The 72,089-nt window shown below is 43.3% G+C and overlaps 1 protein-coding gene and 1 pseudogene across 1 annotated transcript; both read left to right on the top strand.

The window, feature by feature from the left end:
* Nucleotides 1-3,333: 3,333 nt before the first annotated feature.
* On the top strand, nt 3,334-3,933 carry LOC123847046 (proteasome subunit alpha type-2-like; annotated as a pseudogene).
* A 34,066-nt stretch (nt 3,934-37,999) lies between these two features.
* Nucleotides 38,000-47,531, top strand: RHOU (ras homolog family member U). The gene is made up of 3 exons (XM_045877872.3): nt 38,000-38,543; nt 40,276-40,334; nt 45,386-47,531. Exons 1-3 carry the CDS (start codon nt 38,282-38,284, stop codon nt 45,839-45,841), a joined length of 777 nt encoding a protein of 258 aa, XP_045733828.1. The 5' UTR covers nt 38,000-38,281; the 3' UTR covers nt 45,842-47,531.
* Nucleotides 47,532-72,089: the final 24,558 nt, after the last annotated feature.

Below are 72,089 nucleotides of genomic sequence, written 5' to 3'. Positions count from 1 at the left end.
ATACACCCAAATTAACGTACCTGTTCATTGATAACGGAATTATCTGCTGATGGGCATTACGGGTGTTTCCAGCTTTAAGCTATTTCCAATACTGCTGCCCCAGATACTCCTGCATATCTCTTGGCACACAGGCACATGCATTTCTGTTGCACATATCTAAGGCTGTATTCCTGGGGTCTGAGGGAATCTCCAGGTTCTACTTCTGTAGATCCTTCCAAATCATTTGTCCAAACTCTTTGTACCATTTATAGTGTATGAGAGTTTTAATTTTTCTACATTCTTGCCAACACTGGCTTTGTCTTTTTAGATAGTGGAATTATAGTGGTTTTGACTTGCATGTCTTTGATAACAATTGAGATTAAGTACCTTTTCATATGTTTCTTGGCCATTTGGGTATCTCTATTGTGAAGTGAATATCTTGCCTATTTTTCTACTTATCTTTTTCGTTTGGGTCTTCCTTTGTCAAATATGTAATTCAAACATATTCTCACTTGTCTTGTCTTTTACTTCTCTTAATGCTATCTTTGGATGTTCAGATATTCCTAATTTTGATTTACTCCAATTTGTAAATGTTTTCCTTAGTGATTAGTGCCATTTGTATCCATTAAGAAATTATTTCCTGCCCAAAGTCATGACGATGTTCTCCTATGTTTTATTCTAAAAATCTTTATTGTTTTACTTTTTTACATTTAAGTCTGTAATTCACCAAGAATGATATTTTTGCATATTATTTGAGTAGGAATCAAGTTTCATTCCCCCCCTTGTTAGTACATAATTGAACCACAACTTTTTTTTCACTTTTTAAAAACATTTAAATTCAATTAATTAACATAAAATGTATTATTTGTTTCAGGGGTACAGGTCTATGATTCATCGGTTTGTTTGTTTTTTTTAAAGATTTTATTTATTTATTTGACAGAGAGAGAGACAGCGAGAGTGGGAACATAAGCAGGGGGAGTGGGAGAGGGAGAAGCAGGCTTCCCGCCAAGCAGGGAGCCTGATGCAGGGCTCAATCCTAGGACCCTGGGATCATGACCTGAGCCGAAGGCAGACGCCCAAGGACTGAGCCACCCAGGTGCCCCTATGATTCATCAGTTTTATATAATACCCAGTGCTCATTACATCACATGCCCTCCCCAATGTCCATCACCCAGTTACCCCATCCTTTCCACCCCCCTCCACTCCAGCAACCCTCAGTTTGTTTCCTATGATTAAAAGTCGCTTATGGTTTGTCTCTCTTCCTGGTTTCATCTTGTTTCATTTTTTCCTCTCTTCCCCTATGATCCTCTGCCTTGTTTCTCAAATTCCACATATCAGTGAGATCATATGATAATTGTCCTTCTCTGATTGACTTATTCTGCTTAGCATAATACCCTCTAGTTCCATCCACGTCGTTGCAAATGGCAAGATTTCATTCTTTTTGATGGCTGAGTAGTATTCGTGTATATGTGTGTGTGTGTGTGTGTGTGTCTTTTTTATCCATTCATCTGTTGATGGACATCTGGGCTCTTTCCATAGTTTGGCTATCATGGACATTGCTGCTATAAACGTTGGGGTTCAGGTGCCCCTTTGGATCACTACATGTATCTTTGGGGAAAATACCCAGTAGTGCAATTGCTGGGTCATAGGGTAGCTCTATTTTCTTTCTTTCTTTTTTTTTTTTTTTAAGATTTTATTTATTTATTTGACAGAGAGAGACACAGCGAGAGAGGGAATACAAGCAGGGGGAGTGGGAGAGGGAGAAGCAGGCTTCCCACCGAGCAGGGAACCCGATGCGGGGCTGTATTCCAGGACCTGGAATCATGACCTGAGCCGAAGACAGACACTTAATGATTGAGCCACCCAGAAGCCCTGATATTTCTATTTTCAACTTTTTGAGGAACCTCCCTACTGTTTTCCAGAGTGGTTGCACTGGCTTGCATTCCTACCAACAGTGTAGGAGGGTTCCCTTTTCTCCGCATCCCCGCCAACATCTGTTGTTTCCTGACTTGTTAATTTTAGCCATTCTGACTGGTGTGAGGTGGTATCTCATTGAGGTTTTGATTTGGATTTCCCTGATGCCGAGCAATGCTGAGCACTTTTTCATGTGTCTCTTGGCCCTTTGGATGTCTGAACCACAACTCTTTAATGAAAAGATTGTTCTTCCTCAACTTTTTGCAGTACCTCTAAGCATAGATCAGGTGTTCAATGAGAGGATGGGTCTGTTTCTGGAATCTCTAGTCTTTCCATCAGTTTATTTGTCCATCCTTGCACAGATACCACAGTGTCATATTTGTTATGTCTTTACAACAAATAGCTATCCAGAGGGTGTTAGTCCTTTATCTCCTCCTCCTTCTGTATTCTCTTAGCTACCTTTGTCTTTTATATTTCCACAAATTTTAGAATTTTAGGAATTTACTTGAGAGAGCTGTGGATCTTATACATAGTTCTTATCTTTATCATATTGACTCTTTCAAATCCTGGGTATAGGACATTACCTCCCCTCCCCATTTATTAAGTTTTCTTTAATTCCTCTCAATTATATATACTGTTGTTGTTGTTTTTAAGTAGGCCCCACCTGGAGCCCAATGTAGGGCTTGAACTCATGACTCTCAGATCAAGATGTGAGCTGAGATCAAAAGTCAGATGCTCAACCAACTGAGCCACCCAGGTGCCCCTAACTCCTCTCAATTTCTTCTCAATTATGTTTTATACTTTTTTTGTGTAGAGGTTTTGTACATTTTTATTAGGTTTATTTTTAGGTATTTGAAGTTTTTTTAAAAAAGACTGTTATGATAGACTTTATGTGTGTATAAGTTTATTTCAGTGCTCATTGCTGTTGTTAATAAAATATAGATTTGATTCTTGCATGATAACTTTAAATACAGTGACCTTGCAAAAGATTATATGTAGATTAGGTTGGATTCTCTTTCTTCATCTCTCTTTTTTTTTTTTTTAAAGATTTTACTTATTTATTTGACAGAGAGATAGAGAGAGCCAGAGAGCACAAGCAGGGTGGACGATGGTAGAGGGAGAAGGAGAAGCAGGCTCCCCATGGAGCAGGGAACCCGATCAATCCCAGGACCTCAGGATCATGACCTAAACTGAAGGCAGACGCTTCACTGACTGAGCCACCCAGGTACCCCATTTTTCTTCATCTCTTTGTCTCTCTGTGTATCTCACTATATGTGTAATTATTATGATTACCTAATATTCTTGTTAATTAGCTTCCTCAACTTATTAAATCAACTAGGACCCACCATGCAATGTTAAATGGAGTAATGATAATGAGTGCCCTTGAGTCATTCTCTCTCTCTGTCAAATAAATAAATAAAACCTTAAAAAAAATAAAATAAAGCTGCAAATGGTGTGGTTTTAGCAACTGAGAAGAAACAGAAATCCGCTCTGTATGGTGAGCGAAGTGTACTGTACACAAAGTGGAACCAGTTACCAAGCACATAGGCTTGGTGTATAGTGTGGCTTGGGCCCAGGTTACAGAGAGCTTGAGCACAGAGCTCGGAAACCAGTTCAGCAATACTATCTGATTTACCAAGAACCCATTCCCACAACTCAGCTGGTACAGAGAGTAGCTTTTGTGATGCAAGAATACACTCATTCATGTGATGTTTGTCCATTTGGAGTTTCCTTACTAATTTGTGGTTAGAATGAGGTGCGACCGTATTTATTTCAGTCAGATCCACCTGGAGCTTTCTTTCTAGAAAGCCACAGCAATGGGAAAGAACTATGTGAATGGGAAAACTTCCCTCAAGAAAAGACATAACGAAGACCTGGGACTTAAAGATGCCATTCACACAGCCATTATTAACCCTAAAGGAAAGCTTTGAAGGGCAAATGACAGAAGATAACATAGAGGTTGGAATCTGCAATGAAGCCGGATTCAGGATGCTTACTCCTACTGAAGTTAAGGATTACTTGGCTGCCATAGCAAAATAATGAAGTGACTAAAAAATCTGGAATTTCAGATAATCCCTCTACTTAAACATGTATGTTTTGTTTTGCAGACTTCTTGCATACTTATTTCTACATGGTTTAATGGATTGATTTTTAAAATTTTATTTATTTATTTATTTATTTATTTATTTATTTATTTATTTATTTATTTATTTTTAAAGATTTTATTTATTTATTTGACAGAGAGAGACACAGCGAGAGAGGGAACACAAGCAGGGGGAGTGGGAGAGAGAGAAGCAGGCTTCCCGTGGAGCAGGGAGCCTGATGCAGGGCTCCATCCCAGGACCCTGGGATCATGACCTGAGCCGAAGGCAGACGCTTAACGCCTGAGCCACTCAGGCGCCCCTGGACTGATTTTTTTTTTTAATGACACCTGTAAATCATAATAAACTGTTAAATAAAAAAATCATGAATAGATAATTGAATTTTATCAAGTATTTTTTCACGAATCTATGGAGATGGTCATTTGATTTTTATTCTTTACTCTGTTGATGGCATAAGTTATATTGATTGATTTTAAATATTAAGCTATGCATGGATTTCTGGACCACATACAATTAGGACATGGTATATTAATCTTTTTCATGTGTCACTAGATTCAGTTTGCTAATACTTTGTTCAGGATTTTCTGCACATTTATGGGTAGGATTGACCTGTTTTACAAAGGTCTCTGGTAGCCACACCATATCCCTTTGGCCTACCTCAGATTTCAGCTGCATCTGGGGTGGGCACTGTGGAAGTTGACAGCTCAAGTGCATACAGAGTATCTTCCAGAATTCTCCCCAAAACATTCCTTGGTTCCTAAGGATCCTTCTTAGCCAACACATCCCACAAGTCTGAGGCAATCAATGCCCACAGAGGCAACCTTCTGACAAAGGGAGAGGGAGGCTACCTACTGCCTCTCCAGTGAGCAATTCCAGGAGGAACTCTGTGTATTTCTCAGAGGCCCTAAGATTAATGACTCCCTCATGACCTATAGCATTAATCTCAATAACAAACCCTTACATTGGCTTGTTTTAATGTAGATTTTTTTACTGTGTTATAACCTATGTGCAAAAACTTGCCCAGATTATAAGTGTCCAGCTAGTGAATTTCCACAAAGTAAGCATATTCACATAACTGGATCAAGAAATAGAGCATCTCAGCAGCCCCTCTCAGGCCCCCTTCCACATTCCTCCTGTCCTCCCTTGCTGGCTTAGATTCTACGGCCACTGTGATAGAGCATCACAATCTTAGCACCTCACACAATACAAACCTATTTTCTCTAGGTGACAAGTCTGACATGGGTCTCACCCATAGGCTAAAATCAAGGTGTTAACATGGCTGCATTCCTTTCTGGAGGATCTGGGAAAGAATTGGTTTCATGCTCATTCAAGTTATTGGTGAAATTCAGTTCTTCATGGTTATAAGACTGCAGTGCCCATTCCTTGCTGGTTACCAGCTGAAGGCCACTCCCAGTTTCTAGAGGCCCCCACATTCCTTGACTCCTGACTCCCTTTTTCCATCTTCAAAGCAAGCAACCATCACATCTTGATCTATTCATCTATTGGTAGATACTTGGGCTGCTTCCATAATTTGGCTATCATAAATAATGCTGTTATAAACATAGGGATGCATGCATCCCTTTAAATTAGTGTTTTTGTATTTTGGGGGTAAATACCCAGTAGGGCAATTACTGGATTGTAGGATAGTTCTATTTTTTTTAATGTTTTAATTAACATATAATGTATTATTAGTTTCAGAGGTAGAGTTCAGTGATTCATCAGTTGCATATAACGCCCAGGGCTCATCACATCACGTGCCCTCCTTAATGTCCATCACCCAGTTACCCCATCCTCCCACCCCACCCCCACCCTCCAGCAACCCTCAGTTTGTTCCCTATAGTTAAGAATCTCTTATGGTTTGTCTCCCTCTCCGATTTTGTCTCATTTTATTTTTCCCAAGATTTAAAACCTTTTTTTTTTAATAAAAAAGACATTCTTAACGAATTGTAATGTAACAATAGACAGGTAAAGATATTTGTAGCATGTGTAATAAAAGGGTAATATTTAGAATACATAAAACTTTCCTGGAAATCAATAAGAAAAAGAAGCAACCTAGTTAAAAAAAATGGGCAAAGGATAAGAACAGGAAATTTATAAAAGGAGAAATATATGTATATATAGCTAATAAACATATAAAAAGGTGCCCATCCTCATTCTCAACTAGGAAAATACAAATTAAATAATGGCGTACCATTTTAAATCTATTAAAATGGCAGTATTTTTGGGGGAGTCTGGGTGGCTCAGTCATTAAGTGTCTGCCTTCGGCTCAGGTCCTGATCCCAGGGTTCTGGGATCGAGCTCCTTCTCCCTCTGTCTCCAACCCCCCCCACCCCCCGCTTGTGCTTTCTGACTCTCTATCTCTCTGTCAAATAAATAAATAAATAAATAAATAAAATCTTAAAAAAAATAAAATGGCAATATTTTTGAAGTTTGATAAAATCAAAGTTGGCTATGTTGTAGGACAATTATCTACCAGTATTGGTAAAAGTGTTTTGGAAAACAATGTGGCAGTTTCTATGCATATCCAGTGAAGTGCATATTCACTGTGATTTAGTGCTATCCCTCCTCAGTGTCTACCCTAGAGAAGCACTTACATGTGTGCATTAAGAGGCATATGAAGTTATCTTTATTGCAACATTTATAACAGAAAAATGATTTAAATGTCCACCAATAGTGGAATAGTTCAAACAAACAACAGCTATGGAACCATCTATACTGTGAAACAGCTAACTGTCCGCTGGGGCCTTTAGTCTCCTCCATGTGGCCTTGCGGGCGGGGGGAGGGGAGTGTCTCCGTGGATCCAGCTTCTCATGTGGTGGTTGGCATCCCCTCGTGCAAAAGCAGATGTTTCCAGGTCAATTTAAGGCTTCAGCTCAGAGCTAAAGAACTCACCACTGTTGTTGTATTTGGTTGGCCAAAGGCAGGTGCAGCGCTTAGATCTGTGGGGCAGGAGAACAAGCCACCCCTCTAGACGGGTGCAGCCGATGGGCAGAACGGTCCGCTCCCACAAGGAGGGGAGCAATCAAGGCTGCGGTAGGAGCTGGGCTGTCACAACCTGCCGGGAGATTTCCAGGACGGCTTTCCTAAGGATGTGACATTTGAGTTGAAATCTGAAGGTCAGGCTGGGGATTGGAGGGAGAGATGAACCATGAGAGACTGTGGACTCTGAGAAACAAACTGAGGGTTCTAGAGGGGAGGGGGGAGGGGGGATGGGTTAGCCCGGTGATGGGTATTAAGGAGGGCACGTTCTGCAGGGAGCGCTGGGTGTTATACGCAAACAATGGATCGTGGATCACCACATCAAAAACTAATGATGTATTGTGGGGTGACTAACATAACATAATAAGATTAAAAAAAAAGAAGAAATCTGAAGGTCAATAAGCCTTAGTTAGGCGAAGAGGAGAGGGAAGAGGACTGCAGAGAAAGAAAGGAGCAAAAGCAAAGGTGCTTCTCCCTCTCCCTCTGCCCCTCCCCCTGCTGTGCTCTCTCGCTTTCTCTGTCAAATAAATGAATAAAATCCTTAAAAAAACATTTAATCTTCATGACTTACATTCTAATTCGAAAACAATTTGTTCTCCTTTTGTGAAACCCTAATTAACAGCGTTCGACGTCTGACTGCTTTTCCACTATCCCCTCCTTGCTCTTCAAGGGTTAATCTAGTACAACACTTAATTACTCTCTGGAGCTATTATTAATAGAATCTGTAAGTGGTAATGTTTTGAAAGCCAGGAATCTTAATAATTTCATCCTGATCAGAGTGTGTAAGATCAGAGCTTCTACAGTTTGGCATCTTATTATAGAAAGATAAATTTTAACGATCACAAGGAAACACAATTTAAGTTATGATCAGACTTCTGTATTAGTCCATTGACCTAAAAATCTCACTTGCTCAAAGGGTTGTGTAGATGTACCTAAGTTTGAATCATGATTCTAAGACTTACTAGACTTAGAGCAATTTGTTAGATCTCCCTTACCTTCACCTTCATCAATAGAATAAAAATAAAAATACCTACTTCGTGGGGCTCCTGTGAAGCTTAAATGAGACGGTATCTATATGATGCTTTATAGTTAATGTACTTTATGAGTTAATATTACAATACTGAGTTTCTGTTTGGGATGATGAAAAATTTTGGAAACAGTGGCTTACAGCATTATGAATGTACTTAATGCCCCTGAACTGTACACTTAAAATATACTAAAATGGTAGCTTTCATGTTATATATATATTTAGCAAAATAAAAATTAAAACTATGAAATACAAGACTTACATACTTGCAGCATATATACATATTTTAAAAAATAAATATATTTCTGAATTTCAGTTTCAGAGCTCCAATGGTAGCTACATTAGATGACACTGTGATATTTAGTAATCCAAACTACCCTGAGTACTTGTCCTTTTCTAGCAGATGGAGCTATAGAAAAGTCTGGAGCCTTTGATTCATGCGTATAATGCCTTCCACTGGCTAGCATATATCATTGCTGCATTAAAGAAGGCATTTGCTCCAGGATCTGCTCTTAAAATCCCAAGTTTTAATTTTTTAAGGCTTGATAGTCAGAATCAAAAAGCAAAGGAGGATTTAAGAAATGATACTGAGCTGACTAATGAGAAAGAGAGTGCATATAGCTAATTTTCTATTATTCAAGTGAGCCATTGCTTGCTCATTAGGAAGCAGGGAAGCAGAGGAGAGGGGAAATTGGCTTGTGTCAGTTCCGCTCACTGGTACTGTAGGACTGAGACACGAAGGGAGATAGTGATTTAAATCACTTGTAAAATTTTGGTTGTGAAGAAAACTAGATTTATTGTGATGATTTAGGCTACAATTTTTACAAAGATTTTATTTATTTATTTGAGAGAGAGAGAGAGAGCACACACAGGGGAGGGGCAGAGGGAGAGAATCTCAAGCAGACGCCGCTGAGCTCCAGGCTGATGTGGGACTCCATCTCAAGACCCTGAGATCATGACCTGAGCTGAAACCAAGAATCAGATGCTTAACCGACTAAGCCACCCAGGCACCCCAAACTACAATGAAAAAAAAAGATTTTACTTTTTAAGGCAGCTTTAAATTCCCAGCAAAATTGAGCAGAAGGTAGCCTTCCCATATACCCCCTGCCTCACACATGCAGTCTCACCACTATCAACATTCCCCACCAGAGGGGGACATTTGTTACAATTGATGAATCTGCATGGACACATCATTATCACCCAAGTCCATAGTTACATTACATATACTCTTGGTGTTGTGCATTCTATGATAAATGTATAATGGCATATTTCTACTATTATAGTATCATACTGTAAAAGTTCTCTGTGCTCTATTTATCTCTCTCTCCTACGAATCCCTGGCAATCACTGATTTTTTTTTATTGTCTCCATAGTTTTACCTCATCCAGGATGTGATTAGAGTTAGGATAGATTTTCAGATTGGCTTCTTTTACCTGATAATATGCATTTAAGTTTCTTCCACGTCTTTTCCTGGTTTGATAGCTCATTTCCTTTTAGTGTTGAGTAGTATTCCATTGTCTAGATGTACGACGGTCTATTTGTCCATTCACCTACTGAAGGGCATCTTGATGGCTTCAAATCTTGGCAATTATCAATAAGCTGCCTTACACATCCTCGTGAAGGTTTTCATGTGGACATAAATTTTCCAAGTTGTAATTTTTCATTTTTAGTTTTCAGTATCTGTGAAGAGTGGCTGATAAAATTTGACCCAGGCAGTAGACCTATAAATCTAGTTCCTGCTATGTCTCCTCACCAAGGCAACCATTCCAAATGTTAGCTAAGTCAATACAAAGGTTGGAAACACTAAGGCGGAAGTATTTAATCACATAATCTAGAGTTTACTGTATTTGAGAATGATTCGATTGTGAGTTGGAGTAAGTGCAAGCTAAATGCAATCACAAACTTCCTTCTGATTCCATGAGATCTTCAAAAGTGCTGTGGTTGCTTTTAATCATAAAAAGCTTAGGCTGTAATTATACAAGTATGTTTTTTTATTTTTATTTTTTTTAAGATTTTATTTATTTGGGCAGAGAGAGACACAGCGAGAGAGGGAACACAAGTAGGGGGAGTGGGAGAGGAAGAAGCAGGCTTCGATGCGGGGCTTGATCCCAGGACCCTGAGATCATGACCTGAGCTGAAGGCAGACGCTTAATGACTGAGCCACCCAGGCGCCCCTACAAGTATGTTTTTAAAAAGGACAATCCTTTAGAAACATATACTCTGGGGCTGATTCACATCTAAGGAAATGAATGCTTAGTGGAGTGCCAAATATTAGACCCTGTGTTGTTTTTGTTTTTATTTTTGCTTTTTCCATTTCTTTTTAATTTTATTTTAACTCCAGTATAGTTAACATACAGTGTTATATTAGTTTCAGGTATAGAATACAACGATTCAACAATTCCATGCATCACACAGTGCTCTCATCACAAGAAGTGCACTCTTTATTCCCATTACCTATTTCACCCATCCCCCCACACCCCCTCCCCTCTGGTAACCATCAGTTTGTTCTCTATAGTTAAGAATCTGTTTCTTGGTTTCTCTCTCTCTCTCTCTCTCTCCCCATTTCTTATTCATTAGAAGAGCTGCACCATGGTGGCTGGGAAGACTGATGAGAAAATTTCTATTAAGTGTTTTTTCCTCCCTGTGGAAGGAAGATGCTTCATGATACATTATTTGCTCATATCTAAAAACTCATTTTGATTTGGCTTGTCTTCTTTTCTATTTCTTTCCCTTGTTTTCTTTTCTTTGCTTCCTGTCTTTCTCTTTTTAATAGCTTATTGTCTGACACACGTTTTTAGATTTTATTTTTGCTTATTTCCATTGTATGCTAAACATAATGACTGATATTGATGAGATTAATAATTAAAAGAAGCTGGCACATGAGAAATAATAACTCTTAAGAAATGAGGGGTGAGGAAAAATCCCCTTGAGGTTTTAATTCTTAGTTCAATATATTCTGGGTGTCTGTGGATCAGTGAAAATGCAGCACAGTTAGATGCAATGATAATAAACCTTTTGTCAGTCTTCTTCCACATTATGTTCTTGTCTTTCAAAAAACAGTGATCAAGCCTTTTTAAAACACAGAAATGTGTCAACACCTTCATATTTACTTTAAGATTCAGTCCTCTCCCAGAAGATCAAGTTGTATATTCCGCAAAGAAGTTTTATCTTGTGTAAGGCAGAAAAGCCCTCAATTTTCTTTCCATTTGTTTCCCTTTCTACAGAGAGGTAGGCACAGAGCCACAGGTGAAGGTGTGGCCTGCCTGCCATCCTGGTCTCTGAGCCAACACTGGGTGTGGATGGACGTGTGGTTTGATTATCAGGTGGAAGTTCAGCAGCCATTTGCTTGATTGACCAACTGTCAGGAAGGCCAGGATGCCAAATACTTCCCCGGCATCGTGAGAGGGAGGAACCTAATGGACAGGGAGATAGAAATGCTAGAAGAGGCTTACTATGTTGACTTGCACCCCCTTGCTGCATCACTAAGATGTTGAGCAATGTGTGGGTGAGGGAGGCAGCAATACCCTTGAAGAGCTCTGTAGTTACTGTCCCCTGGGGCCAGGATTGGTGGGAAATGCTGCCATTGAGACATGTTCTCTGATTTCAGAGAGGAGGGCAAGATCCCAGGGAAGAGGGCAGAACCCCAGGGAGGAGCATGAAATCCCAGGGAGACTGAGGCCCAGTGGCAGTATGAAACCTCCAAAAGGCCTGCTGAGCAGATGACTTTTATGACTAGTTGGGACTAAGTAGTAATCAGAGTGTTTTGAACCACAGTATATTTGAGGGTGGTTAATGGGTCACAGTATCCTTAGGAATGAAATGGATGGGCAGTCTATGCTTGATCTATAGAACAGCAACAGTTCTATCTTCTTACAAAATTTAGTAGATTAAAACAATGATTAATCATCTCTCACAGTTCTGGGGCTGTTTCCTTTTTTTTTATTGTGGTAAAATGTGCATGACATAAAACTTACCATTTTAGTCATTCTCGAGTGTATAGTTTGGTGGCATTAGGTACATTCACACTGCTGTGTGACCATCACCAGCATCCATCTCCAGAGCTTTTTCATCTTTCCAAACTGAAACTCTGTTCCCCCATAAGTGGAATCACTCAGTATTTGTCCTTTAGCGACTGGATTATTTCCCTTCGTCTTCAAGGGAAGGTCTTTAAGGTTCATGTTGTCGCAGGTGTCAGAATTTCCTTCTTTTTTAAGGCTGAATAATATTCCACTGTATGAATATACCTCCTTTTGTCTCTTCATTCATCTTTTGATAGGCATTTAGGTTGTTTCCACCTTTTGGCTATTGTATATCATTCTGCTGTGCATATTGGTGTACAGATATCTATTGGAGTCCCTGCTTTCAATTCTTTTGGGTAATACCTAGGAGTAGAATTACTGGCTCATATGGTAATTCTATGTTTAATTTTTTTGAGGACTCACCATGCTATTTTCCATAGCAGCTGCACCATTTTACATTCCCACCAGCAGTGCACCATGGTTCTAATTCCTCCACATCCTTGCCAACCCTTGCTATTTTCAGTTTAAAAAAAATTTGTTTTCCTTTCTTCCTTCTTCCCTTCTTTCCTTCCTTCCCTCCCTCCTCCCTTCCTTAATTAATTTTTCTTTTCTTTTCTTTCTTTCTTTCTTTCTTTCTTTCTTTCTTTCTTTCTTTCTTTCTTTCTTTCTTTCTTTCTCTTTCTTTCCTCTTTCCTTTTTTCTTTCTCTCTCTTTCTTTTTTTCTTTTCCTTCCTTCCTTCCTTCCTCTCTCTGTCTCTCTCTGTTATAATAGCCATCCTAATGGGTATGAATGTGGCAGTTCTTACTGGAGTCTCTCCGGTAGTGGCAGGGATCAGGGCTGGGGCCATTTGCTGCTTCATGTGTTTGGCATGGGGTTGGGATGACTGCAACACTAGGGGTTTCCAGGCAGTGTGCCCTTCATACAACCCCTCCACATGGCTAGTTTGGGTTTTCTGGAGATCTAGGGTAGTTGTGCTTTTTATATGACTTCTGGTTTCCTCCTGAACAAATGTTCCAAGAAACAAAGTAGAAGCTGCCAGTGTATTAAGACCTGACTCAGAGCCTGTCATGTGGACATTTTCAATATATTCTTTAGTCATGCACTCACAAATATGCCCAGTTCCAAGGGGCTAGGACATGGAGGCTACCTCCTAAGGTGAGGAATGTCAAAAGATCCTCAAATGTCCTGGGTGGAGTTGATAGACTAAGTCACGCTCCTAATAGCTCTCATAGACAAGCAGATGGAGACATTTCCTCTAATTCAAACTTGGTCTTCTGGGAAGTTGAAACTCCAGCCCAGTGTCACTGTTTCTGATCCACTAATTTTGCAGTCTGGGTGACACCTCATCCACTGTCAGTATAGCCTTCGTCTTCGAGTCCCGCATCGGGCTCCCTGCTCAGCAGGGAGTCTGCTTCTCCCTCTGACCCTCCCCCCTCTCATGCTCTCTCTCTTCCATTCTCTCTCTCTCAAATAAATAAATAAAATCTTAAAAAAAAAAATACCCATCACCTGTCGATTCATTTAGTCCATCCCCCACCCATCTCCCTCCATCAACCCTCATAAAATGAAACATTTTATTTTTTGTTATTTTTTAAAGATTTTACTTATTTGAGAGAGAGAGTGAGTGAGAGTATGAGTGGGATGGGGAGGAGCAGAGGGAGAGGGAGAAGGAGACTCCCCGCTGAGCAGGGAGCCCAATGCAGGGCTTGAACCCAGGATACCAGGATCATAACCTGAGCCAAAGACAGACACTTAACTGACTGAGCCACCCAGACAACCCAAACTGAAACATTTTAAATTTAAACCTGGAATTAACTATTTTTCCAAGTATAATTGGTTCCTTTTAGTGATTAATTGTATTTTTTTCTTCCAAATTTTTATTTAAATTCTAGTTAGTTAACATATAGTGTAATATTGGTTTAGGAGTAGAATTTAGTGATTCAATACTTACATATAACACCCAGTGCTCATCATAACAAGTGCCCTGCTTAATATGCATCACCCATTTAGCCCACCCCCCACCTCCTTCCCTCCATTAACCCTCAGTTCGTTCTCTATTGTTAAGAGTCTCTTATGGTTTGCTTCCCTCTTTTTCTTTCTCTCACTCTCTTTTTTTCCATTCCCCTATGTTCATCTGTTTTGCTTCCTAAATTCCACATATGAATGAAATCATATGGTATTTGTGTTTCTTTGACTGACTAATTTCACTTAGCATAATACACTGTAGTTCCATCCACGTTGTTGCAAATGGCAAGATTTCATTCTTTTTGATGGATGAGTAATATTCCATTATATATATATACCACATCTTCTTTATCCATTCATCTATCAATGAACACTTGGGCTCTTTCCATAGTTTGTCTATTATTGATAATGATGCTGTTATAAACATTGGGGTGCATGTACCCCCTTTAAATCTGTGTTTTTGTGTCTTTTGGGTAAATATCTAGTACTTTGATTGCTGGGGTGTAGGGTACTTCTATTTTCAACTTTTTGAAGAACCTCCATACTGTTTTCCAGAGTGACTGTACCAGTTTGCATTTCTACCAATGGTGCAAGAGGGTTCCCCTTTTTCAGCATCCTTGCTAACATCTCTTGTTTCTTGAGTTAATTTTAGCCATTCTTTTTTTTTTTTTTTTTTAAGATTTTATTTATTTATTTGAGAGAGAGAATGAGAGACAGCACAAGAGGGAAGAGGGTCCGAGGGAGAAGCAGACCCCCCGCTGAGCAGGGAGCCCGATGTGGGACTCGATCCCGGGACTCCAGGATCATGACCTGAGCCGAAGGCAGTCGCTTAACCAACTGAGCCACCCAGGCGCCCAATTTTAGCCATTCTGACTGGTATGAGGTGGTATCTCATCATGGTTTTGATTTGTATTTTCCTGATAATGAGTGATGTTGAGCATCTTTTCATGTGTCTGTTAGCCATCTGGATGTCTTCTTTGGAAAAATGTCTATTCATGTCTTCTGTCCATTTCTTAACTGGATTATTTGGTTTTTGGGCATTGAGTTTGATAAGTTCTTTATAGATTTTGGATACTAACCTTTTACCAGATTTGTCATTTGCAAATATCTTCTCCCATTCTGTAGGCTGCCTTTTAGTTTGGTTGATTGTTTCCTTCACTGTGCAGAAGTTTTTTTATCTTGATGAAGTCCCAAAACTTCATTTTTTGCTTTTGTTTCCTTTGCCTCTGGTGACATGTCTAGTAAGAAGTTATTACAGCTGAGGTCAAAGAGGTTGCTGCCTGTGTTCTCCTCTAGGATTTTGATAGATTCCTGTCTCCCATTTAGGTCTTTCATCCATTTTGAATTTCTTTTTGTGTATGGTAGAAGAAAGTGGTCCAGTTTGATTATTTTGCATGTTGCTGCCCAGTTTTTCCAACATCATTTGTGGAAAAGACGGTCTTTTTTCCACTGTATATTCTTTTCTGCTTTGTTGAAGATTAGTTGACCATATAGTTGTCAGTCCATTTCTGGGTTTTCTATTCTGTTCCATTGATCTATGTGTCTGTTTTTGTGCCAGTACCATACTGTCTTAATGACTACATCATTGTAATATAGCTTGAGGTCTGGAATCGTGATGCCTCCAGCTTTGCTTTTCTTTTTCAGGATTGCTTTGGCTATTCAGGGTCTTTTGTGGTTCCATATAAATTTTATGATTGTTTGTTCTAGCTTTGTGAAAGATGCTGGTGGTATTTTGATAGAGATTGCATTAAGTGTGTAGATTGCTTTGGGTAGTATAGATATTTTAACAATATTTTTTCTTCCAATCCATGAGCATGGGTTACTTTTCCATTTCTTTGTGTCCTCTTCAATTTCTAAGTGTTCTATAGTTTTCAGAGTACAGATCTTTTACCTCTTTGGTTAGGTTTATTCCTAGGTATCATTGTTTTTGGAGCAATTGCAAATAGGATCAATTCCTTGATTTCTTTTTCTACTGCTTCGTTATTGGTGGATAGAAATACAACAGATTTCTCTATTTTGACTTTATATCCTGACACTTTGCTGAATTCATGTATGAGTTCTAGCAATTTTTTTGGTGGAGTCTTTTGGGTTTTCTACATGGAGTATCATGTCATCTGCAGATAGTAAAAGATTGACTTCTTCCTTGCTGATTTGGATGCCTTTTATTTCTTTTTGTTGTCTGACTGGTGAGGCTAAGACTTCCAGTACTATGTTAAATAGTAATTGTGAGAGTGGACATCCTTGTCTTGTTCCTGACTGTAAGGGAAAGAGTCTCAGTTTTTCCCCATTGAGGATATTAGCTTTGGGTCTTTCCTATATGGCCTTTATGATGTTGAGGTACGTTCCTTCTATCCCTACTTTGTTGAGTTGTTTTTTTTTTTTTTTATCAAGAATGGATGCTGTATTTTGTCAAATGCTTTTTCTGCATCTATTGAGAGGATCATATGATTCTTACCCTTTCTTTTACTAATGTGGTATATCACGATTTATTTGCAAATATAGAACCAGGCTGCAGCCCAGGAATAAACCCCACTTGATGGTGGTGATTAATTCTTTTAATGTACTGTTGAATTCGATTTGCTAGTACCTTGTTGAGAATTTTTGCATTCATGTTCATCAGGGATATTGGCCTGTAATTCTCCTTTTCAGTGGGGTCTTTGTCTGGTTTTGGAATCAAGGTAATGTTGACCTTGTAGAATGAATTTGGAAGTTTTCCTTCCGTTTCTATTTTTTTGGAATAATTTGAGGAAAGTAGGTATAAACTCTTCTTTTTTTAAAGATTTTATTTATTTATTTGAGAGAGAGAGTGAGTGAGAGATAGAGAGAGCATGCACAAATGGGGGGAGGGGCAGAGGCAGAGGGAGAAGCAGACTCCCTGCTGAGCAGGGAGCCTGATGCAGGACTTGATCTCAGGACCCTGGGATAATGACCTAAGCCAAAGGCAGATGCTTAACAGACTGAGTCACCGAGGTGCCCCTATTCTTTAAATGACTGGTAGAATTCCCCTGGGATTGTTGGGAGTTTGTTGGGAGATTTTTTATTACTGTTTCAATTTCTTTGTTGGTTATGGGTCTGTTCAAATTTTCTATTTCTTCCTGTTTCAGTTTTGGTAGTTTGTAGGTTTCTAGGAATTTATCCATTTCTTCCAGATTGCCCAGTTTGTTAGCATATAATTTTTCATAATATTCTCTTATAATTGTTTGCATTTCTGTGGTGTTGGTTGTGACCTCTCCTTTTTCATTCATGATTTTATTTATTTGGGTCCTTTCTCTTTTCTTTTTGGTAAGTCTGGCTAGGAGTTTATCAATTTTCTTAATTCTTTCAAAGAACCAGCTCTTAGTTTTGTTGATCTGTTCTACTATGTTTTTTTGTTTGTTTCTTTTTTTTTTTTTTAAGATTTTATTTATTTATTTGTCAGAGAGAGAGCAAGCACAAGCAGGGGGAGCTGCAGGCAAAGGGAGAAGCAGGCTTCCCGCTGAGCAGGGAGCCTGATGCGGGACTCGATCCCAGGACCCTGAGATCATGACCTGAGCCAAAGGCAGACACTTAACTGACTGAGCCACCCAGGTGCCCCTGTTTGTTGTTTCTGTATCATTTATTTCTGCTCTGATCTTTATTATTTCTCTTCTTCTGCTGGCTTTAGGTTTTATTTGCTGTTCCTTTTCTAGCTCCTTTAGGTGTAAGGTTAGGTTGCATATTTGAGACTTTTCTTGCTTCTTGAGGTAGGCCTGTATTGCAGTGTACTTCCCTCTTAGGACCATCTTTGCTGCACCCCAAAGATTTTGGACTGTCGTGTTTTCATTTTCATTTGCTTCCATCTACTTTTTCATTTTTTCTTTAATTTTCTGGTTAACCCATTCATTCTTTAATAGGATGTTCTTTAACCTCCATTTGTGGTCTTTCCAAATTTTTTCTTGTGGTTGACTTCAAGTTTCATAGTTTTGTGGTCAGAAAATATGCATGGTATGATCTCAATCTTTTTGTACTTGTTGAGGGCTGATTTGTGACCCAGTATGTGATCTATTCTGGAGAATGTTCCATGTGCACTTGAAAAAGAATGTGTATTCTGCTGCTTTAGGATGAAATGTTCTGAATATATCCATTAAGTCTACTTGGTCCAGTATGTCATTCAAAGCCATTGTTTTTTTGTTGATTTTCTGCTTAGAAGATCTGTCCATTGCTGTAAATGGGGTGTTAAAGTCCCCTACTATTATTGTATTATTATTGATGAGCTTCTTTATGTTCATTACTAATTGATTTATATATTTGGGTGATTCCAAGTTGGGGGCTAAATACTTACAATTGTTACGTCTTCTTGATGGATAGAAATTATGATAAAATGCCCTTCTTTACCTCTTGTTAACAATCTTTGGTTTAAAATCTAGTTTGTCTGATATAAGTATGGCTACTTCAGCTTTCTTTCTTTCTTTTTTTTTTAAAGATTTTATTTATTTATTTGACAGAGAGAGACACAGAGAGAGACACAAGCAGGGGGAGTGGGAGAGGGAGAAGCAGGCTTCCCACAAAGCAGGGAGCCCAATGCAGGGCTCGATCCCAGGACCCTGGGATCATGACCTGACCCGAAGACAGATGCTTAATGACAGAGCCACCCAGGGGCACCTACTCCAGCTTTCTTTTGTCATACATTAGCATGATAGATGGTTCTCCATCCCCTCACTTTCAATCTACAGAATATTTTATTTATTTATTTGAGGAGTGAAAGAGAGAGCACAAGCTGGGGGAGGGGCAGAAGGAGAGGGAAGAGCAGACTCCCTGCTAAGCAGGGAGCCTGATGTGAGGACCCTGGGATCATGACCTGAGCTGAAGGCAGACGCTTAACTGACTGAGCCACCCAGGTGCCCCTGTAGATGTCTTTAGATTTAAAATGAGTCTTCTGTAAGCAGCATATGGATGGGTCTTTTTTTTTTTTTTAATCCATTCTGATATCCTATGTCTTTTGATTGGAATATTTAGTCCATTTATGTTCAGAATGATTTTTGAAAGATATGAATTTAGTGCCACTGTATTACCTATAAAGATGGTGTTTGTGGTGATGTTCTCTGTTCCTTTCTAGTCTTTGTTGCTTTTGGTCTTTTTTTCCCCCACTCAATGAGTCCCCCTTAATATTTCTTGCAGGGCTAGTTTAGTGGTTATAAACTCCTTGGGTTTTTGTTTGTTTGGGAAACTCTTTATCTCTTCTTCTATTCTGAATGACAGTCTTGCTGGATAAAGTATTCTTGGCTGCACATTTTCCCCATTCAGGTCGTTGAATATATCCTGCCATTCTCTTCTGGCCTGCCAAGTTCCTGTGGACAGATCAGCTGTGAACCTGATCTGTCTTCCCTTGTAGGTTAAGGACTTTTTTTCTCTTGTTGCTTTCAGGATTCTTTCCTTATCTGTGTGTTTTGTGAATTTGACTATGATATGCCTTGGCAATGGCTGGCTTTTGTTGAGTTTAATGGGAGTTCTCTGTGCTTCTTGGATTTTGATGTCTGTGTCCTTTCCAAGACTAGGGAAGTTTTCAGCTATAATTTGCTCAATTGGATCTTCTGTCCCTTTTTCTCTCTATATATCTTCTGGGACTCCTATGATACCAATGTTATTCCATTTTAATAAGTCGCTGAGTTCCCTAAGTCTATCTTCATGATCCATTACCTTTGTTTCCCTCTTCTTTTCACTTTCATTACTTTCCATAATTTTATCTTCTATACCACTGCTTCATCCATCCTCATTGTTATGACATCCATTTGAGTTTGCATTTGGTTATAGCATTTTTAATTTTGGCTTGACTAGCTTTTAGCTCTTTTATCTCTGCAGTAAGGGATTCTCTAGTGTCTTCTATGCTTTTTTCAAGCCCAGCTAGTATCCTTATCCTTATAATTGTTGCTATAAAATCTAGTTCAGACATCTTACTTATATTTGTATTGATTAAATCCCTGGCCATCATTTCTTCCTGGTCTTTCCTTTGGGATGAATTCTTTTGTCTTGTCATTTTGGAGATCAAAAAGAAAAAAGCAAAATAAAATAAAAATTAAAAATTAAAAATTAAAATAAATAAAATAAAGGAAGCTAGGTAGGTTTTGGTTTGCTTGTTAAGAGATGCTTGATAGAAAAAAGACAGAGAAAATAAAAAAATTTAAAAAAATAAAAATTTAAAAATAGCTTTTTCTCTATCCAAAAAAACCCAAAACAAAATAAAACAAAAAAACCCCCCAGGGCGCCTGGGTGGCTCAGTTGGTTGGGCGACTGCCTTCAGCTCAGGTCATGATCCCGGAGTCCTGGGATGGAGCCCCACATCGGGCTCCTTGCTCTGCGGGGATCCTGCTTCTCTCTCTGATGCTCTCCCTTCTCATGCTGTTTCTCTCTCTCTCTCGCTCTCTGATAAATAAATAAATAAATAAAATCTTAAAAACAAAAAAATAAAAAAACAAAAAAATAACAACAACAAAAAACCCAAACTGAACAACAACAATAAAAACTAAAGGCAGCTAAATCCTGTTTCACCTAGAACTGAAGCTTTCCAGCACTCTATGATCAGTAGACTTGGTGTGGGTGAGAGGTTTGTGCTGATGTTCTGGGAGAGGAGATTGTTATTCTGAGTCTCCGATGGATTTGCCCTAGTGGAGATGTGTCTGCAGGGCTCAGGGAGGGTGGGACTTGTGGCTCTCTCCACCTGGTGGCACTGTTTAGCTCACTGAGGTCGGTCAGTGCTGGTGGGAGAGGGGTGAAAATGGCTTTGCCCCATTTTCTTGTCTCTGGATTGGGAAATTCATGACCACCAGTCTTCAGGATGCCCTTACAGATGTGCAAACAGTCACCCCTCCTGTGTCCCCAGCTTCTGTCAGATCCCTGCCTTCACGCTGTCCTTGACTGAGTTGTCCACCTGCCAGGTGACATAGCACTCCTATGTTTTATCTCAGGTGTGGCCATGTTTCAAAACCCCAAACTTCAGAGACACCCATGGCACAGACCTTAACTGATCCTCTGCAGGAGGGTCTTGCTAGGCTGTGGCCGGTGCAGGCTTGTCCCAGTAAATAGTCACATGGCCACACAGCAGTTTGGAGTTTATGGTAAATCACTGGCACCACGGTCTGCTGCCCTCAACTGGCATCTTTGTTCCTATACTGGTGAGCTGGGCAGCTAAATGGTGCCCGTAGGGTCTGTTGGCTGCAGAGAGGCCATATCACCTCTACCAAATGCACTCCAAGCAGGGGAACTGCTTCTCTCTGTGTGACCCAGGGGATCCTAGACCATGCTGCCTGCTCCTTGGGCTCTGTTCTGCTCCCCCATTGGAGCACCACCAGGGACAACCCTGGCTATGACACTGACCTCCAAAACCTTAGATTTGGTGCTCTGCCTTCAGCTCAGGTCATGATCCGGAGTCCCAGGATTGAGTGGGAAAAACTGGTGGCATTGAAAACCTCTCCTACTATGTGCCAGCCCTGATGCCAGCTATTGGGGAAGCAGGTGTAAATAAGAAAGCCAGGAACTGTCACCATTTCTTTTTCTTTCCTAACAATTAATATTGTTAACACATGTTTAACAATATTAAACATTTGTAGTGTAATATTGTCTGGCTGTTTGTTGTCTGTATTTATTCATGAATAAAAGAACCATGTTCGTTTTGTTCACTGTTGAACCTCCAGCACTTAATACAGTGGGTATCCTATGGTTGGCAGTCAATAAGCATGTATCAAATGAGTCTGCAGATTCGTCTATATTTATTTTTATATTTTATATTCCAGAATAGTGGAAACCAGTTACTATTACACACGCAAACACTTTTCTTTTCAGTTCAACTGTAAGTTTTTTTCACACAGGTGTGGTCTGAAATCCAGCATGAGGGAATATCATGAAGATCGGGAGGGCTCATATTCCATGCAGGCACACATTCCATTTCTTAACCTTTGAATGAGTCAGTTCCTTTTTATTTTCTTGTCTTGGGATTAGAAAGCTTGGAAGCAGCTGACACTTGTGCAAGCGCCCTGACACGGATGGGCTGTGGCCCATCAGGAGGCCCACACTGAGGACACGCTATCAGAGTCTGTAACAGAGATGGGAGGAGCTGGAGTTAAGGGTCAGTCTTTTCATGACATTGACACAAAAGCATTGTCTTTCCCAGGAGGATTTTAGAAGAACAAAAAATTTCAGGTCTTTAAAACCATTGAAAAGTGCCTTTTTGATATAGCTACTTTGAAAGGATGCCTGGAATTGCTCCACTTGTTCTTATAATAACACTGTGTGTCAATCACCTGGCTGCCAAAAAGTACAGGGTACTTTACAAAGACAGAGCCAGAAAGTCTCAAAACACAGTCTGTATAAGCAACAGCTTCCCCAGAACTGAAATGACCTCTTTCTGCTTCTGGGGCCCTCTTCAGTGTAGATTCCCAGAGGTTAGGGAGAATATCTGCCACCTGTGAACTATACAGCCCCTGAGAGGATATTTAGTTCTACCATGGAGGGGGGCAGGTGGAATGAGGAGAAGGGTATCTTTATCACTTACCACCCTGATCCATTATTGTGAAAAACCTTTGCCAAGGCGAGCTACTATTACAGAAAGATGCTGGAGACATGCCTTCTGGCATCTTGGTATAGGAAAAAGTTGAGATCAGCTTTAATGAAATGATCTTATCAGAGATGATACTTGCTTGCTGGCCAGTCATCTCCATTAATGAGAGCAGTGTCCCAGTCTCTTGTCAGTGTAATCCAGTTCTGTGTTCTGGGACCCAACACAGTACCCTTGAATCTGGCTAGCTATTGAAAAAATTTATTCTGGATCAGAAGAGACAAGCGAAGGATCAGAATAATTCCAAGCCTCTCATTAGCACATTTGATTAACAAGGTAGTGTCATGTCCGAATGTAATACAGGACATACCTATAGATCATTTCACCTGGATCGACTTCCTTTGTGAAAAAAATTTTTTTAAAAGATTTTATTTATTTGAGAGAGAGCGAGAGAGAGAATGAGCAGGGGAAGGAGCAGAGGCAGAGGGAGAAGCAGACTCCCCTTTGAGCAGAAAGCCCGACGTGGGACTCGATCCTGGGACTCTGGGATCATGACCTGAGCTGAAGGCAGACACCCTATTGACTGAGCCACCCAGGTACCCTTTCTTTGTGAAAATTATGTTTGTTCTTATTCCATATGTAAAATATTGACTATATACTACAGTAAAGATGATTTGGTATGAAAAAAAATAAGATTCCAGAAGACCATTTTCTTGGGGTCACTTAAATTAGAAATTTACATGTGAATCTGTGACAGGGAGAGGAAGAGATAACCTCGGGCTCCCTCACCCTCTACAAAAAATGTTTATCCATTCATGGGTTTCTAATAAATGGGCTAAGAGGAAACAGAAGGTTGAAACAGGAACAGTCAAGAGTTTGTTTCTAGACATGAGGAAATGTCAGGATGATGCAAATAAGTTTCAAGGACAGATGGAATCCACTATTAAGATTTGGGGCAGTTCAGGAGGTTTATTAGTTACCTATTGCTATCTAACAAATTAACCCAGAACATAGCTTAAAACATTTATTATCTCCTAGTTTATAGACAAGAATTAGGGAGCAGCTTAGTAGTTGGATGATTCTTGCTTGTGAGATTGTGGTTGAGCTATTGGCTAAGGCTGTGTTTCTTCGGAAGGCTTCCTTGATTTCAAGATGGCTCACTCACATAGTTGTTGGCAGGAGGCCTCCATTCTTCGTCATGTGGCCCTCTCCATATGTCTGCTTGGTGTTCTCATGACATGGTAGCTGGATTTGTAAGACAGAGTTAGAAGTCACACTCCTTCATTTCTGCAATATCCTATGAATAATATGAATATGAATGATCCCTACCTAGTGTGGGAAAGGACTACACAGGGTGTGACATCATTGGGGGCCAGCTACCACAAGAAGTTATGCCAAATGCCAGCCTAGGAGACTGTAGAAAAAGCTGCATTTCATTGAAAGTAAGAACTGCCCTATCAACTGGATGAAGAAATGGGTTGGGACAAATATTAGACAGTCTTAGGGAACTTTAGGAGTGGAGGGAAAGGAAGATTATGCAAAGTAGTTACAGGGGGTCTTAAATCTCAGATGTAGAATATTTGGGAGATGTTAGAAAACTGCCTTTCTTAACCGGAAACCTAGAGACCAAAGTGTAATGGGAAAGATTAGAATGGTCATAGAAGGACGTGAACATCTCTTCCTGGGACATGCCCTAGGAATGATCACATTGCAGATGACCTTGAAAGCTTAATGTGGGAGGCAGTGAGTCTTTTACTAGATGGGGAAGCAGGTTTTGAGAGGGAGCAGGCATTACACCAGACCTGGTAGCAAGGCCAACCTAAATCAGCTTCACCTACGTGGCCAATAGAACAAAAGGTAGTGTGGTTTTAAAACTAAATATAACTTTATTTATGTATGTAGGTACATATGTATGTAATTTCTGCACCCTATGTGGTGCTCAAACTCACACCCCGAGATTAAGAGCCAGCCAGGGACCCTGAAATATAGCCTTTAATAACATCAATTCCACAGCACCTACCTTGAGGGGTTAAGGGAGAGTAGCAGGAGGAGTGAGATCTCCTGTTGGCTTCATGTGCGACATCAGTATTTGGCTAGAGTTTAGGTCAAGTAAGACTCAAAAAAATCTTCCTATGTCCTGTATTATTTTACTTATCCATCCATCCATCCATCCATCCATCCATCCATCCATCCATCCATCCAGTGTTTATTGATCACTTACTTTGTGCCTTGATTCTCTAGAGAAAAAACAAAATTGTTGAATTTTTAGTTCATAAAATTATATGTTTCCCCCAAATCATTACCATAGTATTGTGTCTCTGGAGCAGGTTACTACACTAGTCAAGGAGAAGGGAGCTAAAATTTGTTGGAGGTGAAAGTCACACAATTAACAAATGGCAAAACTACAACTAAATTCAGGTTGGCCAGTCTGTTTACGCCCTTTGGATCACATCTCCAGAAATGATTTATCTTAATTTTTCTTAACATGGTAGCACTCTCTCCCCTAATGCTTCACCAAGAAGCACTGGCTATTGGTTTTTGTTTTGTTTTGTTTTGAGACAGAGAGAGAGAGAGAGAGAGCAAGAGTGCAGGAGTGGGGGTTAGGGGCAGAAGAAGAAGGGGAAAGAGAATCTTAAGCAGGCTCCACGCCCAGCATGGAGCTTGATACGGGACTCATCTCATGACCCTGAGATCATGACCTAAGCCAAAACCAAGAGTCAGATGCTTAACTGACTGAGCCACCCAGGTGCCCCAGTTATTGCGTCTTTTGAGAAGAGTCTTTGCTCCCAAGGACACCTGAAATAATCTTAAACAAAATTACATTAAAATATTCCCATATCTTAAAAAAGTTAGAGTTAAGTATGCTTTTGTAAACATCTATTCTGGTCTCACACTGTAATTATGAGTCTTCCTAATAGATTATGGGCACTTAAGCAAAAAAAATTTTGTGTACATAAATAAACATTTAAAGAACAGAGCTTTGTTTATCAGACATAATTCTCAATAGATAATATATATTGTTATTTATACATGATACATAATCAAAACAGAATATAATACTGTCTACTAGTAGACTGTCCTCATTGTTATGGGCTGGATTGTGTCTCCCAAAATTCATGTGCTGAAGCCCTAACCCCTTCTACCTCAGAACATGACAGTATTTGAAGATAAGGTCTTTAAAGAGGTAACTAGAGAAAATGAGGTCATTAGGGAGAGCCCTCATCCAATCCGATTATCGTCTTTACAAGAAGAGAAGAGGAGGACACTGGCAAGCACAGAGGGAAGACCACGTGAAGCCAGGGAGAACCAGCCATCTACAAGCAGAGAAGAGAAGCCTCCGAAGGAACAACTCTACACCTTGATCTTGGACTTCTAGCCTCCAGGTCTGTAAGAAAATAAATTCCTGTTATTGAAGCTACCCAGTCTGTGGTACTTTGTTATAACAACTCCAGCAAACTAATCCACACACTTATACAAATGAGGGGATTCAAAGTTAGAGAAGTAAAATGACCTGCACAGGTGTGTGACACGATCGGGCTCAAATGTGGGTTCATTTGACCAGAAAGCCATCTCCTGCACCCCACCCCCAACAGAACATGCTCTAGGGAAATAATAAATAGTAACTATGGCTTCCCTCTAATGAAGTAACTTTACATCCTCCCATCCTCTGCCACCCAAATCCTTTCCACAGTCCTTTGCAGAGCAAGTCACTGATCACTGATGTCTCCATGTCATCTCTGGTTTCCCGACTCCCACCATGGACTGAGAATTTGTTACCTTGTCTTCCAAAACAGTGACTACAAAAGCTTCACACATTTCAGAGGATCCAATAGAACATTTTTCTTCCTAAGATAAACAATATATTTTAATGCTTTTTAAAAGGATTTTGACTGGAGTTTCATTTTTAGTCAAAGTGGAGCCCCAAACTCCTATCGCTAGCCCTTAAGTAAGCTTGGAACACACGTGGATTTTATCAGGCATGAACTCGGGGCATGTCTGTTTACTGACACAACCAGATCAATGTGCAGATCCTGTCGGTGTGCTGGACAAAGAAAAGCAGACTGTTTGGTTCCAGACTGTGTGCTGAGGACACTCCCCCATGATTGTCCAGACTTTGTCTCAACCTTTGTTATCCCTTCCTTCCCTGACATTCAACCCAGAACCAGAAATCAATGAAGCAATCAGTTTGTAAATAGGGTAGCTACAGTGCCATATTGTGTTTATTATTGGCGACCTTATAAATAAAGGAGACAGATTGTTTCAAATTCAAAAGGGGCCAAATGACTTACCGTGCAATGAGATGGTAGGTACCCATTCAGATAAGCTCTTACTCACACATGTGGTGCATTTAGCAGTTACTTTTCCATTTCTCCCTTCCCAGCTTTTGATATTTGGTCTTTATTAATATTTGTAGCTTTTTAAATGTCTTTCCTTTTCATCTAACATTGGAGTCCCAGAGTTCAGCCCTAGGTCTTCTCCTTAGGTCCTCTCCTCTTCTTGGTCTATACTCCTTCTTTGATGATCTAATGTCCTCCTATCCTTCATCCATGTGCTGACATCTCTAGACAGCACCTCTCTCTGAACTCCAGACTTATATATTCAACTGTCTACTCAATATTTGCTCTTGCACATCTCATAGGCAACTCAACCTCATAGGTACAAATCAAATTCCTAATCTTTCTCCTTTAACCAGCCCCTTGGAGTCTTCCTTATCTTAGTTAATGACAACTTCAGTTTGTCAGGCCATGATCCTTGGGGTTGTCTTGCCTCCTCGTGTACCCTCAAACCCCAGACCCAGTGCACCAGGAGGATCATGCTAGCTCTACCTTCAAGGTATGTCCAAAACCTTCCCACCACCACCTCTGCATTCCTGGTCAAGTCCTTCATCTCCTAATTGGTCTCCCCACTCCCCTTGTCCTTGACAGTTGCTTTTCATCTGTAGCCCCAGGGATCCTGGGAGCCTAAGTCAGATGCTGCTGCTACCTACCTCAATTCCAGCAGCTCTCAGCTCATGCAGAATTGACACCACGTCTACCACGGCCTATGTGCATTTTTCTTTTTTCATTTTTTCTATGCCTGGTCATGGAAGATGATTGCTAACATTTTCCTAGGCACATGAGGCTCCTTGCTGTTTCTCTGACCTGCTGACACAGTCCCTGCTAGCAGGGATTTTGCTGTTGCTGTTCCCTTTGCCTAGAATGCTCCTTCCTCATTCCATGATGGATCAAAGTAGCTCACTATGACTTACACAATAGAATGTTCCTTCCCCAGACACCCAAACACTTAGTGACCTCCATCCTTCAAAGTCCTTGCTCAGATGTAACCTGTGTGAGGCATTCTCTAACTACCTGATTAAAACCTACCCCCGTCCCATTCCCTTTCCCTGCTTTTCCTCCTCTGTGGTGCTTTTCATCCTCTGACATGATATCTAATTCACTTATTTTGGTTGCAGCTCTGTGAAGCAGTGGTTTGTGTCTGTTGTGCTGATTGACATTATCCTCAACCACTATAGGCCTCGCATGCAGTGGGTGCTTAATAAATATTTGCTAAATGAGTGAGTTAATGGAATTCCTCCTACACAAGTCCCTTATTTAGACAGGAAAACCCCACTGCCTGGGAAGAAAGAGTACACCCCTGATGGCTTCAAAGGGAACTTGTGAATTAATCTAAATCTAGTGGGTGTTGTTTTTGAAGTTCCCTCCTAAGATAAGGTAAGGTTTTTGTTTATGTTAAATATGTATGATTCGGAGGCTCTTCTTTCACTGTGTTGATCTCCATTCTTTTAGACATTAAATACACCCCTTGATACACAGAAGCATTCAACAGATATGGGCCGAAGCCAGCCAAATCAAATTGATTGGTTTCATTTCCTTTCCTGGAACAAAGCAAACTTACCCATTTTTGGTTGGTTGTTTTTGAGTCTTTTCTTGTCTGATAGTATTTCTCTGCATTTGATTTGATTTGATTTGAGTTGAGTTGCTTTTAAAACTCAGGACCACTGTTATAAGGATTAAAAGAAAAGAAAACAAATATTTTTAATCAACAAAATCTTTCCTGCTGCTCCTATTCATCTTCTGGGTTATTTCAGATTGATGCATTTGAAGGCACTCCCTTAGGGTATGTGGTAGGAATTCACTCTGCACTCTCAAGTCCCAAAGGGCAGAGTTCAAATTCTACAGAAACTAGATCCCAACAGCAACGAGGCCCAGTCTGTATTCCTAGGGAGGAAGAGCCCAGAAGCATTTCTCACCTAGGGCTTCCCAAATCTGGTTCCCTGCCATGCTTGGGAGGTGCAGAGCTCTAGAAGTCATTTCCAGAAGGGTGTAGTGGCAGCAACCCCAGGGGCAGTTGCCACAGAGCCCTTCCCCCCAGCTTTGGAATCCTCCCCAGTGATGCTGTGCACCTCTCTTTGCCCTCCATGTCCGTGGAGCTCGTGGGAGCTGAGAGCTGTCTGTGAGGGATGAGAATACCAAAGAAAGCACTTCCCAAGGTGGTGAGCACAGAGGCCAGAATGATGGCAATACCTCTAGCTGGACCTACAAAGATGCTTATGATTTAATTAGGTAAAGACCATGGAAAAGCCTCTCCAGGCAGGGATAACTCTATAAAATATATTTTTGTAAATATTTTATTTATTTATTTATTTGGGGGGGGCACGAGACGGGGGGGCAGGGGTAGAGTCAGAGGGATAAGCGGACTCCCTGCTGAATGCAGAGCCTATTGAAGGGCTCCATCCCAGGACCCTGAGATCGTGACCTGAGTCAAAGTCCTACACTTAAAAGACTGACCCACCCAGGCGCCCCTAAAATATTTTTAATGTGACTTAAAACTTTCCAATTTTGACTGATTAGAAAGCCATCCGAATTAATGAAATTTTAGAATTACAGAAAAAATTTTCAAACAAAATATTTGATCATGAACAAATTCTTAACAAAAGGCCTCAATCAATGTTTATGGAATTACTTTAATGAATAGATAAAAAATGGTTTTAAATTCACAATAGGACAGTCCTATTATTTCAGAATTGCCGGCTCGGGTGATTACACTTGTCGGGAAATGGTGACATGAACAGTTCTTATCTTCAGGGGGAGGCTGAAAAATTAGAGAAGGTCAAGGTTTTGCAATAGCTAAGAGGGGTTTCTAAAGAGTTCTTATCAACTGTAAGGATTTGGACAGCTGGACAATGTTTGACCTGGGGAGGTTCTGTGATGTGTGTTTGGGGAGGGAAGTTGGAAGCATATCAGTTGCTGCAAAGGTCTGGGAAGGAGGCTTTTTCTATCAAAAGGGTCCAAACAGCTGGGAGGGCAAATCTGGAAGGTCGCAGTAGGTCTCAGAAAATGGACTTGGTGTTTCTCATCAGTGGCAGCGTTGCAACAGTTGGGAAGACCCAGAACTGGGGATTTTAAAGAGGAAGAGAAACCAAGACTGGGGGGGTGGGCGTGGGTGTCTGTGTACGACATGAATGGCAATTCTGGCCTCTTCCCCAGCAAGCTCTTGGTGCCAAGTTGCCTGTCATCCCTCCAAGGGCCCTCCCTGGTGCTCTCATTTTCCTCCAGGAACTTATGTCTATAAATTGCCATTCACCTCTTTCACAGCAGTCCTGCAGGATCAGTTAAGTTTGTTAAAAATACTAGAGCACCCACAAACAGCACTTGTGGAAGATGATGCCTATATTAAAAGTAACTATTAGATGGGGTGGCTGGGTGATAGACACTGGGGAGGGTATGTGCTATGGTGAGCGCTGTGAATTGTGTAGGACTGTCGAATCACAGATCTGTACCTCTGAAACAAATAATACATTATATGTTAAAAAAAAAAAAAAAGAAGATAGTAGGAAGGGAAAAATGAAGGGGGGGGGATCAGAGGGGGAGATGAACCATGAGAGACTATGGACTCTGAAAGACAAACTGAGGGTTCTAGAAGGGAAGGGGCGTGGGGGGATGGGTTAGCCTGGTGATGGGTATCAAAGAGGGCACGTACTGAATGGAGCACTGGGTGTTATATGCAAACAATGAATCATGGAACACTACATCAAATACTAATGATGTAATGTATGGTGATTAACATAACAATAAAAAAGGAAAAAAAACTATTAGAAATGTAAATAATGTACAGTAGTACTTCATGATATGTGGAAAAGTTTTGTATAAATAGGGTTTTGGCCAATCAAACCACATTGAAATTTTACTATAAGGGTTTGTTATTCCATTCAAAAAGTGTACAATATGTATACCACTGTGCTAGGCTAAAGCAAACAGTTCTTTAAAATGCAAATTACCATCAGTCTTATTTAATACAATTTGTAGGTTTGAATATTTTAAACCATTATAATTTTGAAATATAATGAAATACGTTAAGGTGAAAAGAACAAAAATATGGTATAATAATTAATTAGTATAAAGTGAACACCTATGTAACCACCACTCAGAACATATCTGAACATTAGAAGCCCCCATGGGCCCTCTCCTTCCCAAATGTAACAATTATCCTCAATTATTCTGACATCTAATGCTGTTTAGTTTTTCTCATTCCTAAACTTTTTGTACATCAAATCAGATAGTTTATGCTTTTTTTTGGTATCTGGCTTCTTTCCCTTCTCATTATGTCAGTGAGATTCGTTAGTGTTGTATTTATCTGCAGTTCATTCATTCTTTTGACTGAGTAGTATAACATAAATTCCAAAATTAATTCACCCATCTTACTGTTTTGACACTTAGATTGTTTCCAGTTTTGAGCTCTTACAAAATCGCTGTTGCATGCCTGGGTACATGCACAGAAATGTATGGTACACAGAGAGAGCTGTAAGCTCTGGGAGTCATTTCCAAGATGAAGCAATTTAATAGTTGGCACATGACCCTCCACATTCTCTTTCCTGAAAACCATATGTCCCAGGTGGCATAGTTATAAGACACAAGCAGATTGGATCCCTGAGTCACCACTTGGAAGAGAGCTGCCTTGGAGAACCACTAGATCTGCAGTGAATTTTGAAAGACCAAAAAATAACTCCTATGTTTCTAAACATTAAAATTTTGAGTTTACTTCTCACTGCTCCACAGCCTAGCCTAATCTGGCCAGTAGAAACAATATAGACATTTGACCTTCAGAAATATTTTTTACAATCAAAATCAATGATTGATTTTCGCATCTGAAAATTTCATCATGCTAATGCAAGCTCTTAATTTATTCATTCTATTTATTAAGAGGGTGATGGCAAGTGACAGAAGGACATCTGGAGACAGGGGCACCAATACCAACATGTTGGACCATGTTCATGACCCCTTACCGTAATACTAGCTGATGGAAGAGTTCAGGGTTTTGTGATTGCTGACAAGGACTCACTGGTGGACCAGCTAATGGTTTGGTGCCATTTATATGATTTCCCCCATGTTTTCTAGTGAAAAATGCCAAGATTATTTTCCTTGTCAATTTTCTCCCTAGGATGTCATCCCCAGTGGTAAACAGAGACTAAGGAAGGGTATGGTCACGAAAACAGCCACTCCAAGGTACAGGGGCTAAGAAGGGGAACTTCCATGAGTTTGCAAGTTGCCAGGGAGTTGCTAGCTGGTACAGGGTACCAGCTAGAGCTTGAGAGAGAACCCAGTAGCCATGCAGATGTGGCCATGAAAGGGAGCTTGAGAAGTGGAGTGTGGGAGCTGCAGCCTCTGTGGGGACAGGAATGGCGGTGGGCTGGGGGTTGCTGTGAGGGGAGTGAGGTGGGCACAGAGTGGGAGGAACGTGAAGGCACGCTGGGCCCCTCTGTGTCTGTCTGCCATCATGCTTGGCCATATGATCCTCTTCTACCACCCTCCCATCTTCCAAATCCCCGAGGAGCTCCTCTTATTGGACATCTTTAGACTGGAACCACACGGAGAAGGGTGTTCTGGGAAACATTGTCCCAGCCTCAAATGGAAGCCGTAGTATCCTGTTGGCAACAGACGACCCAACTCTGAATCTTCAGTTTATGAGAAGTAATTTTCTCTTCCAAGAGTCTCTTGGACTCTTACAGGACATTTAAAAATTAGGGCACAGCTGAGGAAAAGATATGAGATCAATTTGTCCAAGGGAAAGGGTTGTGGCTTAAAGAAAGAATAAACACACATAGCTGTACGATCTGTTAATATGAAAGATCTGGAAACCATACACTTCTGATTTGGTTATCTGTTGTTATTTATTTATGGAAGATGGGTAAATAGTGAAATGTTATAAATAGTAGAAAAATAGCTTTGCATTGAATTTGATGATGGAAATTATAGACTGGCAAGAGATATATTAATTAAAAAGTTATTATAGCTTACTTCTTGAATATGTCAAAAGGTAGAAAAGTGAAAGGTACACAGTGAAAATTCCATTAAGATGGTTTTTACTACATTAGTAAAAAAGTATAAAGTCACTATAATTAGTAAATTTGAAAATTAGATAATCTTTACTAGTGGAACAGGTAGAAGAACTTTATGGAAAAAAAAAAAACACTGGAAAATGTGTTGGAGTTAAAGAATTCCACCTTTTAGGAGATGAAGAGCCAGTATCAGTAGGTTATTTCAGCAGGAGGCGCTACGGTAGGGCAAACACAAGTACATCAACATCAGAGGGCCAGGGAACACTTCCTGGAGGAGGTGATATCTAAGCTGAGACCTGTGTGATAAACAGGGACAAGTCAGAGGAAGAAGGGGGAAAGGAGTGCAGACTCTTGGTCTGGGTGTGTTCGGCTGTGGTGGGCAGTGGGGTGGGGTGGGATGCTGGAAGAACTGGAGGAGGGTTTCAGAGTGGGGTGGAGTTCACACCTGGGCTGGAGGGCCACATAGGGATGAGATCTTAAGAGTGGAAATTCCGTGCCCGGGCAATTGCCGGCATTTCCCAGGTTTCCTACACCCAAGACATCATGGAGAGAGACATTACACCAATTTTGTAGCCGTGGTGAAATCAAATGGGGGTACACTAGCGGTCAATGCATTCTTAAAAGAGAGCAAAGAAATGGTCTTTCCCATTCATTGCTGTAAGACATAGTCAGATTTGATTCATGTGTTCCAAAAATATTTTATAGAAGCATAAAACGTAGTAATAGTCGTCTCTTATTTGCCCCACGTGATTCTAAGTGTGGGGTATAGGGATGAACAAAATAAAGTCCTTGACCTCATGCACTTGTGTGAGGAGACAGACAGTAAACAAACAAACAAACAAACAAAAACACATCATTCGATTGGGAGCCACACACGGTGAGGGGCCTCTGGCAGTGCCTGACCTCAGTGGGCATTCTGCTGCTCCAGGCTCTCTCTCCATTTTTGGTCTGGAATGAAATACATGGTGGATGTGGAGCCTGCTTTCCTGAATCACCTGCGGAAGATTCTTATAAATATGGGAAGAATTAGTTCTGGGTATTTTTTTTTTTTTTTGACACTGAGGTTTCTGGGTATTTTTGATAAGGCTGCAGGAAGTTTATTAAGCTGAATCTAGAAAGATGGGCCAAAATGAGTGGGGATGGGACAATATGCAACATAATAAGGCACAGCATACAAAAAAGGAGCACAACTAAAAAGCTTCTGCACAGCAAAGGAAACCATCAACCAAATGAAAATGCAGCCTATGGAATGGGAGAAAATAATGTGAATCATATATGTGATAAGGGGCTAACACCCAAAATATATAAAGAACTCATACAACTCAATAGCAAAAAACTTCAAATAATCCAATTAAAAATGGGCAGGAAATCTCAATAAACATTTTTCCAAAAAACGTATGGATGGCCAACAGTACTTAATAAGATGCTCAATATCATTAATCATCAGGAAAATGTAAATCAAATACCTCACACCTGTTAGAATGGCTATTTCAAAAAGACAAGAAATAACAAGCATTGGTAAGGATTTGGAGAAAAGGGAACCCTTGTACACTATTTGGTGGGATTGTAAATTGGTGCAGCCATTATGGAAACAATACGGAGTTTCCTCAAAAAATTATAGAACTACCATATGATCCAGCAATCTTCTCGGTGAGTGTTTGTCCAAAGAAAATGAAAACACTAATTCAAAAAGATATCTGTGCCTCCATTTTCATTGTGGCATTATTTATAATAATTGAGACATGGAAGCAACTTAGGTGCCCCTCGATGGATGAATGGATAAAGAAAATGTGTTATATATACACACAATGGAATATTACTCAGCCATCAAAAAGAATGAAATCTTGTCATTTGCGACAACATGGGTGGACTTTGAGGGCATTTTGCTAAGTGAAATAAGTCAGACAGAGAAAAACAAATATTGTATGACCTCACTTATATGTAGAATCTAAACAAACAAACAAACCCAAACAAACAAAAAACAAACAAGATCACAGATACAGAGAACAGATTGGTAGTTGCAAGAGGTGGGGGTGGGGTGGGGTGGGAGAAATGGGTGAAATTTTTTTCAGTTTAAATAAATTGAATAAAACTTTTTTTTTTTAAAGGGAGTAAAGCAGGAGTAAGAAGGATACAAAAACTAACATATGACCAGATGTAGGGGTAGAGCAAAATTTTGTACAGCCTAAAAGCTTATTAAATTTGAGGGCCTTCTTTAAGAGAAAGAATACCAATTAGACAATTAGGTATAAAAATAAATATTTATTTGAAATAAGAAATGCATCACAAGCTATAAAATTTAAAAGGCCAACAAGTACCATAAACTTCAAGAAAAATCCACAAGAAAACATTTAATAAACTGCCTGACACACCTCCCTACGCCGTTTTCTGACATTTTTTAGCTGCATACCCTTTTCTTCCAATTTTACTGAGGTATAGTTGACAATTAAATATTGTGTATATCAAAGGTATACAACTTGATAATCTGATACATACATTGTGAAATATTCACCCCTACTCAAGGCAATTGACATTGTTCATCACCTCACATAGTTACCTTTGTGTGGTGTGTGTGTGTGGTGAGAAATTTAAGATCTACCTTCTTAGCAAATTTCAAGTATATGATACAATGTTGTTAACTATAGTTACATGGTTGTACATTAGATCTCCAGAACTTATTTATCTTGTGAAACTGAAACTTTGTGCCCCTTGAACAGTATCTCCCCTTTTCCTCCTAGCTGCATACCCTTTGACCACTTCTTCAATTTTGTAATTTGCTAATACACCTTCCATGAGAGGAATAGAAATGTACTTCACATTTAGGTGAACTTGCTGTTTGTGATTCTGGTACAGGGTTTTGCCCTCACAGACATAGGAAGTCCTATCTGTTCTATTTCATGTGATTTCCTCCAAAAATGTATGATGCATTTGTAATTGTGCTACATTTAGAGTACACTTCTGATAGGAGAGAACTCCCATTTTGACCAGGTGTAGTGGAGAGAGTCAAACTCTCTCTAGTACTCAACACTCACAATACTGTGTTTTATGATGTAAAAAATCGCCACAGACTAGCTTCTGGCTCTGTCTGTCTCAAAATCTGTTGTTACTCTTTTGCTACTGGAACCCTTCCAGTGCTGGGGAATGTAGAAAAGTTCAGGTGGACACCAACACGACCCCACAGAGGGTAGTTGGTGAGTCATTGGTAGCCTTTTGTACACCTGGACATAGGAACTATAAAACCACATAAATACATCCCATGGGGTCAGGGCTAGGGAGAAGTAAGCCAGGTGCCTGAGGCTCAAAATGTAAAGGGGCTCTCATTCTCAGGGTCACGCAAATGCAAGGTTGGTCTCCCTAAATTTTGCTCCCTTGGCACCTCTGTTACCTCACCCTAGTCCTGACTCTGTATCCATTAATCCCAAAGAAAATTTGTCTCCAACTTCACTTTCCTCGGTTAAAAAGTCCATGGCCACTTTAAAGCCACTTAATATGAGGGGAAGTTAGAGTTGAGACAGTGGACTGAACTGGTAGTGGTTAAAAATATGTTATTTGGGGGCGCCTGGGTGGCTCAGTCGGTTAAGCATGTGCCTTCGGCTCAGGTCATGATCCCAGGGTCCTGGGATTTGGGCTCCCTGCTCAGTGGGGAGTCTGCTTCTCCCTCTCACTCTGCTCTTCCCCGCTGCTTGTACTCTCGCTCTCTCTCTCTCAAATAAATAAATAAATAATCTTTAAAAAGTGTTATTCTGCAAAATTTACAGTTCACATTGCCAGGGCCCCTAGGGCCTTGGAAGGGGTTCTCTGCAAGTGAGGGGCCCTGGGTTCATGCATCTAGCCTCTTGATAAATCCACTTCTGCATTCCAACCATGGTCATACTTCCAAGTCTGAGTTTATCACACCAGTTTATTTTTGCTTTCAGGAAATTGGTTAAGAGCTCAGTCTCTTATCAATAAATTCTATACCTGAAACTAATATTACACTGTATGTTAACTAGCTGGAATTTAAATAAAAAATTGGAAGAAAAAAGAAAAGAAAAAAAAAGAGCTTAGGCTCTGGAGCTAGACTATGTGGGTTTGGATCTTGTCACTGCCATTTTAGGAGCTGCTGAACCCTGAGCACTTTTTCAGTATGTCTGTGCCGGAGATTTTCTCATCTGTAAAATGGGTATAAGTAATATTAAGATTGAAGGAATTAGTTCAGGCAGAGTGCTTACAACAGCGTCTGGCACATAAAGGCTCAATATGTATTGGCTATTGCTGTTACTGTTATTGTTGTTGTTGTTGTAGCATCAGTATTCATGTTAATAGTATGTGCTCTTCTCAAACCACACTGTGAATCCTGAGGAGCCTTTGTGTCCTGACTAGACCCAGAGAGGCTTCGCTGTTTTCTGAATGGACTGTTTGCTAAATGTAGAAGGAAGGCAGAGAGGAAGTCAGAGGTAAATGGAACTCTCCCCCCCCCCGCCCCATTAATATTAATGTCACCAAATTACATTTAAGTAAAAGAAGAAATTGGGTCTATAAATTAATTTGCTTCCTGGCATACCAAACGAGCATTAACACTGGACCTGACATCATCTTGCTCCTAAATGCTATGAGGATAAATTATTTTAGAAGAAAAATCACACGATGGGCTGTAGGTAGACTTTAAAAACTTGCCTTTTAATTCAGTCTCCTGCAGACACGTCCCCAAGACACTTCATTCCCCCCTGGGTGGAGCACTGTGGCCAGCAAGGGACCCCAGAGCACAGGCTGCGACCGAGAAGGGGAGGTGGGCAGCGAGGGGAACACGAGGAAGCTCAGGCTTCCCCGCCAGCGTGGGCGCAACAAGGCCGAACCGCTTCGGCCCCTCGGGCGGTGGAGTCGGTCTCGGGCGCCGGGGAGGATGCTGCCCTCGGCCACCCCGCTCCTCCAGGAGCCGCGCCCCAGCATGGGCGTTCGGGATCCATCCCCAGAGCGGGTGTTGGCCGCCCCTCCTACGGCCCCGCAGCCGCTGTTCGGGCCCGGAGACGGCGTCCGCGCTCCCCTGCTGCCCGGCGTAGCGCCGCCTCCGGCCCGGGTGCAGGGACCCGGCGCGCAGGCGGGGGGCGCTGTGGCCTCGGCGCGGGGACAGAGCGGCCGGGCCGGACCCGCCTCTTTCCCCTCCCCGCCCGCCCCCCACGCGTCGAGTCGCCGGGAAGCCGGGAGGAGACAGAGCGCTCGGGCTCCACGGCGCTCGGCCCGCAGTCCCCTGACCGCGCGGAGCAGAGCCAGGTGGCGCCGCCGGAGCCCAGAGCCGCGACCCTCCCCGGCCGCCTTTGTCTGGGAGCGTGCGGCCTGGAAGCGCTGCTCTCGGGGGCCGGGCACGCGCCCACAGCGCTCGCTGACAGCTCTTCCCTCCCGGAGGGCTCCGGGACGGAGGGGCGGTCGGGCCGGGCCCTGCTCGCCCGCGCCTGCACGCCCGAGCGCACGCACCGATGCCCCCGCAGCAGGGGGACCCCGCATTCCCCGGCCGCTGCGAGGCGCCGCCCGTTCCGCCCCGCCGGGAGCGCGGGGCGCGCGGGGGGCGCGGGCCCGGGGCGCCGGGGGGCCGGGGGCGCGCGGGCGGTGCCGAGGGGCGCGGCGTCAAGTGCGTGCTTGTCGGCGACGGCGCGGTGGGCAAGACCAGCCTGGTGGTGAGCTACACCACCAACGGCTACCCGACCGAGTACATCCCCACCGCCTTCGACAACTTCTCGGGTGAGCCGGGCCGGGTGGCGCTTCTCGGGCCGGGGCGCGTGGCCGCAGTCCGCGGGCGCGGTGCTGACGGCCCGGGTGCCGGGGGACGGGGGACGGGGGGGGAGCGCGGCGCGAGGGTCGCGGGCCCCCGAGGAGGCTGCTGGGCCGACCGGGCTCCAGCTGGGAAGCGGACCCGGCGCGGAGCGCAGCACCTTTCCCGAGCCTCGGGGACGGGGCAGGCGCGGGGCCACCTGAGGGACCGCGGGGCGACGGGGAGCCCCCCAAAGCGGAGCCCGGCGGAGGGGGCCGGGGTACGGGAGACAGAGCCTGTGCAGAAAGAAATGATACGGCAATTTAGTAAGGAACAGGTCGAGTTCAGGTTGCCTGGTCAGTTTGCTGCGTAGAAAAGTTGCGTCAGGTCGACGTTGCTGGCACAGCTGCCGAGTTTCCGTGGGAAGGTGACGCGCAGGTGCCATTACCTGTGGCCCTGAGAGTCAGTCCGTTCCTTTCGGTGGCTTCCCTCACAGGGAAGGGGCGTCTCCGCTTTGAAGAGCCACAGAGATGGCAGAACATAGTTGACTTAGTGAAAACAGCACTAAGGGCTTAGGTTTGGATTAAACCTGGAGAGTAAAGGCGATTTCTTCTGAGCCCCTCTCCCCTGCTCCCACTGCTTCCTCTTCCATCTCCCCCGTTGGCTCTGTTTCTGTTTCTTAGTATCTCTTCAGTGTCTCTTTAAGCCATTTACAGCCCTTACGTATGGTGTGCTATGTTTTTTGGTTTGGTGGAAACAAAGATAAAGGATTTTTCAGGTCTTTTTGAAATTTACTAAAAAGTTAAAATCCACAGTGAAGCACTCTCTCTGCTCTTAAAAGGACAACAACAACAACAACAATGCTTCTTGACCTCTTAGAAGGTCCCGATGGCAAGGGCTTGCTTTCTTCCACCTCTAAGGTACCCTTGATAAAACTGCTACACTAATGGGTTTCCACCCAAACGGTTTTATTTTTTCCTCCTTTTCCCTCCCAGCTGACTCATGTAAACATTAAAAGCAACTTAGAAAGTTGCACTTAGAGGGACCTGAGTGCTTAATTCAAACAGAAACCTCCAGGCTGTGCTCCAGTGCAGGCTCCTGCCCAGTACCTGATCCCAGTGGAAAGGTGGGCAGGCTTTCTTTTCTGTGTTAATCCTCCCTTTGAGCTGACACGGTGAGATAAACAGTGCCCTCTTCTATAAACAGGACAATGCAGGCTGCCTGTGTTTGCTCATGTTCTCAAAACAAGCTACAATTTTATGATAAACCATGAAGTCTTGGAACGTTTCCCAAGGGAAAACAGAATTATTTGTAAGGTTTTCCACTGAGTTAAAACGGCAAGGTTGGTTCCCATTTACAACCGCAACCCCCCCCCCCCAGTGTTGTTTTTAGGTTTTTTGAAACGAGTGTGACAGGAAAATAAATCTTCCGGGGCTGAGCAAAAAGCGCAGGCCCTTCTGGGGTGCCCTCAAACGGCTCAGGGATTTGCAGCTTCAGCCCCGGCCATGCGATGAATTGCCAGCCCTGGACGGCTGGGCGGTTGGAAGACAAAAATGCCTCCGTGGGGCCTCCTTGTTTTAGGCAAGTCTTTAATTCATTAGGGGACCCAGAATAGCCGAAGGGTTTGGAGGGAGAATGGTAGTTGCAGCTGAAGGCATTATTTTCCTGGAAGGGTTTAAAAGACACCCACCCCCTGATCATTGTTTTTGTCTTGTTTTTAAGCTGTGGTGTCCGTGGACGGGCGGCCTGTGAGACTCCAGCTCTGCGACACGGCTGGGCAGGTTAGTGGGTCATCGCGGCTCCGGGCTGGCCAGGGAGCCAGCCTTAGGGAGGCCTCACAATAAGCTCCCTCCATAACCGGGTCATTCTAAAGGCTCGTGCAGTGGCCCCAGCCCTGCTCTCTCAGAGGGTGGTGGGGAGGGGAGATAGTCTGCACCCCTAAAACAGGGTTTGGCCCAGCTTTGCATGCTCAGGGCAGGGGGACAACAGGGTCAAGAACAGGAGTTCTTACAGGACTTTCTGATCTTATTTACTGTCTCGTTTATATTAAAAATTATCAATGATGTTTTGTGATTATTTCTCAGAGTAAGTTGGTGATAGAATCATTTTATTAGAGGTCAACACGCCAAATATTAAATTTGCTCAAGAAAAAGATGGAGGTTTTTAAAAAAGATTTTATTTATTTATTTTATAGGGAGAGAAAGAGAGCACGGTAGGGAGGGGGAGAGGGAGAGGGAGAGAGAATCTTAAGCAGACTCCACGCTGAGTGTGGAGCTGGACACGGGGCTCGATCCCACGACCCTGAGATCGTGACCTGAGCCGAAACCAAGAGGCAGACACTCAGCCAACTGCACCCCCCAGGCACCCCCCATCCCTCCCTAAGCTGTGGTTTGACTCTCTAGGGCCACCCCCATCCTTTGAAGCAGAGATACAGTGGTCGAAGCTCTCCTGAGCTGGGGGAATGAATGAATCTGGACTTAGTCTTTCCAAATTGTGAATGTTTATTCTTGTCTTGAGGATCAAGCACTTGGATGACCTGCCCAGGGAGGGACAAGGGATTGGGGTGTTCCCCGACGAGCTCCAGGGACTCATCAGCCAGTCGTCCCTTGGCATGGTGCTCGTCACTGAGGTCTCCTTGTTCTCTGTGTGAACCCAGGGTGCCATCTCCTGAGTTTGTCATAGTGACAGTTCATCAACATGGAGTCTTTCCTGTCCTTGTTAGAGTTAGAGCAAATGCTGAGGGGCCCTTTGTGGGCACGTAAAAGTGCCCACCTCACTTTCTGAGGTGTTGTCACATGACAATCTGTGTTTAAGAAGCTCGCTTTCCAGCATTCCCAAGTGCCTCGTCCAAACTGCTTGCCTACCCTGGGACAGCAAATTCACAGGTTTATTTTTCAAAACTCAGGGTGACACAAGACTGGGCAGCTTTGGTCCCCAGCTCAGCACGGGTTTGGCGGTGGCCAGAGTGGCCTGAGTGGTGGCCCTGCCCCTTCTGCCCCTTCTCCACTGGAGCATCTCCGTTTCCCCTTCAGCGGCAGCAGAAAAAAGCAAACGCACTGTGTATCTTCCTGCCTGCGGAAAAGAGGACTCAAAAGAACACTTTCTTCTAATATTGAATCTTTCTGAATGCCCTCTTGGTATTTGTCATGAGAGCTTAATTGCTTTTTATAAAGTAAGAATCTTTGTCCTACTACGTGTCTGATTTTCTGATCTTTAAAATGAGGTCAGAGTTGCACGTGGATAAATATAGACGTTGCTGCTAACGCCAGAAAGGGGCAGCTGAATAGCCCAAGAATAAGACCGTAGACAGGAAGCCCAGAAGGCACAGTTCCTGGGGATCCTCGAGGGGAGGAGCAAGCAGTACAGAGCACATCCCTGCCCACTGATGGGGCTCTCCTGTTAGCTGTTGACTCTTGTCACAGACCTGGCTTCCTGAGTTGGGGTTCTAGGCCTAGGGCCCTCATGGTGCCTGGTGCAGAATAGGGCTTAATCATGGTTTATAATGGATACATAAAACGGAGTGCTGGGTCCTGGGGAATGCAACCTTAAGTCCTGGCCTGCCCCTCCGAAGACTTATAGTCTGTAGGGAAGATAAACCAGTTAGTAGAACTTGTGAAAGAAACCAGGGAAGTGCCATAAGGAGGAAGGCAGTGTTGGCTTGGGGTGCAGGTCAGGTGGGTCTGGGGAGAAAACCACTGGGCAGTTTTGAAAGAGGCATAGGACCATCATCAGAAAAACTTTGTAGAGATGATCCTGAATTACTGAGGCAGAGGTCGATTTTTCCTTAGTATGGTCTGTTTAAAAGCTGGGGAAGCGCAAGAATAATTTTGGAGATATTTTCATGAAAAAAGTTTATAATTAGGGAAATAAAAGGACTTTGGTGCAAATTGGTAAGATTTAGTTTATTTGGAAATTATTCTTCTGGTCTCCCAGTGATGTTTTCATTGAGTTTGACTATTTTTTAACTGATGTATTAGTAAAGTATACCTTATTATGTAATGAATGAATAAACCAACCTCAAAAACTATGCAAAGTACACAGCTGGTAAGATAAGATCATTTTTTCCCCCTACTCTCCAAGTATCCATTAGGACTTATTTTGACTAATAGCAAAGCAGGTCAGAGTGGTAGTTCTTTCCCACCTTCCTTATTCCTTACTCCAGATCTGATAAACAACCTTTTAAGGGACTTGATTTGACACCTGCTCTATTTCCCTAATGATGACTCAGCCAGTGAAACCCGCCCCCCTCCCCTCACCCCCCCGCCGCCCCAGGCAGTCCTCAGGATAGCCTTGTGGGCTTAAAGTGACTTGTGCGACCTCTGTTTCCAGCTCCAGGGGAGCATGAGCACAGGTAGCCCTAACCCGGGGCCCAAATGCAGGTTTTTCATCTGGAAGCTCAGAGCAAGAATATGGCTCTACTGGATGAATAAGTAACTAGAAATTGCTTTTTGTGTCTTTGGGTTTTCTTGTTAGGGAGGTAGGTGAGCATAGAAGATGTTAAAAGGAGTTTTTAACACTGGACTCACAGTCTTACTCAAGTGAAAATAGATCAGAGACCGAGGGTGTTGAGAACATACCTTTGGCATAAGAGAAGGGACCGTCACTGAAATAGGAGGAGGTCACAGTGGCATTGCCAGGAGAAGCTGAAAATTCCTCAGGCTTTTGACCCGTGAGGCACTTGGAAAAATCTCTGTGCTAAAAAAACCAAAAACTCAAGTTGCAGCTTGACCAGCACTACTATTCAGTGGCCTGTCCACCACGCCCTGTCCCTGACCAAATTCTGTATGTCTTCCCCACAGACCTGGCAGGTGCGTGCACATCACTGGGCCTCAGCACACCTCTCCTGGAGGGTACATTCCAATTGGCCTCGTCACGCATATGTATGTTGTGTTGATTTCAGCAAATATCTAGGGTTTCTGGTCAGGCAGTGAGGAGGCGGGCTTGATTTCTGCTTGGCTCCCTGAACCCTTTCGCCAGAATCTCAAGAGGTCTGGGGAGCTGGATTTCCAAAGCCCTGTCACAAGGCCCAGCCCCTGCGCTTGCCTTTCTTTTTATTGGTAATGCAACCCCAGCTCGCAGGGCACCACCAAGGGTGACTGACTTCTAACAGTGAGCTGCAGCTGCCTGAGGGAGCTGACCTTACGCGGGGCTCCGTTTTGTGCTTTTCTGGGGCCTCTGAGAACAGAGGGAATGTTTTATTACAAGATCTTTGCTGGGCCATCGTCGACCTGGTGGATTTTCTATGTTGATCCTTTCAGCACAAAGTTGGCACTAAGAAAGCCAAGTTGTTCTTTTTTAACCACCGTGTGTAGAAGTCTGACAGGCGGCAGTGATGAAACGCCAGATTCGTTCCTGAGCATTTGAGCTGGTTGACGTCTGTACTGTTAGGGGTTGTTGCCCTACAACTAAACTGTGGAGCCTCAAATGATGAAAGTGCCTTCCAGTAAACCAGATCCAGGTTTCCTTTACGCCTCCAGAAGGGCCACGGATGCAGAATACTGTGCACATAAATAGGAGTTTGTAAATAGTCAGAGTGTGCCAACGGTGTACTGAAAACCTGGATGGCATTTCACTTTTTCATGCCACTGGGAAGTTATCTATCACAGGACATGTGTGTGAGGCTGGCACCCACAGATAGAAATGTTATTTTACTTTATTTTTTTATTTTTTAAAAGTTTAATTAACTAATTTTTTTAGTAATCTCTACACCCAATGTGGGGCTTGAACTCATGGCCTCAAGATCAAGAGTAGTATGTCTTCTGACTGAGCCAGCCAGGTGCCCCCACAGATAGAAATTTTAAATAGGAATGAGATGATGTAAGTATTTTCCTATGAGAGAGTTGAGTGAAAGCTTTCAGTTCATTGAATAAGGCACTGCAGGGGACTATGAAGAAATGCTGGTTTGGAGGCCGACATCTCTACAAGGGCCGAGGCCAGGTCTGTCTGTTCCCAGCTGATTCCCCTGGCCCTGCACAGTGCCCGGTGGCCAGCATGCATCTCTGCCAGGTGGATGACTCTGGCAGGTATTTCGCAGCATGATGCTTGGTTATCTTCCCAAAGCTGCATGGAGGTCCCTGGTATTTGCAGGGAAAAGGGAAGGGGAAAGGAAGTTCCAAAAGGAAGAAAGGAGGGAGAAAAAGAGATCAAGCAAGAAGAAAGGTATATCAAGCAAGAATGAAAATGTATTAACCAATGTGACATTGTAAGTCACATTGTTGTAAGTGATTTTGAGAGGCATAGGCTCTCTGAATTGCCAAGGAGAGTGGGCTGTCAGAGGTCCTCAGCTCCAGTTCTGGGTCTGTCCTGGTGTCTGATTGACATTACTCTGTACTCTGTGCGTGCCCCGACCGTGTGCAGCACAGGTGGGACCAGGCGGGCATCACTCACAGCTGTCGAGAACGGGCAGGGCTGGATTCTTCAAGAGAGGAGCTGGGTTAGCTGGGGGTCACTGGGGTCAGATTGGAGACTTGGGGATCCGTGGGCTGCTAACCCTGATTCTAAAAGAGTAGCCAAATACCAGAGTTGAAAGAGTAAATCTGGGCTACTCTAGGCTGAAGGCTGGAGAAAGTAAATTCGCTTTCTGCCATTCACCCACTGTAAGTACTTCTCCTGTGGTAAGTTGCCAGAGGGCTGTGAACACTGATGTGAACATCGAACGCAATGGGCAGGTTTCGTGGGGCTGGCAAGCAGCAGGATCGCTTTCCGAGGTGCTGGCCCTTCCTTCCGTAACCGGACCTGCCAGACCCTTTCAAGGAAAAAAATGGTAAAGTGGTCTTTTTGCTGATGAGAATCAATTGAGAAGGTAACTTTTGGGTGCTTTGATTGGTTGCAGGATGAGTTTGACAAACTCAGGCCTCTCTGCTACACCAACACGGACATCTTCCTTCTGTGCTTCAGCGTGGTGAGCCCCTCCTCTTTCCAGAACGTCAGCGAGAAGTGGGTGCCAGAGATTCGCTGCCACTGTCCCAAAGCCCCCATCATCCTCGTTGGGACGCAGTCGGATCTCAGAGAAGACGTCAAGGTCCTTATTGAGCTGGACAAATGCAAAGAGAAGCCCGTGCCCGAAGAGGCGGCCAAGCTGTGCGCTGAGGAAATCAAAGCTGCCTCCTACATCGAGTGTTCAGCTTTGACTCAGAAAAACCTCAAAGAGGTCTTTGATGCGGCCATCGTTGCGGGCATTCAGTACTCGGACACTCAGCAACAGCCAAAGAAGTCCAAAAGCAGGACTCCAGACAAAATGAAAAACCTCTCCAAGTCCTGGTGGAAGAAGTATTGCTGTTTCGTATGACGCCGGCCGGGAACCCGCAGTAGAAGCTATATTAGCTGAATGCGTCCTCTCATCGTGCCGGAGCTGTGTAGAGAGCGTGTGTGTGTCATAGGTCCAGCTCTCAATTTACGTCTTCTTTCTTGCCTTGGATATTCTTGTTTGTTTGAGCTTAGGGACGAGCTGATTATTAATTATGCAAGATATTTTTGAAGTCAGTGGAGCATTTTTCATAACTCTGGAAATGTAGAGCTCTAGACCTCTGGATTAATTTATATCTAATATGAAAAAGGCACCTTGGATCTGGGTGTCAGGAATGAAATTTTTTTTTGCTACGTTATAATGTACAGAAGAACAAAAGAAGAAATGGTGTGGTTAACCCTGCCTTGATTAAGGGCTCCTTCCTGCAAGTGCGTTGTGTCCCCTGGCCAGCTATGGTGAGAATCACTCTTAGCCCAAAGACTCCACACACTTCTAAAAAACTTTTTAAGGGACTAAAATCTGAGAAAAAAACAAGAGACCTCTGCCTACAACACCTCAAACCAGTCACTTTTGTCATATGCTAATACCTGGTTGCTTAAGATCTAAAATCAACCAGGAAAGCACATCCTACTAACCCTGTGGCCCTGGGTACACCAAAAAGAAAACATTGTTTATTGGGATTTTTCATTCTTAGATCAGTTGTGTTGACATCGTATAAACATAGCCAACATGCCATGTGGAGTAAAGCAAGTATTAGTCAGAAGCTCTTGTATTTTCTTTAGGGAGTGATTCATGTTGAGATCAGAACGTGGTATTTGCTGTTCGTATATGTGCACCAAACTGCCTAAACCCTGGTAGTTAGAACTCTAGGGAGCACCTATGGGAATTGTTTTAAAACTTCCATACTAACTAAATAAACTAAACCATCTGCAGGGACATGGACACTCTTGAAAGGCCTGCAGCCAACGATTGTAGGAGACAAAATGTACTTTTTCCCCCTTAAGTCAGCCAAAATGTACACACACACACACACACACATACACATATGTGTATATGGCTGTATTTGCTGCTGATTCAGACTTTTAAACGGTTAATGAGAAAAAGCATGACCACAAAAACATGTGAGGGAAGCTCAGCTTCCGCTTTTTGTTACTTTTTTGAACAGATCTCTTTTTGATTATATCCTACTCCGATAGGATTTTAAGTATATTTTGACACAGTTTTGAGACCATCTTAAAACACGAACATCTCTTAAAACCTGTTTTAAACTGAATGTCTCTTGAAACCTGTTAAACCACCGGTTAAAGCCGCAGATGCCTTTGAGGGAAAGGGCAGCAGAGACCAGGGCTGTGAGTCAGAGGGCTCACAGGGGCGGCCTGCTGTGGCCGCCGGGAGCGGGATGCGCGTATGGGCCCCAGCTCCCCCCCCTCAGCTGCATCCTTGTGGGGGGATAGCCAGAAAACCACATGCTTGTGAAACATTTGTGTTCTTCAAGGTGGCAGTTTTTAGGGCTTCATCTTGAGGAAAAAAGTTGCGTATCAGAAGAGTAGGTTTGTTTACTTTGTGATGGTTATGCTTCTGAGATGCCAAAAGGTAGCCTACCCCACGAATTATAATGTCTGGTTGTGGTGGGTGAAGCAGATTTACCAAAATCGATTCAATAACTAGGGAAACTTCTGTAGAGCCGGTGGATGGAGAAGTCTTGTCTTTCTGTGGGTCTTGCATTGTCTTTTTTGTATTTAAAAAAGCGAATTTATGTTTTCCTATAGAAGTAAAAGATTGGGTTAGGGGCTTCTTTGATTTGTGTTAGTAAATAAAATTAACTGATTTCTCTGTTTTAAAACTAAAATACATGGCTTGTTCACTATTTTTCATTACTGAAATTGGTATCAGTCATAGTTTCCTGAAGCATTTAGTCACATAGCCTGAGTGAATAAAATTACATCATTTGTGGAAATGCTCCGAACAGACTCTAAGCTGGCCTGCTTGGCTCATCTGTCTGTGGGGGGGCCAGTGTCCCAGGCTGGGCTCCGCCTGCTCTGGGGTGCAGGGGTGGGAGCTGTGGGAGACTTACTTGGTGAGTAATTTTAACCAGTATTTTTATATTTCAGCAAATGTCCTGGAGTACAGCACAAAGTAATTTTTAAGATAGAATACAAGACTTGAAAGAAATTTTATGCACGTGACAGCAAATGGGGCTGCTCTTGGTCCCCCCGGGGCGGGGCCCATGGCCCCCTCTGTCTGGGGGCCACTGGTGGTAACCTGGCAGGGGAGCGTGCCTGTGCGGCCCAGTTCTGAGAGCTTTCCTCAAGTGGTTTATTTTTAACCCAACTTGATACAACCCGAACCATTAGCGCTAAAAATCTAGAGGGTTGACATTTAAACACAACTGTTTTTAACATGTTGCTGCAGTTTATAGAATAGTAAAGTACGTACGATTGATTGTACTTCAGGTTTTCCTCCATTTTTCTTTCTTTGTGTGATTGGGCAGAAAAGTTCTTAAAAGTATGTGCTTGAGTTAAACATAAAGTTGGTTCACTTCAAAGCTCAAGCACTGTTAAACTTGCAGCTTGTTATTGCAGAGAAGATTTTATGAGTTGTGCTTTAGAAAATGCCGCTTTAGCTTAACTCCTACAGTGTAGACCAGTCATAATTGAAAAATACAATATACTTCCCACCTGTTCTATCACTTTTTACCATGTATGCGGAAATGAACCTTTTGTAATATTGTTCTCTGTGCTTGACAGAATTCAGGAGAAACCACCCAGGTATTACACAAGCCAAAATGAAGGCAAGGTCTTCTCCCCAGACTGTCGTAACCTGGTGCCTTACCAAGTTGTGCTTCTCTGTTTTCAAGTGTAAATGATGTTGAGCAGAATGTTGTCCTTGAAAATGCTATAAACGAGGTGGTATGAAATAAATTCTGACCTATGGATATAACTGCACTTGCCTTTTCTACTGAAGAAGATCACTGGAAGTGAATAAAGGTTTAGCCACGTCAAAAGCAGGCTGGTTGGGAAGCATCGTGGCGTGCCCCCAGAGGCGTCTGGGGAGTCATCCCTAACCAACACGAAATTGGTTTTGAGAATTCTGGGGTCACAGTCGGATACAAGCACTCTCTGACGCTGGGTCTGTAATGGATCGTGTGCTGGTGGCCCATGTGTGTCCCTGACAGGAACACTGTTCTTGGAGCCAAAAGTCGAGGCCCAGAGAAGCACTTAGTGTGTGACGATGTGTAGGTCAGTAGATCTGAGCCTCAGTTTCCTCATGTGTGAAAGTACTGCTTTTCTCCCCAGGCTATTTGAATCCTGAATGAGAATACATGTGCACATGTGGGGTAAATGTCCAAGATCTATAATGGCCATGGAAGGGATTAGAAGGTGCCACGAGCCCCACCAGCTTAACAAGGAAGGCCAGCAAGGCTCAGAGTTCCCCATCTCTGAGGGCTAGGGGATGCCCATGTGGTATATGTGAACATGCGGTCAGCCTTATCATCATGCCACCAGGATGTGGCCCTTACACCAGGGAATGTGGCCCTGATGACAGGACCATTCTGGGAGCCCAGATGTCATCCTGCTTCCACCCTTAAGCCTCAAGGGTGAAGGGCTCCTGATCATCTAGTGAAGGATGGGCCTGTCCACCTCTTTCCCCACGGTGCCTCTGAGGCCAGACTTTGAATTTTTGTATCTACCAAACATTCAACCACAATGCACTGGGTTACTGTGCAGAGAGCAACTAAAATTACTGGCCATCAGCCTATGTCCAGAAGTGCTAAAACCCAGCTCGCCCTCACTGGCCTCCATGGGCAGCCTAATCGCAGCTCAGAGGGACCTGGAAGTTTCCCTTCAACCAGCCCCTGTTTGCCTCCCATATCCAGGATAGGCCTTCCCAGGATACATTGACAGAGCGCCCAGTCCCTTTAGAGGAGGTCAGGGAGTGCTTCATGGAGACGTTTACAAGACCTGAAGGAGGTGCGAGAATGATGAGTATCTGAGAGAAAAGTTTTCTAAAGGGAACAGCAGGTGCAAAGGCCCTGAGGCAGAGCAAGTGTCTGGCATGTCCTGGAGGCCACCAGTGTGGACAGGACCAAAGTAGTACAGGGAGAGGAGCAGGAGATGACCTAGAGGAGGAGAGGAGGTCAGGGAAAGGATGAGGTCAGAGAGGCCCCTGACATCAGGGAGGGCGTGGTGTGATGGGGGGGCAGGGGAGGGGAGGGCTGGGCTCCAGAGCCAGGCTCTTTGGGCTTGAATCCTGGCTCTGCCACTTAACTGGTTGAGATTCCTTAAGCAAGTTAAACTTTCTGTGTCTAAACTTTAGAATCTATAAAGGGGATAAACCTGGCACCTACCTCAGTGGTCTGGTGGGGTTACAAATGTGAAGTGCTCAGTAAATGTCCACTCTGACTGGTCTCATTGGCAAGCTCTGTTCATCTCTCACAGCAGGCTGCCTAGGTGATTAACTTACGATTGGCGCCTGATGGCTCTCATCTTCAGCCCTACTAATTTTTGTGAGCCTTATGCTTTTGATGGATAATAGCACATCTATTTTTCATTTCCACTCATTTTTATGAAAGAAGAGCGAAACAGTATGAATTACTCCAGCCGTTGCACAGGCTGACCCTGGAGCAGAAATGCTGCTGCTTGAGCAGCTGGGACTGCTAGGGGCTGGCCACCGCTGGGAGAGCCCGGGCCAGCCCCCTCTGGAGGGGAAGGTGGAATTGAGCCTCTGAAGGTGGTTTGGTGAGCGGAGTGAGACGACAAAGTAAGGTTTGTGTGGAAGTCAGGCAGCACGCTGCGAGGGTGTCTGTCCCTTGACTCCTTTCATGCAAGAAGTTCTTGCTTCAGACGCGCACACTCAGCTTTGTGAATCTAGAGATTTTTAGAATCCTTGTTTATCAGCCCAGCTCAGCCAACCAGTTTCCCCCGGGCGGTCCTAACAGCACAACCACATCCTGAAGAGACACAGTCCGCAGGTGGAGGAGGCACGTGGTCGGGAACCCGATGTTGCTCTCTAACCTGACGTTTGTTGTCCAAAAGGAGGACACGTTCCAGAGCAGAGTATCACATTTCCATTCATTCTTCTCCTGAATGTCCCACAGATACTTCAAATTTGACTCATTCTGTGAGTTTCCATTCATTACTGTAGCAAATTACTACGAATTTTCGTGGCTTAAAGCAACAGATTTCTTACCTTACAGTTGTGGAAGTGAGCAATCTGAAATGGGTCTCACTGGGCTAAATCAAGGGGCTGGCAGGCCTGCGTTCCTTCCTGGAGGCTCTAGGGGAGCAGTGTTCTCGCCTCCTCCAGCTCTCGAGCCCTCCTCCAGGCCTTGGCTCCTGATCCTCCGTCACCTTCAAAGCCAGCAATGGCTGGTCAGGTCTTTCTTAGAGGCCATCCCACTAACACTGACTCTTCTACCTCTTCTTCCCCACTTAAGGACCCTTATTATATGGGGCCCACTTGGAGAGTCCAGGGTAATCTCCCCCTGTCAAGGTCTGTGGATTAGCAATTTTAATTCCATCTGCAGCCTCAATTCTGCTTTGCCACGTAACCCACAACATCACAGGATCTGAAGTGTAGGATGTGGACATCTTTGGGGGCTGTTCTTCTGCTGACCACACTCATGTCCTGGAAGTCAGCTCAGTGCTCCCCAGATCATTGCCTCCTCTGTATTCTTTTTCTTAGGGAATGTTCAGAACACAGCGGTCAGCAGCAGTCTTTTTTTTTTTTTTTTTTTTAAGATTTTATTTATTTGACAGAGAGAGACACAGCGAGAGCAGGAACACAAGCAGGGGGGTGGGAGAGGGGGAAGCAGGCTTCCCACGGAGCAGGGAGCCTGATGCGGGGCTCGACGCTTAATGACTGAGCCACCCAGGCGCCCCAAGTCAGCAGCAGTCTTGGTCAGATGCATGCAACGTTGCCAGGGGCCCCCGTGGTTTAGCTGGTTGATGAGGGGTAGAGGTGCCAGGACATCCCTAGTGAGGGGAGAGCTACTGGGGTAGCAGTCAATCACTGGCTATTTCTGATCCCATTGGCGAAAACACCTCTCATGTGTGTTACCTTGATATCATTAAACATCCAAATCTCCTGCCTCTCTTTATTCTTCAAAACACCACAAGCAGGGTGCCTGGGTGGCTCAGTTGGTTAAACGTCTGCCTTCGGCTCAGGTCATGGTCCCGGGGTCCTGGGATTGAGCCCCACATCAGGCTCCCTGTTCAGTAGGGAGCTTGCTTCTCCCTCTCCCTCTGCTGTTCCTCCTGCTTGTGCCCTCTTGCTTTCTCTGTCAAATAAATAAATAAAATCTTAAAACAAAACAAAACAAAACAAAATACCACAACAGCTTTATTATGATTTGGCATCTCAGGGAGGTCCCCAAAGGGAGAGGATGCAGTGATCATACCAAGTGCCTGAATTTCCTTTCCCAAGACCGTGTTCTCTCACATTACTTAGTAGAGTGGTTTCTGATTAGGATTTGGCTGAATTGAGGAGAAAATGTACTAAAAATGGCAGTGGGACTATTTTACGTCTTTGCCTGGCTTTGCAGAAACAGGCTCCGTCTTCACAGAACTGTTTCTAACATTTCCTCTCAGTCGAACAGCTGGAGGTGTGACGTTAATGTGGCATATGGTGGCTGTCACTGTGGAAAGCCTTCCCACAGGGGTGGGGGTTCTGATAGTCCAAGCTTACTGCTTTGGAGTGTTTCAGCTTAAAGCACAAAAGGAACTTAGACGTTCGAGAATATCCCTTAGCACAGAAGCTTTCGGGAGCGGCATGTGCATCAGTCACACCTTGACACATTCTAGATAATCGTTGGTTAGGGGTTAACTTAAGACAAGTACCGTATTGTACGTGGCTGGTGGAAGAGAGAGTCATGTGCTTCAGGAGCAAATATCAAAACTAACATTTTACCATGGAAATCAGGAAGCCTGCCTACCATTACTTGTCATGGATTTAGAATACAGCAGACCCGGCCGGTCGGGTTTCAATTCCATTTTGAGTCTGCTCAAGTGTCTGAAGAGGTATTTGTTAGGAACTTAGAACTCTGATACCTAAAACATCATCACCCATAGTAGGATCAATGGAACGGGGTTGGCTTGCCTTATTTATTTAGCAAATGTTTTATTGGTAAACATACAGAAAAATCACACGTATACCAAGTCATCGAGAACCCCAAACTTCTCCCTCTGCTTTGATCTTAGCTCTCCCTCATTTTCCTACTTGTTATTCTGTAATGAAATCTCAGGCCAGACCATGAAGCTAGAAGGGCTGTACACAGGCTCTTGTTGCTCATTACTGCTGTAAACCAGAGATAAGTGGATTTTCAACGCATTTATTTGATCTGCAAAATTTACTTCCTTTGCCATTTTATTTCAGGATCTAAGGGATGAGAATGAGGCTGGGGCCACTGGATGAATAGTTATTGCCTTTGTAACAACCTTCAATAATTGTTAAGACCGGCTCTTGTGTTGCTGAGAGCTCATCCAGAGTTAGACACTCTCCTGTGTCCCCAGTCACCAGGCCCCTAACCGAAACCACCTCACCTTTATCCTCAAAACCGATCGGGTGTTGTTGAAAGTCAGGTGTTTCTATTTCAAAAGGGAAAAAGTGGAAGGAAATCAATTATTGTTTAGATAAGGAATTATTTAGATAAGACAGTCCAAAATTTTCTTATACAAATGTTGGTAAAAGAGATCAGGAAACAGAACGGGTTTATAAGAGGAGAAAATGTGTTGGTAAATATAATATCTGAAATTTATGAACCACGTTCACTTATTGAGCATGTAAAATATTTTACCTATTACTGTAATCTGTCTAAATCTTCTCCTAGCCAAATTGTGTTATGAATGAACAAATAAATACATCTCTTCTAACCTCATACCTCCCATGGGGAGTGTGTATTGGATTGGTTGCTATTATCCTTATTTATTAGAGAGGGAAACAAAAGGACTAACTTGCTAAGTAAGGAACTCTGCATGAGTTAGTGGTAGAACCATTAATCAGTGAGTGTATTTTAAACCTGAATTTCCCTTTTCCATTTCTGCTCTTATACAGAAGATATAGAGGGGCCTTTAAAACCACCAGTAGGGATGTACTAGTTTAATAATCTATTTCTGTATAACAAGTCACCCCATCACTTGGCTTAGTGGCTTAAAACAACGGCTGTTTATTCCTTCTTGTGATCCTGTGGGTTGACTGGGCTCATGGGGCAGATATTCTGCCGAGGTCACACGCAGCTAGGAGCTCAACTGGGGTGGACTCTCTAAAGAAACCCCGGGTCTCTCTCCTTGTCCCCTCTCATCTTCAGTGTCTAGCCCGAGTTTCGTCATAACATGGCAACTGACTTCCAGGAGTGAATGTGCCAAGAGAGAACACTCCAGTGTGCAAGGGCTTACCAAGCGTGTTTGCACCATGGTTGTTAAGGTTCATGGGTCAAAGCAAGTCCCAGAGAAAATGTGGGTGGCGGGTGGAAGGAGTTGCACAAGTATGTGAACCTGGGAAGATATGTTTATTTGGGGGCCTTCCAAGTGGATTCATGTGGGAAAGGAAGACTCTGAGGCTGCCAGGTCTGGTGCAGTCCATCGAGCATGTCTGTCCTGGATGAAGAGAGGCGGATTGTATATATTATCGTGCAGGTGGAGAATACAACTAGCCTAGCAGCCAGGAATCCTGGTAATAAAAGGTGTGCTTGTCAGCTATATTATTTCAGTGAGGGTCTGACTATTGAAATGGGTGACAGAGGATGTTGCCTAAACCCCTCATTGAATCTTCTTCCTTTGCGGAGAGAGTACACGCTGAGAATGGGTGAAAATTGGCACCTTTCTGAGTGTCCAGACAGCTGGATGGATGGAATTTGGATATTTCTGTTGTTTCCATCTGTTGTTTCCATATTTCTTTTTCCAGCAAAAGAGACAGATTTCAGCTGTATTTGGACAAATGGATTGATATAGAGCATGGGGTATATGAAGCACTTTTAAAACCTTATATTAAAAGTATCACTGGGGTGCGTGGGTGGCTGAGTCGGGTTAAGCATCTGCCTTCAGCTCAGGTCATGATCTCGGGGTCCTGGGATCGAGCCCTGCGTCGGGCTCCCTGCTCAGCGGGAAGCCTGCTTCTCCCTCTCCCTCTGCCCCTCCCCCCATCATGTGTGCGGTCTCTCTCTCTCTCTCAAAATAAATAAATAAAATCTTAAAAATTAAAAATATCACCATTGCTACTGTGATTATGAGTAGCAGTATTCTACACAGAGCTGAAATTACTCTCAACCATCTGTTAAGTACCCATTTCCCAAAGCAGTAGAATTGGCTTACAGAATGGCTGGTTTTACTCCCCACGCTGCTCCTCTCCCTCTCTAAGGGCATTTTCATAGGTACTTGTGCCCGAGGATGCTGCAAGACCATCTGATTTTGACTGTTATTGTTCTGCCAAGCCCTGCTCATGCTTCTGAGACCATAGCTTGCTTTTCTCTTGTGTGCAGCTTCTAATGTACCCACGTTTGGGATTTAAAGGAGAATGTGGATAGCTGTAGGGCAGCATGCCCCCAGGAGGGGCTGCATGCCACAGAGCCGAGAGGAACGCCCCAGGATTACCAGGCTTCCTGAATTCTCATCCTGCCTTTGCCACTGACCAGCTCTATACATTTAGAGAATGAGTTTAATTTATTTGGGCTTTAATTTCTTCAACTTCACCGGGAGGTGAAGCTATGAAATCTCCATTGTCCCTTTTCTCCATTATTTTAAGATAATCACGCTTCTTTTCAGCCTTGATCTCTACAGGCTTAGGAACTTTCATCTTAAGCAAAATCAGTATCAAGTTAAGTAATCAGTAATTCTCACCAAATTCCAAGTATGGAAAATTTTGAGTCCAGACCCCTGGTTCATCTGGTCCATGTGCACGCCCAAGGCCTCCCAGCAGCTTCTGCAAGGACACATGGAGAGAGGAGGCAGCTGTGAGTCTCAAGAGCCTGGCAGGCTGAGTCCTGGGTAAATATCACTTTTTCCAGGAAAACAGAAAATCTCTCCCTTTCTGATGCATGAGCAGTGCAGTGAGTGGACTCCTCACTAATCAAAACCAGTTAAAGGCAAAGGCAAAGAAGAAAAAGGAAAAGAAAAACAGTCAAATAGAAGAAAACAGGAGGTTGGTTAAGGTGAGTTAGGCCATGAGAGTTTGTGGGCCGCTCTCTCTCTCATAGGTGCATTATTGTGCACCTCTGTGTGCCTGCCACTGTGATCATGAAACCCTTCAAGAACTCCCTGTGCTGGATATGGATATCCAGCACAGAATAAACATGCTCCCTCTTTGATCTGCTCTTACTGAGATTTCCCAAGTTAATTAGTCTCTTCTGGGGAGACAGAGTTATCTCTTATTGACTCAATAACAATTAACTTTAACAATTAACCATAACCTTTAACCACAATGTGCGGCGATTTACACAATATCGTAATAGCATCAACTGACAAAGATGCGTCAGTCCTCAAATGCTTATTAATTGGGGACCTTTATCCCCAAAGAGCTGTGCTGAGCACAGGTCTGCCAGGCCTTGAGTTTGACGATTTAATGCATAACAAATATGGGAAAAGTTATTCCTGTGCATATGGCTGCTGTGGGAGGGTGAATAAAGAACGAGTCAGGGAAACTGCATATTTAGGAAGAAGTTCTATTTGGAAACTACCATTAGCAGCTGTTTATTTGAATACTTTTAACTCATAAAATCAATATATTCTCATTATAAGAATATTGGAAAAACTAGAAAGCTAGAAAGGAGAAAAATAATCATAGTCCTATCACCCAATATCTTGGTATTTTTATTCCAGTCTTTCTTTTATGCACCTGTGCTTTTCCCTCACCGTCCCTTTCAGTCTTTCCAACACCAACTATCATCAGGCACTTTTCTTTTTTAAGATTTTATTTATTTATGAGAGAGAGAGAGAGAGAACAAGTAGGAGGGAGGGGCAGAGGGAGAGGGAGAAGCCGACTCCCCGCTGAGCAGGGAGCCCGACATGGGGCTCAGTCCTGGGACCCTGGGATCATGACCAGCGCCCAAGGCAGGCACTTCACTGACTGAGCCACCCAGGCGCCCCTGCATCAAGAGATTTAGTTAAGGTCTAAAATGCCTTTAGTAGCAGAATCCCCCTGAAGGGCAATAGTGTAAGAAGTGGTTCGGGTCAGCTGTCTCACCTGCTCTCAGATCCAAGCTCGGCCATGTCATAACTGTGGAACCTTGTACAAGTTACTTAACTCCTCTATACCTTAGTTTCCTCAGCTGAAAAAAAAAAAAATTCCTCCCTCAAAGAACAGGTTTGAGAACAAAACAAAGAACCAGGAAGGAGTTCTAGGTAAAAAAAAAAAAAAAAAAAAAAATCTCTCATGCTTCCTAACATTTGATATGGTTGCTGGGTTTCTGAAAATTCACCAGATACTGGGGAGTTCAGAGGCTGAGAGCTGGCTAGGGATGGGGTCATCGGTTTAGCTCAGCTCAGTTTTAGGGTTCGAACCCGAGGCGTGCGATGGCAATCACTAGGTGAGGTACCACTGCTTTAGGAGAGACACTCTGTGCTGGTCAGTAAACTGATCTTAAATGAGAGGACTCATGATGGGTAGGTCCCAGAACAGGGCGCTTCGTTTCCTCCATGTGGTCGTTGCATGTCTGTCTTCTCTCTCCCTCTGTGTCACTTGAGATCTTCCAGGAAGCAGACTAGGAGATGGGGTTACAAGTGTGAGAGGTTTACTGGAGGGAGTGACAGCTGTGGAAGATAAAAGGGAGGAAGCAGGCTGCATTGGGCCACCGCACAGGGTGATGCAGATGAGACAGTCTTGGTCAATCTGAGGGGAAGCTCTAGAGCGCTCGTGCCCTTCAGAGGATCCCCACTTTGGTCAGGAGTAGCCCCACCCAGTACCCTGCCCTCTCGGTCAGCTGGGGGCTGCCTAGGAAGAGCAAGCCCTCCCTCGAATGGCTGCTGGTAGCTGGAGGCTGTCCCCCTCTGTGTTCCTCCCAACTGGGCTGCAAGCTCTTTTGTGGGGTGCAGGGATGGGGGTGGAGGCTCATGGCTGCCACGCCAACCTGGTGAATCTGAGAGGTCCATGTGTTCAAAGCTCAGTCGTGAAAACAGTGATATGTATTGGACTCTAGTATGTACTTGACAGTGTTTTAAATAATTGTATTTAAGCTTCAAAACAACCCCAAGTTAACTTTTATTTTCTACATCTCTCAGCGAGCTTAAGTAATTTGTCCAAGTTCAATGACTAGAAAATGGCAGAGCCAGGGGATTTGAATGCATGAAATAAAATGATCATCAATGTAGGGTAGAAACTTCTCTTAAATGCTTAAAAACATAGGGGCGCCTGGGTGGCTCAGTCGTTAAGCATCTGCCTTCAGGTCAGGTCATTGATCCCAGGGTCCTGGGATCAAGTCCCCCATCGGGCTGCTTACTCAGTGGGGAGCCTGCTTCTCCCTCTCCCACTCCTCCTGCTTGTGTTCCCTCTCTCGCTGTGTCTCTCTCTGTCAGATAAATAAATAAAATCTTTAAAAAAAAATTCTTACAAACATAGAGGATGGGCTTATCCAGAAAATGTAGGGATTTTGCCCTGGTCACAGTGTGTGGTGGGAGGGAAAGAGTGGAGATAGGCTATTGAACTCATTACATACAACAGAGGACATAAGTGTGTGGTTGTAGTACGACCAGCAACCTCATGGCCACCTGCCTCCAGATCATTGGCCTAAAGAACCTGGCTCAGACTATGCTAGCATTCAGAAAGTAAGTACAGAGGAATGGTGTATAATTAAGAAGTGTTGGGAACAAGGCCTTTCAGATTCCCAACTGTCCTTATCAAACCAGAAACTGGAAGGACTGGCCCTACTTTCATCCTTTCACAAAACAAAGAGAGCCCATTTAAGTTTATGGAAAGTCCACTGACAAACGATGGGAGAGGAAACTTCTTTCTCATGACATCCAAGGTGGAATTCTGGAAGATCCTCAGCAAAAGATGACCATCAAACTTTCCCTCTATTCATTGAGCTCATCCTGCTAGTCCAATATTGAGAACAGATACCAAGATACCCATGCCCTCAAGTGCGGGCAAGATGATCCCTTAATTCCCAGCCGGGGGTTTCTGTGCAAACCTCCCTTTTGGGGAAGCAGAGATGGTGAGCTGGTGCTCAGGTCCTGGGGCTGCCCAGAGAAGGAGAAGACCATGGCACTGAAGGGGCCAACCTGGACTCGAGGGTGATTTGAGAGGTGGCCTCCAATCTAGGGTTGCCAGGCAATATTTGGAACATACTTATACTAAAAAAATTATTGGTTGTCTGTCTGAAATTCACATTTTTTTGACTTGGTATTTTATCTGTCTATTATGTGTATTTATTTATATTTCAAAATCCTTTGTTTTATCTGGCGGCCCTACTCCAGTTACAATCTCTAGAACTGAAGAACAGAGCCAAAGTGTCAATCTGAAGGGGCTAGATAGAAAGGTAGATTTTAATAACCAGGCAATGAGATCAATTAGAGATCACAGATCAAAGCAGGAGCTCTTGAATTGTTGGAATCATAAAAGTTATTTCCTATATGAAACATACCAAGTGCTCTATAACAGTGTTTGATGAAGGCAGGATAGCCACTACAAGGTGTGACTCTTAGATAGACACTATTATTACCCCTGTGTTATAGCTGAGGAAATCGAGGCATGCAGAGTGCAGGGGACCTACCCTAGGACACCCAAGTGACAGAATGGGGACTTGAGCGAGAGGAGTCTGCCTTGTAGATCTTGGTTCTCTGTTTATTTCATTTGCTTATACGAATAGGTGCTTAAAGGCATTAGAAACTTCCTTCTGAAGACAATTCCTCCGTGCATGGGTTAGGGGTGGGTTAGTGGAGAGGAAAATCAGACTTATCAGACTCTTCCTTAATAGTCACTGATTAATAAAAGACAGACATTGTTCTAGGAAGAGGGAGTTTTTGATAATAGTAATATGTGATGTGTTGCTAGTTTTAAAAACCCAGAAATCATGAATGCTCTCCTGTTAGTTATAATACCTTGTATTTCCAGAGCACCTCCTTTGTCATCCGTTCACGGATTTGGCAAGATGTTCATGAAGCACATGGTGTGTGCATTTCCTGCTGGGCTGAGTTTTCTGTTTGCTCTTCTAGATCTCTTGGCTGCCCTTCTCAGCTTTGCTGTGTGGACTGGAGAGTTGACCTCTTCCTCTTCATCCCCTGGATCTCTGCTTCCTGTTGGGTTTGCCGGATGGCAGGCACTGGGGGAGCGAGGTTGGAGGCTTCTTTGTGTGGCTCCCTCCCTAACAGATGGTGGCCCTGCAACGTTCAATGGCTCCTCCCCTGGACCCCCAGGGCCTGTCTGCAGCCATTGCTCAGAATTCTGATCAGTGGTCCCCACTTGACCTTCCAGGCCTAAGGGTGGTAAGCTTCTGCTTCTTGCTTCGCCCTGGGGGCTTTACCTCAGCTCATTGGTTTCCTAAATCCTCTTCTGACTCTTCTAAAGTCTCTGGTTGCCTCTTTGAGGGGGTCATCTCTTTCCTGCTGGGACACTGATTGATCCCCAGCTTCATTATCTCCCCTATGATTACTGCTGTTAGATTGTCCATAAAATCTGAAAAAAAAAAAAAAATTCAAACCAAAGACAAAAACACTGGGGTGATGGAATTTACTTGTGAGAAAAGTAAAACTCAAAGGACGTGCATGCTGACTGCACCCCAAGGAGGAAAGAGGCTGTCACTGTGAGGACAGTGTCACTGACCAGGACCCGTTGCAAAAGCACTTCTCATATGGATTTTATCAATGTCAGTGTCGTATAGTTGTATAGCCCCACGTGGAATATCCGTTGCTGAACCACACGGTGCATACATTTCTAGTAAATATATATTTTCTATACATACACACATCTCATGTAAAGAAGACCTCTAATAATTGATTAGATGTAGCAAGGAAGAAAGGAAATCATGCAGGACAAATGACTGCTATGTTTGCTTAAATACATTTTGAGCTGCTCTAAGAGAGCTCATAGAGAACAAAGAAGGATATTCCAGGGAAGAAAATTTCACTTCTGTGTGAGGGAAAACTTTATAACAGTGTGAGATCCAAAACGAATTTACAGTTTAACTATATGTTCTTTCTTTTTTTTTTTTTTTAAAGATTTTATTTATTTATTCATAAGAGACAGACAAAGAGAGAGAGAGAGGCAGAGGGAGAAGCAGGCTCCCCGCTGAGCAGGGAGCCCGATGCGGGACTCCATCCCAGGATCCTGGGATCATGACTTGAGCCGAAGGCAGACGCTTAACCATCTGAGCCGCCCAGGCACCCATATTTGTTTCTTTTTAAAGATTTTAATTATTTATTTGAGAGAGAGAGCATGAGCGGGGGCAGGGGCAGAAGCAGAGGGAGAAGCAGATCCCCATGAGCAGGGAGCCTGACACAGGGCTCGATCCCAGGACCTGAGCCAAGGCAGATGCCACCCAGAAAACCTGCTATATGTTATTTCTTCACAAGGATCACTTGATTTTGGCTTTTGGTCATTTAACCTATTGTGACTCTTAGAAGAAAATTTCATGAGTTTCATTACATTATGTAAATAAATTTTTTTAAAAGTCCCTGATAACCTCTCTTAATGTAGCTCTCGTTTTGTTGTTGTTGTTCTCTTGTATGCTAAGAGCTGAATTTTAAAGAGCCTGAAAGGAAAATGGATTCTTGGCAGAAATATCTAAGAGTTAGCAGTCTTTTGCATTTTGGCAGAGGGTAGGGGGTGTGTGCGGTATTAGAAAAAAATAGCTCACAATGTGTTAATGTAGCTAGGAGAACACTGCCTGGCTCATAGTAACGGTTATGTAAGTGCTAGCATTATTACTATTATTATTTTACTTTGACAGCATCTTTTTACACAATAGTTAAAGGTTCAGTAGGCCCAGCCATGGGTCCCCCAACAGCAGGCTCCGCTCCACCCCCAACAACAGGACCCCCCCTCCCCCAGGCTTCTCTGCAGCTTGTCTCAGCTGTTGCCACCTGCAGCCATGGAAAATTACACCTGGTCTCTACTTCTGCAGAGACTGCAGAGATTGAAAAGGAAGAACAGGACCTTGCTATACAGACTGCGACCAACGAGTTTCAGGGGGTACTGACCTGCCCAGCTCCTGAATTTCTGCTTCTCAGCCGGAGGTTGTCCCCGGTCAGCTCTCTACTGAAGCCTGGCTCCTGCCCTACTGCCCAGGCCACGACGTGACGCACACGGCCACAAAGCGGTCATACTCTGTCCTCGCGCAGACTCTGGACAGACAGAACGTGGAAATGAGGCTGAGGGAAAATGAACATCAGTTTCTAAAAAAAAGAAAGTGTGATTCTTCACCTGGCAATTATAGTAGATCCTTGAGCTGGCCCGACAGACAAATAGTCATCAATAACCCGCAGCTAGATTGGGTGCCCCCCGGGTGGCTCAGATGGTTAAGCGTCTGCCTTCAGCTCAGGTCATGATCTCAGGGTGCTGGGATCGAGCCCCGCCTGGGGCTCCCTGCTCAGTGGGGAGTCTGCTTCTCCCTCTGCCACTCCCCCTGCTTGTGCTCTCTCTTTGCCAAATAAATAAATAAAATCTTAAAAAAAAAAACCACCTACAACTAGATTGGAATTTTTATTTTGTTTTATTTTTTAAAACATTTTCTTTATTTATTTGAGAGAGACAGAGATAGTGAGAGAGAGCATGAGCGGGAAGGGGGGGGGAGAAGCAGACTCCCTGCTGGGCAGGGATCCCAATGTGGGGCTCCATCTCAGGACCCTGGGATCATGACCTGAGCCGAAGGCAGACATTTAACCATCTGAGCCACCCGGGTGCCCCTAGATTGGAATTTTTAAACTTAATTATGCAATAAGTAAGTTGAATACTTCTGTTTTGTACTTTTTATTTCCTCAAAATATTTCGAGTCTTTGTAAGATTCTGATTAACTCTCTTGCCATTTTCACAGAATATGAGGTTTATTTTTATTGTTGGTTCATGTAACTGTTACAAAAAATGTAATATTAATCCATTACTGTAGTTATAATTTTTAGATACACAATTCATTGCAATGGGAAAGGTCTAGGAAATTTCTAAACAGAAGAAGACTCAGAAAAAGCCATTCTTTTCCAACAGTGTACAAACCTTGCCTCTTTTTAGATATGGATCCTATTTTTATTAAATGAAAAAAGCTATAAAATAAAAATAAAATGCAGTTGTTCCCCTATGAGCTGGCTTTAGCCAGGAAGCTTGTTTCATAAGTCTCATGCAAAAATTCACCAAGTAACAAGAAACCCTACAAGACGGAACATATAATATCAATTTATTTAGATTCACTATGACAAGTATTTGTTGATCATTCCTTATGTACCAGGCATGATTGTAGGCATTGTAAATTCAGAGATGACTAAGAGCATCTGTATCCTTAAGAAGCTCACAATTCCTTCCTGAGACAGAAAGCTGGATGAAGCGTTCCTGTACCAGGAGAGGAATTCTGTAGATGGAGCCTGGGATCCAGAGCCTTGACAGAGCACCCAAGGAGACTGACGACTGTTCCTTCTGGAGGGAGCTTGCTCTTATTTAGTTATGTGTCTGTCCTTTCTGATAGACTAGAGACTACATGAGCACAATGACAATGTCTACTTTGTTGTATCCCTACCAAAAGTACAGGGTTCAACTTACGTTTTTATAGAAAAATAGAAAGAAAGAGATGGGGGGAGAGAGAGGGAGGAGGGAGGGCAGGAGGAAGGAAGGAAAAAAAGACAAATGTTAATAATAGAGGTGATTTTTTTTTAAATATTTTTTTATTTATTTGACAGAGAGAGAGACACAGCGAGAGAGGGAATACAAGCAGGGGGAGTGGGAGAGGGAGAAGCAGACTCCCTGTGGAGCAGGGGGCCCGATGCAGGGCTCGACCCCAGGACTCTGGGATCATGACCTGAGCCGAAGGCTCCGGGTCACCCACGACTGAGCCCCTCAGGCGCCCCAATAGAGGTGATTCTTGAGTCAGATATTAAAGGATGAATATGATTTTTCTAAATTGGAGAAGGAGGGAATAATTAATTCTGCCTGAAATGGGGAAAGAGACGACAAAAATTTCATAGAAGAGATGACCGTTTAGCCAAACTTTGAAGGCCACCAGCATTTGTCACTTGGAGCTTAGCTCCCCAGCCCTTGATTTGTGCTGTGCTTGGTGACTCATTTCCAAGAGTATGGAAAAGGGAGGAAAAGGAGCTTCCTAGAAAAGCCTGGCAAACACCTCATCAGCCAGGTGATGAAGACCAACATCATCAGTGTAAGTCACAGTGGTGGCAGGTGGCCTGGATATGATGTGATGAGAAGGACACTTGGCATCTGTGGTCTTTCTCCCTAAAACCATAACCCCGGTCTAATCATGAGACACGCATGAGATAAACTCAAGTTGGAGCACATTCTACAAAATCCCTGACCGGGACTCCACAAAACTATCCAGGTCACCAAAAACAAGGGAAGTCTGAGAAGCTGTCATAGCGTAGAGGGGGCTAAAGATACATGCCAACCAAATGTGATGTGGTATTGGGGGGGGGACCCTGGGCCAGAAAAAGGACATTGGGGGAAACTAGTAGAATCCAAATAACGTGTGGAATTTGGTTAACGGTGATGTACGAAGGCTGGCTCCTTAGTTACGACAAATGTGGCATATTACTGTAAGATGTTAACAATAGAAGGAACGGAGGAGGGTTTTGAAGAAACTCTGTGCTATCTTTGCAACTTGTCTGTAAATTGAAAAATATCCTAAAGTAAAACCATACTGAAATTAAACAAGAAGAGGCATATGCTATTTCCAATCACAAAACTGACCCAAGAACTCAGAGCTCCTTGCTCACACTAGATCCTGCCTCTCAGATACCGTCACTCAGTACTATTACCAGATTACTAAAATAAATGAAGTCTGTGTTTCATTTGTCAATAGCTTGCGGCCGGGAGTGACCAAATATCAAATAAATATACCAACTGTAATTAGAGGGGAGAAAAGAAATCAAGTCAAATTGTGTATGCGAATGGTCTGCAAAACAAGGCAAAACGGCAGAGAGAAAGAACACTGTTCCACATCGTCACTTCCATCCTCATTCCGTCGGCCAGGGCCAGGGGGGCCGCACGTCACCCACGTGGGCGAGGGGTGGCTGGTGTCCCCACAGTGTGTCCAGGGATCTGAAGCTAAGTGCCGCATTAGTTCCTATGACTTTGGGCTAGGATTTGGAATTTTTCTCTGCCTATCCTGGAGGGCTTTGCGGGAAGTGGTGGGGGTGAGGTCGAGGAGGGTGTGCTGTCGGACTGTGACGGGCCCTGTGCGCTCAGGGGAGGAGATTTCGCCCTTGCTGAGTAGAGAGAACCACTGAGGGAATATTGAAGGGAGGTTGCCTTGCTCTGGGCAGATGAAGCCCATGACGGTGCTCAGGAAGAAGCGCGGCCCACAGTCTGGTTAGACACCAGAATCTGGGACGTATTACCCGTGGTCATTCAAATTACCATGAGCGTTTTGGAGTAGAAAGCAGTAAAAGGAAGTTCAAAGGTGTGAGGGGAAAGTTGTCAGTTTTAACTCCGGAATGTATGTATCTATTGTGTATTATGTGTTCTTGAGATACGTGAGAAAGCGATTTCCCAGAGGTCTACACTGAGATGCTTGCTTCCGGGAAACTGCTCCGGGTTAGCTATGTTTGCGCTTTCTCCTCTGACTTTTCCTGAAGCAGTGTATCATCCTTATTTTCGCTTCTCCTGCCCTCAGAGTGGCAGAGGAGTGGTTCACCGGGTCACTTCCGCCTTTGATGAATTAGCTGCTGGGCGAGGAGCCAAGACCAGGCAATTCCATGTTTACAAAGGGCCTTGCTGCATCTGCTGGGCTAATCCCCGTTTGTGGGGCCAGCCGGCGGCAGCGTGCACTTGCTATGCCCCCGAGAATCTCCTGTTTGCTAGCGTGAACTCCTCATCAGGGTCCCCCCATTTCCCCTAGTGCTGGCACTGGTTGGGATTTGTTTCAGGAAGGAAAGCCCTTGAGTTGGTTTCTTTGCCAGAGGGTGCAGTCCACTTTGACAGCACATACTGTGAAAGGCGAGCAGGAATGGGGCAATAAAGGGACGAGTGCTTGAGGGAGAGGCGGTGACTGCCCTGGGTCTTCCTCGGAGGTGTGGCACAGGGCATCTGAGAATTGGGCTCAGCCAGTTGCCTCTGCTCTGCGGAAAAAAACTGTCTGCCATTTTATGAAGTGCTCTTTAGGTAATAACCATATCATTGTTCTAGGTACTTTACTCCTTTGCGGAGGTTCTTTTTTTTGTGATCTCTACACCCAACGTGGAGCTCGAACTCACAGCCCTGAGATCAAGAGTCACACTCTCTTCTGACTGAGCCAGCCAGGTGCCCCTCTTTACAGAGATTTTTATAGCATCTGTGGGGTCCCTTTGCTAAGGAGAATAGGATTGTGTACAACGGCGAAGCACAGTGTGTAACACGGGGGTAAAAAGAAAGGAAGTATCAGCAGCTTGCTGTTAAGTTTCCAATATCTCTTGTTTCTTTTGGCCGTGGCTTAATTTTGCTTTGTTTCAGAAAATGTTAGCATATAAAATTCAATTTGGCTTTCCTCCGTCCTCGATTAGAAGTTAATGAATTTTGCTGGTATTTGATCTGGCCACAGGCTATTTCATTAGCTAAATAAAAGTTTCATTAATTTTAGTGATGTCATAATTATACCGGATGGTAGACTCTGGTGTAAGCATGTAGTTAGGCTGTTCCCAGTTTCATCTTTTATATTTCCCCCGGAGGTGGATAGCAGGGCCTGCTAATTTACATTACTACATACATATAGATTTAAAAAACCCAGCATTTAAGATCAGTTCCTGTCATTGTTCTCTTCTCAGTTCTTAGGGTAATCAGAGGATGCTTTTCTGGGGGGAGGGTCTGCCTCCAGAAAGAGGGCCCTCTTGGGGACTTGAGGGAATGGAGCAAGCAAGAAGATGCTCAGACAAAACCCATTAGGCACCTGGAGAATTTGACATGCTCTGAGGAGAGGGACAAATCGTGGCTCTATGCCACTTCTTTTTCATAAAGGAAAGAATTTTAGATCCATTATATGAATATGTTTAAAAAATAAATCTTTGCTCCTGCTGGTAGCTTTTAAGACAAGTAGAAGAAATGATTGTTTTAAATGGCATTTGAAGGGGCACCTGGGTGGCTCGGTCGTTAAGTGTCTGCCTTCGGCTCAGGTCATCGGGGAGCCTGCTTCTCCCTCTCCCACTACCCCCTGCTTGTGTTCCCTCTCTTGCTGTGCCTCTCTCTGTCAAATAAATAAATAAAATCTTAAAAAAAATAAATAAATGGCATTTGAATGGTACAGCTAAAACCAAATGTAACTATTGCTGTGCAGTTTAAAAACATTCAGAATGACAGCTATACATGACAGTGTGGGTGGGTCTCACAAATATAATCTAGACCCAGAAGATTATATACTGTATGATTTATTCACATAATAATTACTTATGTAATAATTACTATATAATTACTTATATAGACTAGAGAGTGGTGTTAGAAGACCAGAGAGTGGTTTTCACTGGGCATCATGATGGGAGGAGGGAATGCAGGGGGCCTCTGGGGGGCTGGTGATGTTCGCTTTCTGATGCTGGGCGATGGTTACGTGAGCTATTTCACTTTGAATTAGGTCACCTCAAGCTGTGTACATTTTTGTAAATAGTTTGCACTTCCAAAAGTATCAAAAAGGAAATAACCTCCCACCAAAAGAGAGAGAGCATATTCATATAAATTATTTCATTTAACTTTTTTTTTAAAAAGATGTATTTACTTATTTGAGAAAGAGTGTGTGAGCAAGTGGGGGTGGGGCGGGTAGGGGCAGACAGAATCTCGAGCAGACTCCCCGCTGAGTGGGGAGCCCTACACAGGGCTCGATCTCACAACTCTGAGATCATGACCCGAGCCAAAATCAAGAGATGGATGCCCAAACGACTGAGCTACCCAGGTGCCTTTCATTTAACTTGTTGATAACAAGCTGTAAGGAAGGTGTGTGGGGTGTTGGTCCCCAACCCCCTGAGATGTTGTGGGTCTTGGAGAATTGCTCTCTGCTCCTGAATTGAGAAAGGCCTGACCCATCCATCTTCTGAGGTGGGTCCCGCACATTCCTACCTGTTCGTGTGGCTCAGTGATCGCAATGTGCCCGCAGCAGCAGGGGAGATGAGAGGAAGCAGAAAAGCCCTTTTGACACTTTGATTAATAAAAAAACTGAGATATGAAATATGCAGTTTCAAAGCCAAATGGACCCGCTGTTAATCTGCTCTGCAAGTGTATACGACCTTTGTCTCTCTTAGCCCAAGAGAGAGATATAGAGGTAGGAGAACATGAAGGTTTCTCAAGGGAACAAAGGGGGAGGATGACCACCACCCTGGGTGGTAGAGCCCACCAGGTGCTAGCTCCCATCAACTTTTTAATATCTCCACTTCTAGCAAAAAGAGATGTCACCAGACACCTCAAGAAAGTTTTTATCATGAGAGGCAAGAAACAAAACAGATGGAAAAAAAAGGAATGTTAGAGAAAACAAGAGACAATGCTGGAAGAAAAGAAAAATCAAAAGATAAGAGCATTTTGTATCTATGAAACAAGAACAGTATGCCAATAAAAAACACACACACACACAAAACTTGGGGAAAAGGAAAGAAATCTCTTGAAAATTAAAAAAATATAGTAGCAGAAATACAAATTAAAACAAATGTTTTTGCTTGTTATTAGAGTAAAGGTATGAAAACCATCACTAAGCCCAAACCCAAAAGAAAAGGAGCCACATCAGCTTCCAAATCCTGGTACCCATACATTGAGGCAAGTCAACCTCTGCTGTCTGCCTGATCTCAAATGTAGTGGAATCAGCAAGAAAGTGGGAAGGCCAGGGATATGCAAAGGGCTTCTTCAAACACAACCAGATCATAAACAAACTAAAAACTAAGTAGGAACACAAATCCCCACTGATGACTCCTTGTGGAAGTTTGAAACCAGCAAGTACAATGTGACCACATCGACAACTGCAGTTATGAATTTCCTCTTGCTGCTATAACAAATAACCACAAACTTAGGGGCTGAACACAGCACAAATGCATTATTTTAAATGTGTTCCACATAGGTCTCACTGGGCTAAAACCAAGAGTCAACAGGGTTGCTTTCTTTTTCCGGAGGCTTGAGGAAAAATCCATTTCCCTGAGCATTAGGTTTCTTAGCAGAATTCAGTTCCCTGGGATTGTAGCACCCAGGTTCCCATTTCCTTGCTGGCTGTCTGCTGAGAGCCAATCCCAGAACCGAGAAGCTCCCTGCATTTCCTGGTTCATGGCCGCCTTCCTCCATCTTCAAGCCAGTAATGATGGGCTAAGTTTCTCTCAGTCTTCCAACCTCTCCTGCCTCTTTTGCCATCTTCCCATCTCTCTGACATCTGCTGGGTTCTCTACTTTTTTTTTTTTTTTTAAATTCAAGTTAGTTAACATATAGTGTATTATTAGTCTTAGGGGTAGAATTTAGTGATTCATCAGTTGCATATAACACCCTGTGCACATTACATCAAGTGCCCTCCTTAATGCCCATCACCCAGTGACCCCATCACCCTATCCCCCACTTCCCCTGGGTTCTCTGTTTTTAATGTAACACATTCACAGGTGCAGGGATTAGGACATGGACATCTTCAGGAGCCATTATTTGGCCTACCACACTTCAGAACACTTTACCAAAAGAGACTTTACCTTTACCAAAAACACGGTCATACCCGCATCTCAGGTTGACTCTCCTGATTGTTGCCTGAGGGTGATGAATATGTGGCTAGTGACGTGAGGGGAGAGGAAGCAGAATATGAGGAAGTCATTGAAGAAGTCAGATGTACGTTTACAAAAATTGCTACAACCCAGATCCACTAGCATTTATGTTACTTTCAGGTGACAACGTGTGGGAGCCAGGTCCTATCAGGGATGGGATGTCACTGTGAGAATGGCCACTGGGGCTGACTACCGACCTCCTCCTACCGACAGGGCCTCTGTCTCTGTTCCTCCAGGGCAATTGGTGCTGTCCCTGTGGGTCAAGTGGAGACTGACATTCCACACGTGGCGGTCACATTTACTCAGTCAAAATCACAACCAAGGAGTCCGTCAAAATGTTTCACTTGAAGCAAAGTTCAGCCTCATGATAATGTGGGCTTCAGCATCAAAAACATGTCCATCAGGCACACTTGTTGCAGCAAGAATGACCTCTTCTCCCATGGAAGCTGCCAGCTTTTCTGCACAGGTGACAACCCTGTGCCAAACAAGCCAAATCAGAACTGGGTAAGCCCTGGGGCTGCACAGCCATGGTTCTTCGCAAGGAGAAGATTGACCTGGTCAGAAGCTGGAAGAGGCACAAGGTCTTCAAGTCTGGTGATGATGCCAACATTGGCATGGTTTCTGGCAGGGCTCTCCAGATCATCTTCCCTGGGAGAGTTTTACGGGCAGGGATCGGAGAGCGTCTGTCGTTCTGGGTGTCTGTAGATGGTTAACAAGAAGGCCGATGCAGGCAGCGAGGTCAAAATGTCTGTCCAGAAAACTCAGAGGCTAAAAGAACATTCTATCCCGTACCTGCCCCCAAGTCCCACCGAAGCCGAAGAACTAACTTGACACTGTGTGTCCTGATGGACAATTTGAGTTGTTTGTTCAAGAGGAAAAAGTTGCCTGATGAAAGCAATGTATCACAAAAGCTTCAAAAGGAAAAGAATGTTTTGTGGCCTTGTTGGTGGCAATCGTAAGTTTTAGGCTTTAAAATTGGTATTTAAAAATGAAAATGACCAAAAATTTAATGTGCACAAGTAACCAAAGGAACTATTATAAGATAAAGGTGAGGAAATCTCCCAGGAGCTAGAGTAAAAATACAAAGAAATAAGAGAAAAAGACAGGAAGAGTAAATGATCCGTCCACAAGGCCCACCCAACATCCTACTAAAAGGAATTCCATGTGAGGATGAGGAAGTGTTTGTCAAAGCGTCATTTAAATAAAAATCTCAGAAATGGAAGACCTGAGGCATCGGGCCCACCACATGCCATCACACAACGAGTGAAAAACTCCTTTACCAAGCCACGTCAGCATGGATTTTCAGGGGTAAGGATAAGGACAAGATCCTAGAACTGTCCACAGGGGGGAAAAAGCTCCATAAAGAGATTGAGAGTTTGGATGCTATTGGATTTTTCAACTGTCCCATTGGTGTCCAGAAAACGGAGGAACAAGTCCTCAAAATTCTGAGAGATGATTTCCATCCTAGAATCCTATGTACAGTCCACTGGGTATAGTCAGATGATATAAAGATAATTTCAGACAGGCAAGCTCTCAAAAATCTATATTTCCCAGGGCATCTGGGGGGTTCATTCGATTAGGAGTCTGCCTTCGGCTCAGGTCATGATCACAGGGTCCTGGAATTGAGCCCCACATCGGGCTTCCTGCTCGGGAGGGAGTCTGCTTCTCTTTTTCTCTCCCTCTGCCCCTGCCCACTGCTCGTTCTCTCTCTCTCTCTGTCTCTTGAATAAAATCTTTAAAAAAGAAAAAAATATATATATACATATATTTCCCTTGTACCTTTTCTTAAGTCCTTAACCAAAAGAAAAAGTAAACCAAGAAAAAATGATTTGGAAGTCAAGAAACAGGGGATCCCCCACGAGAGCATCACGGGGGAATCCCCAGCATGTGGTAGAAGGAGCCCAGGTGTGTGGAGCAAGGCCTGGAGAACAGCCCGTCCAGGTTGGCCATGGGGCGGCTCCATGTTGCCCTTCCGGAGGGATAGTGCCAAGAAAAACAAAAAGCAAAAAACAGATACATTACCTGATGTCTTTGTCTATACTGGTGGAATTTTGTAGCTTTGCTCAGAGAATTTAAGAATCAGTGAGGGAGATGGACAACGATGTCAATACTATCGAGTATACTTGCTCCCTCCAGAGAAACAATACATTGCACTACAAATAAATTATAATTATAGCACATTATACGGTTCAGTGTTGAGCCATATTTACATGGTTGTTCAGAGTGGGACCATCAACTATTCATTGGGCTCCAAATTGTGAATATAAGTCCATCAAGAGGTTGGGGGTGAGGGAGTGGAAGTGAAAGGGAGAGATGTTGAGAGAAGGGAGCTAGATTCCAATCCCCCGAAATAAGTCAGTAGATGATGTTTAAAACTGCCACATTTTATTTATTTATTTTTTTAAAGATTTTATTTATTTTTATTTGAGACAGAGAGAATGAGAGACAGAGAGCATGAGAGGGGGAGGGTCAGA

Source organism: Mirounga angustirostris, unplaced genomic scaffold (genome assembly GCF_029215605.1).
Source record: "Mirounga angustirostris isolate CCGP_5_RB_7025 unplaced genomic scaffold, mMirAng1.0.hap1 SCAF_6, whole genome shotgun sequence".
Lineage (NCBI taxonomy): Eukaryota > Metazoa > Chordata > Mammalia > Carnivora > Phocidae > Mirounga > Mirounga angustirostris.
Note: the sequence above shows the minus strand (reverse complement) of the source record. Positions and strands in the feature narration are given on the sequence as shown.

What these genes read in the sequence shown, in the direction of transcription:
- RHOU (XM_045877872.3), top strand. Translation starts at nt 38,282, where the DNA reads ATGCCCCCGCAGCAGGGGGACCCCGCATTCCCCGGCCGCTGCGAGGCG. An exon ending in CGCCTTCGACAACTTCTCGG is followed by an intron (nt 38,544 to 40,275) that starts GTGAGCCGGGCC and finishes CTTGTTTTTAAG; the next exon opens with CTGTGGTGTCCGTGGACGGG. An exon ending in TCTGCGACACGGCTGGGCAG is followed by an intron (nt 40,335 to 45,385) that starts GTTAGTGGGTCA and finishes GATTGGTTGCAG; the next exon opens with GATGAGTTTGACAAACTCAG.